Source organism: Camelus ferus, chromosome 13, assembly GCF_009834535.1.
Source record: "Camelus ferus isolate YT-003-E chromosome 13, BCGSAC_Cfer_1.0, whole genome shotgun sequence".
Classification (NCBI taxonomy): Eukaryota; Metazoa; Chordata; class Mammalia; order Artiodactyla; family Camelidae; genus Camelus; species Camelus ferus.
This window is the reverse complement of record NC_045708.1, coordinates 2,421,555-2,492,889: the sequence shown is the minus strand read 5'-3', so window position 1 is coordinate 2,492,889 and position 71,335 is coordinate 2,421,555. Positions and strand designations below refer to the sequence as shown.

The 71,335-nt window shown below is 53.0% G+C and overlaps 1 long non-coding RNA gene across 1 annotated transcript; it reads left to right on the top strand.

The window, feature by feature from the left end:
- The first annotated feature begins 50,899 nt into the window (after nucleotides 1-50,899).
- Nucleotides 50,900-62,631, top strand: LOC116668153. The gene is made up of 3 exons (XR_004325220.1): nucleotides 50,900-51,060; nucleotides 52,432-52,435; nucleotides 62,622-62,631. It is a non-coding gene; the product is annotated as an uncharacterized LOC116668153 (long non-coding RNA).
- Nucleotides 62,632-71,335: the final 8,704 nt, after the last annotated feature.

Genomic DNA, 71,335 nt, shown 5'->3' with positions numbered 1-71,335 from the left:
CGAAACAGTCTGAGCTCACAGAAGCAGAGAGGAGAGTGGTGGTTACTGGGGGCTCCTTGGGGGGCGTGGAGTGAGGGGGTCGAAGGACACGAGCCCTCAGCACGAGATGAACAGTTTCTGGGGACCAAGTACACAGCACGGTGACTGCGCTTATAACTCTACACCGTCTACTTGAAATTTGCTGAGAGCAGATCTTAAGGGACCCCACCACACACACAAAAGTGGTCCCTGTGTGAGGAGACGCATGTGTCCATTATCTGGACCGTGGTGACCATTTCATAACATGTACGTACATCACGTTGTACGCCTTAAGTATGTGCACTTTTTATTTGTCCATTTTATCTCAACAAAGCTGGAAAAAATAAGTGAAAGTAGAAGAAGCGAAGCCTTGGGGGGAGGGCAGGCGCCCGGAGCCGCCGCTGGGCTGGAGAGTGAAGCTCCCGGCCGCACAGCGCTCACCGCACCTTTAAAGGGCTGTCTTTGCTTCCGAATCATCTCGAGGGCACCGGAACCCAGCTGTGGTGTTAGAGTGGCCGTTTCGTGTCTGACTCAGAGGAAGGGCACCCGTCTGTCTCACGACCTTCTATGTGACACAGATGTCATCGGCAGTAAGAGACACGGGAACTGCTCTGAGTTCTCTTAGAGCTGCCGTGAGCCCCGGACCACAGCTCCACTCCCCGCACCAGTGTCGCGTGTTGTATCGGCTGCTCAGTGGCCTCCCGCGTGCCCAGGGCCTTCCACCTCCAGCCCCAAGATCCTCCATCTGCTTTCCACGCTCCACCTTGCACTGTGGGGGGGTGGGACTGCCCACCCTGGTACCCAGGTGGCCCGTCGCCCAGGAAGACGACCCCAGAGGCCTGTGCAGCACCACCCCAGGGAGCTGGACTTGAGGAGGGACAGAGGCAGCCAAGGTCCCCAAACCCAAAGCCAGGGGAACCAACCCAGCCTGAGCTTTTTGGAGAACGGCCAGGCAGAGCCAGGCGGGCCTGTCCAAGGCGCATGGAGCGGCTTCAGACCCCAGCTCCTCCCCCCCATGCGCTTCCCTCGAAAGCCCCGTCTCCCAGGAACAACCTAATTATCCCGCGGACGCCCCAGAAGGGAAGTGGCCCGGGGTCATCTGCGGCCGCTGCACCGCAGTTATTGGATTTCTCTAACTCGCTGCTGTGTTTATTTTGATCGATGAGCATGAACGGATCTTTGTGGGGAGTTGAAAGGAAAGGTCCCGGGGTAGCGGGCAGCCCCCAGCCCTCTGGGCCGCAGCCGTGGCGCGGCTCCTTTGTGCAACAGCGCAGTCCGTATTCAAGACGGCAGGCCGGCCCCTCCCCAACCCCCACGCGGGGGGGCAGAGCTGCGTCTCCCTACAAGACACATTCAAGATGCAAGGGACCCAGAGCCTGTGAATGAGACCTTCTTTGGAAACAGGTCTTTGCAGATGTCATCAAATTAAGATGAGATCTTAGGGTGGATCCTAACCCAGTGATGGTGACCATAGAAGGAGAGGGGGAGGACACAGAGGCAGGACTCGGGCCACGTGGCACCGGATGGAGGCCGGGGTCAAGGTGATGCGTCAACAGGCCCAGCGTGACCGGTGGCATCGGAGCACAAAGTGAACCGTTTTTAAAGTGTCCAAATTCAGTGTCATTTAGTACATTCACAACATGCGGCCCCCACTTCTATCAAATTCCGAAGTGTTTCCATCACCCAAAGGCAACCCCGTCCCAGGAACCGTGCGGAGCCTCAGATTCACTGGGTGCTCTCCCCCTCGCGCCAGGCAGGGAGGGCTGCACCCTGCTCTGCGTGTTTTCTTAGGTGGCAGGCAGCCGGGAAGGCGCAGGGACACGCGGGGCCCAGGCGGAGGACCACTGCCCCGCACTGTCCCCTGTGTCCCCCACCCCCACCCCTCTCCTCCCGCAGCTTGGAGGGCACAGCGCTGTCCGGGAGGGCAGGCCGCTCTAGGTTCAAGCGTGTGAGCCTAGGGGTCCGCCCACCCCAATGCCCTGAGGGGTGCGTGAAGTACCCTCACCCCTCTCTCCAGCCCCACCCGACGTTGCAGCCAAAATGTGAAATGTGCAGCCCCGGCCTGGTGAGTGCTTCTCTGAAGTATTACCCTCCGCGCCGCAGGCACCGGCTCTTGTTTCGCCAGGGCTGAGCCTCTGTAGGGAGTCGGAGCAATTTGTTGCCATAACAACCCTCTCTCCCACTCCGGAACATTCAAATACCAGCCTTCTCCAGCCTGGCTCCTCTCAGGGGGCTGCAAAGTGGCTTCCGCCAGGGAGAAGGGGGGCGGGTCCCTGTCCTCCTACTCTCAGGATGCCGAGCGCAGAGTAAGGTCCCCGGGGAAGGGCCAGGAGAGCCGCTCTGAGGGATCGCTCAGCCGGCCTCTCCACCAGAGCCCGAGGCTTCTGGGTCCTTCCACACTCAGTCTGCCATTGTTCTGTCACAAGGAAAGGAAAGGAGTTCTAGAAGAGTGGGAAGGTGGCATTGGGCTATTTTCCCTCTGGAAAACCGAGGCCCCAAGGGGGTGGCATTTCTGAGTCGGCGCGAGCGTGCGTCCTCTCCAGGGCCCGCCCTTCATGCCTCCTCTTCGCGCCTTCAGTGTAGCCCCCCCGGAGCTGTCGCAGGCCTGACCCGCTTGCTCCCCAATCAGCCGGCCGCGCGCGAGGACCCGAGGCTCCGGCCTGAAGAGGAAAAGACCGTGTTTCCCCGTGTTGGCATCGTCCCCGGGCTCGTGTGGGGCGACGGAGCTCAGAAGGGGAGACAAGTGAGTCTGAGAAAAACCACAAATGCCAACAAGCTCTGCATCGGAGAGCAAAGGAGAGGGTCTCCCTTGGAGTCACCCGAGCGGGGTGGTTAATTCTAGAAAACCCGCTAATAGGCAATCTCTGCCTTCCCAGCTTCTGCGCGATACATGCGTTTCCGCCTCTCTGCTGACAAAGCCTGGATGATAGATTGACGCCGGGAAATCCTGCCACCCAAGCCGGGTCTTATTTATAAGTCAGCCCTGACTTTCAAACAGAGGTTGTTAAATGCCAGCCGCTTTGATTTTATATTTAAATCAGGCTGAAAGCTTTCTGAGCGCAGAAGAGCAAAGCTTTGTCTGAGGACGTGCCTTCCCCACCTGCCTCCTGCAGGAGCTCGGTCTTCACTCAGAACGGCCACATACACATTATAAATTCTGTCCCTGCTCTCTCGTGTTCAGCTGTATAACCTCGTTATGTTAACATAAAAATTAAACACGAGATGAATCGACTAAATAGGATTCGCGTATAGACACCCCAGGGTGGGGGCGCAGCCGGTGGGAGCCGGCCGTCCTGGGGCCGCCGAGGGGTGGCTCCTTCCAGGAGTCTTGTGTGAAGACTTGAAGACAGAATGAAAAAGGAGCTTGAGAAATAAAAGGCCAGGGTCAAGGGTCGGTGTGGTTTCGGGTGCTCCTGCCCCGAGTCCCCGATGGTCCGAGAGAGAGCTAACAAACCACCAAGCGAGGAGGCGGTGGGCTCGGGGGCTCCCCAGGGGAGGCCTGACCGCAGCCTGGCCCCTCCGCCCGGCCTGGGGCTGCCCACGGCACCTCCTCCCGCCGGATCTCATCCCAACCTCCCCAGCGCGCACCTGGGGGGCAGGCGGACCAGGTTCTGTTGACCCAGTTCTGCCAACTGACGAGCAGAGGCTGCAAGGGCTTCCAGACCCTCCCCCCACAAACACGGGCTCCACCAAACAGGATAGAATCCGATCTCCTGGCTCATCGCTAGTCCAGACGAGGCTGGGGCCCCAGTGCCCTGGTCCCTGGTTTAGGGCGTCAGTACTCTCCCCACCCCGCGCTCTGGGCTCCCGCTGCCCCGCCTGCGGCTCCTTCCCTGAGCAGACATCGCCCTTGACATGCTGGGCCTCGGACCGTGCTGTCCCAGGACACGCTCCTGTCCTGCAGGCCCCTGGACCCTGCCCGGGACTCACGAGTGCCTCGGGACTGGACGGGGCATCCTTTGTGCCCCGAGAAGCCCTGTACACGGTCCCCTCACAGCACTCAATGCCCTGTTGAAGCTGTCTGTCTGCCTGTGTTTCCCCTACTGGACACCAAGCCCCCGAGGGCCTGGGTAGCCCTGCCTTCCTGGGAGTATTCCAAGCTGTCACACAGCAGGGGCTCAGCCCACATGCCTGACAGGGCCATGGTCTGAGGGATTCTGGGCGGAGCCAGCCAGCATGGGGATGAGGAATTGGTTTGCAGCCATGAGCCCCGAGATCAGACCACCACGTGGTCAGCAACAGCTGTGTCCCCACACCTCTCGTTCCCGCCAGGATGCCCTCTCCCTTGTAAAGAGGCAACGGTTCCTGCTGTGCTGTGTGCGTCCTGCAGCGACGAGGCACAAACAGGCCCGTGTGGTCTCCTGGAGGAGGTGGGCGTCTGTGCTGAGCCTGGGAAGCGTCCGGCTGAACAGAGGTTGAGCCCCCGGGGCTGCCCCAGCCGAATCTCCGGGGGGAGGGTGAGTCTGGGAGAGGCCATGGGACAATGTGGCCTGTGGTCTCCAGGGCAATGAGAGAAAGCTGTCCTGGAAAACGGCGTCGGGGGGGGGGCATCAGGGTGGAGAGGCAGGTGGCCTCTCTTTCTATTCCCCCTCCTTGCGTGAGGTCGGGGTCTTGGTGGGAGACGTAACAGAACATGGGATTAAACCTCTCAGGTGGTTCTGGGAGGAACATTTTCCTCCTAGAAGTTTAGGGCCTGGGGCCTGGAGAGGACAGCTAGTTGCTCAGCCAAGGTCAGAGAAAGGTATTGGGGTGGAAACAGCTCCTGAGCCGTCCAGTCTGACTCCCCCACCAATGTCCCCACTGGCCCCCCTAACCCCCACTGCCCCCGCTGCCCCATCCACACGCAGCTCTCGGGAGATGCCAGACGTCCCGTCCACCTCCCAGGCCCCGGCTGGGCATCTCTGCCGGAGTCTGGAGGTCAGCTGCTCAGACCAGACCAATGTCCGAAGCTGCCAAGTTCAGGGTGCGGGTGGGCAGGGCTGAGCAGAGGGGGCACGGACGCTGGGGGGAGGGGTCTCCTGGGGCAGGTTCGGGAGCAGCAGCAGCAGACTGGCTAACGTGGCTAACGGACGAGTTCTCAGCACATCCAAGGTCAGAACAGTCACGTTCTCACAGACGTGAGCTGGCCCGACGTGCCACTGGTTCTTGACCACGCGGCCAGAGAACAACTCCAATGGGTGGGCAGGACACGCGACTGAGAGGCGGCGTGGGAGGGGCCCTCAGCAAGTGTGGGCAGTTTCCCCGGCGTCTCTAGGAGCAGCCGGGAGCTGCCTGCTCGGGATGCCGTCCGCTGCAGTGGAACGGGACCCTCTTGCTTGGCAGGTTAAGGGTGGCCACCCTTCCTGGCTGCACGTCTGGTGGAGAGCTGGCCCTAGCCCCCGCCCCCAGGTCTGGGCCAGCCCTCGTGACCGCAGTTGGAGCAGCACAAGTGATGTTCTGCCTTCCAAGGTGAGGCTGTAAAGAGCCCGAGGAAGCTAGCCTGGCCGCATGGAAGGCCAGCTCTGAGGCTCCGGCTTGGAGGGAAGCCAGCCGCCTTGCAATCAAGCCAACTACCCTGCCCTCCACGCAGGGAGGCGCCCCAGCCACGGGGAGCGTGCCTTGCAGAGGGAGTACCACGCAGACCGCCAGGGCCCTGGGCGCGGACTGAAGCGCCCCAGCGGCTCCCCGCCAGCCAGCCCCCAGCTGAGCCCTTCCCCAGTGTCCGACCCGCATAATCTTGGGTAAAACAGCCCAGCTATCTGGAGCTTCTAGCTTCAACCGGTTTGTCATGCAGCAAAAGACAACCAGAAAAGAGAGAAAAATCAAAGACACCAGAAGGGGAGCCCGGACTCCCAGGGCACAAGGGGGCTCGGAAGACTCGAAGTGGAAATCCCCAGTAGGAAGATGATGACGGCGTGCTCTGGGTCCCCCCTCCTACGATTCCCTTCTCCTGTAAATGTCATACTTCCGGAGACGGTGACTAAGGCAGTTCAGGGTAAGAATATCAGAAGCCAGCTTCTCTCCTCCGACATTTTATCAGGATGTGAAGTTGGAGTTTGGCTCTAACGGGCGTGTTTGTTCCTTTGGTTGGAGGGTGTGTCCAGGGAAGCTCTCTGTGGCTCTCCTTAGCCTACAGAAGATTCGCTGCTCCTTTACTAAACCGCCTCGGGCTACAGGCGTGGGATGTGTCCATCCCCAGGGCCGAGGGTCTCGTTAATGGGTCCCCTGTCGTGAACCGCAGAACTTACCCGAACCAGGAACACATCCCAGCCATGGTGGGCGCTCGTCCAGGCCGCCCTACGACTGCCCCTCGGTAAGTGTGGACCGTCTTCTTCAGTCTCTAGAAACCAAAGTCAGTGCTATCTTCTCAGGCACCTGCCACCCCTGGGAACCAATGCGAGAAGCCTACTCGGTCACGTGGCACCTCCAGGGACCAATAGACACTGTATTGTCAGTTCACCTCTGGGAACCAATGAGAGCTGTCTATTCAGTCCCATGCCACCTCCAGGAACCGAGAGGCACTGATTGCTCAGCACAGTGCACCTCCGGGGACCACTGGCAGGCTTTATTCTAGAGCAGCCTCCCCCAGGGGGACGCCAAGCGAGGAGGTCTTCACTGTCTTTGTCAACCTAAGCAGAGATAATCTCACGTCATCACACACACCAGCAGTCGGCCGCTGGTCCTGCCGGCGTGACTTGGCATCTCACTGGGGAAGCGGGGCACATCTGCTCCCGCCTGGCTGGTGGGTGGAGTGGGACACCCTCTGAGGTCTGGCTCTCTGCTTGTCCCTGTGCTTTTGGCTCTGTTGTCATTTTCGGTGGCAGGCACCTCAGAACATTATCTCTCCCGGCTCACACTGAGCTCAGCATCTCCCGGTGGAGGAAAAACGTGACTGGTGGTCTGATGTTCCCTGCTTGTCCAACGGCGGCCCCGTCCCCGGCAATCAGAAGCAGGTCCACTTGGATTCTGCCCCCACGAGCCACGCCCACCAGCACGTGCCGGCTGTTGGGTGGTCTGTCCAGCCAGGTCTAGAGTGTGTCCCCAGCACAGGACACTGAGCTCGGCCCTGGGCTCAGTGGTAAAGGGAGAGATGAGATCTCTCTCTCGTGTGACAGATTCTGGGGGGACAGATGGAAAACAAATAAACCAGTCCACAAGCAAGACAGATGCAGACAGGTGGTGAGACGTGCAGGGAAGAAAGAAGACAGCGGAGGTGGAGGGGGTGCCCGGGTGCGGGGAAGGACGGCTGGATCAGGAGGTCAGAGAAGGCTTCTGGGGAGACAGTGCCAAGCCCTGAAGGACATAAAGGAGGTGGCCAGACCCCCACACAGAGGAAGTAAGTGCAAACCTCATGAGAGTGGGGTATTTGAGAAACAGCAGAAGGTCGGTGTGTCTGGGAGAGCGGAGGTGTCCATCTGAGGTCCTTAGATGAGCTCTCCTGACCTCCCTGTGCGAACAGGTGCCTCCTCCCTGGCCCCTGCCCCAGGCCCTCTCCATCTCCTTGCGACCCGTCTCCGTCCATCCAGGCTGCTGTAACAGATACCAGAGACTGGGCAGCTCTGGGGTAGACAACAGACATTTATCTGTCACAGCTGGAGGCTGCAGGTCTGAGATGAATCGGTGTCTGGTGAGACCCAGCTTCCTGGTTCAGAGATGGTCATCTTCTGTGTCTTTGCACGGTGGCAGGGGCTAAGGAGCCCTCTGGGGTCTCTCTTGTAGGGACACCAGTCCCATCCACAAGGGCTGCACCCTCATGACCTAATCACCTTCCAAATCACCTCCGGATACCATCACATTGATACCACAATGTTAGAATCTAACATCACAACGGTAGGATTTAACATACGATTTTTGAAGGAACACAAACATTCAGTCTTTGGTCCCCTATTCTATTTTCTTAGTCACCTTTGTCATTCTCTACCTTATCTCGGCTTTGTGTTGATCTGTTTACTATTTCCCTCTGCCTTTTTCACTGTCATTTCTCCGGGCCTCTGTAATTCTCGGTGCATAGCAAGTGCTCAAGAAATAGTGGCTGAAGGAAGAGTGCACCATGTGCGTCAGTGTCAGCAAAGCAGGTCCAGACGCCATCGGAGCGGATCTGCTACATCTGGGGGAAATGTGAGCATGTCTGTGTCTATCTTTGGCCTGGAGGCTAATAGCCCACCGTGCGCACAGAGAGGCAAACACGAATAGCAGTTACAACAAACACAGGCACACCATTTGTTGGGTCCTTCCTGTTCTCCAGGTTTGGCAGAGAAGTGATACTTAAGACATGGAGATGGGACTCGAGCACAGGGCTGGTGGCCTCCAAGGCTGGAATCGTAACCCTCTGCTCAACTCAGTGTCAGTATGAACACATGTGTTTTGATGGACTGATGGCCTCTCCCTTGGGTTCTGTTAGTACCATGTCTATGACCACAGTTTGGAACTTGATCCTTAAACAGTTGTAGTGGTTAAGTCTCCCCGGGTGGTTTGCATGGCTCTGAAGAGACAGTGTGGTGTGGTGGTTAGCAATGTGTTCCTCCTAGAGCCAGCCTGCCCAAGGTATCCCCATCAGAGCCTGGATGCCTTGGGCAAATGATCGAATTTCTTTGTGCCTTCGTTTCTCCATCTGTAAAATGGGAGTGATAAGAATAGCTACCTCTTAGGTCTGTTGAGAGGGCTTCACCTGTGAAAAGCCCTGCCTTCATTTAGATCAGGAGAGAGAAAGCAGCATGAGAGCTTTTCTCTCATCCTAAAAAGTAGGGAGAGCTAGGTGATCTAATAAAACCGTAACCTTTCTTGAGCTCAGGAGAGAGCGGAGGTGCCAAGGCATCCAGGTGAACTGAACTGCAAAGGACAAGCCCCTCCAAGAAGAGATGGGGCCCAGGAAGTGTTTCATCTTGTCAGCATGCAGAAGGACACACTGGGTGTCAGAGAAGTGACTGGGAGGAAAATATCCAAAATTTGAATAAACTCTTGAAACTGAGCGTGGGCTGGCATGACAGAGGAGAACCCCTGGGAGCCGAGACCCAAGGGGCGTCCATGCCCACTCACAAGCTCCTTCCGTGGTTCTCCACCAGCGAAGTCACAAAGCATCTAGGTCAGGTGAGAAACCAGGGGAGCCACCGACCCTGGTGGTGCTTAGGCACCTACCTCCCCTCTACGAGGCAAAGCCCTGGCCTTCCTGGGGGAGGGGCAGGAGCCCTCAGCCTCAGTCCCAGGCAGAAGCAGAAGGTCAGGGGGAAGCCAGAGCCACCCACCCATGGGGGAGAGGCAGATGAGACCCTGGACTGGACCCAGGATCCCGAACTGATACAAAGCAGGCATCTGCTGTCTCTGGGAGAGAGATGGGAAGCTCTTCCACATTCAAAAGCCCCCACAGACACAAGGCAGAGGACACGCTGTGGAGGCAGGAGGAACAGGACCCGGAGCTGGAGGAGAAGAAACAGACAATGCCCGCACCATCGTCTTGCACAAGTATGAGCGGCAGCAGTGCGCCATTGGAGAGGAGCCAGAGCTGGGAAAGGGCCACCCCGCTGTAACACAGGCAGGCAGGCAGGCAGGCAGGCAGGGCTGCTGGAGGCTGGCATGGGGCACTAAGCTCATGGTGGAGGAACTTGGGGTCTCTGAAAAGTAACCCTGGCAACAACAGAACCCAAACCCAGCTCAACCCTTGACAAGGCTGCCTCAAGCCCTCACACTAATAGCCCACACCTGGGAGTAAAAGACTATTTACTTCAGTCTTCACTGTGGCTGACCTTTAATTAAAACTTATGAGGTGCACAGAAAAGGAAGAATATGACACACTGTTCAAGAGATAAAGGAGTCAACAGAACCAGACCCACAGATGATCTGCATTTTGGGAGGATCAGACCAGGCCTTTAGAATAGCTATGATTAATATATTAAAAGATCTAATGGGTAGATAGACAACATGCATGAACAGATGGGGAATTTCAGCAGATAGACTTTAAGAAGGATCCAAAGACAAATGCTGGAAATAAAGATCGTGAAATGAGAGATGAAAAGTCACTGAGGTGCAGAACGTGGAATGGTGCCTGACCTGCAGAACACGCTCAGTCTTTGTAAGTATTATTATTCTGGAGGGCAAGAAGAATAACTCTCAGCTCCTTTCTCATGGGCTCAGCATTCAGCACAAGGCTGGGCTCCTAGGAAGTCCACAGTCAAGAAGGTGACCATAAACACGACCACAGCTGTACAACCAGTTTCTTCCAGTCACACACAAACGTGTACACATAACAAGCTAGCAAGTTGCTATTCATAATACAGCTGAGCTTTTATCATAGATGAGGTGCTGTTCTAAACTTCTGACATGTAGTAACTTGCTAAATTTTCTCAAGCTCCTAACAAAGTAGATACGATTATTTTCATTTAGCAGATGAGACATGGAGGCAATGGCAGACGCGGGCCACTCTGACGGCAGGCAGCCTGCCTTGGGACCCACATTCTCAGCCCTTTCAAGCTGACAATATTCATTCCACGCCAGAACAATGCTGGAGTTTCACGTTTGACACCCATCATCTCTTACTGGCCAATGAACTTCTAGTTTTGATGAGTCAGCCGAGGCCATCAACAGTGGTAGCAATAGATGACCATGACTGAGCACTTCCCGCCAGTGCTGACCACCACGCCAAGTACTTCACGTGCATGGACTCATTTAATCCTCCCCACCATGTTGCAAGGAAGATTTGCTCACTACCCTCTTATCCTAGTGAGGAAATTGAGGCACAAAGAGGTCAAATTACTCATCCACGTCATAAAGTTTTCAGTCTGGGACCAGTACCGCTGCCCCTCACTCTTGTACTAAAATGCCTCTGCAGAGGGCTAGAAAGTTCCAGAAAAGCAGTAGACATTGCACCTCTTCAAGGAAAAAGGTTGTCTGAGAACAGAGCCAGGACAGGGTTAAGCGGGGCTGAGCAGGGCCAGCGTTCTGGTGAGATCACCGAGCTTTGAAGCCAGCCCTGCCTGGACTTTTAGGGTACGTGATTCAATGCACTGACTTTTTTTTTTTTTTTTTTTTTGCTTAAGCCACTTTGAGTTGGACTTTTGCTCCCTCTTGAAAACTCCAGGTCACTCTCTGAAGGGCTCCAGTCTGGAGGAGGACGAGGCAGTGGCTGGTCCACGGGGGGAGGCAGAGTCTGCCTGGACAGCACGGGGAGGCTCTAAGGGTGTCCCGTGAGGCTCAGCAGTGCAGGGGATGCAGCTGAGCTTCTTGGGAGACCGTCTTTGACCCCACAGAGAACCTGGGGTCTGGACCAACCCCAAAATGAATCCTGAAAAGGCTGCCTGCCCCCTTCTCCATTTCAGCATCACACACAGCATCGCCACCTTGAACGGAGTGTCTAAATCGTGTGTAGAACTAGTCTGTGTCTGCTCCAGCCAGATGGCCCTGGGAGGCGTGGGTACTTGTCGACTAGATTGTCTTTTAGTTTCCCTCCAATGATTCAGGCCCCAAATCCCTCTGATCCCCAAAGCTCATAAGCTCCGTCTGTCCCACCCGATCGTTCCAGTGAGCAGGTGCCTTTGGACTCAGACGTGTGCTTCTTAGAACACGTACTGAATCTTCCAGACCCAGTTTCCTCAGTCTCCCCTTGACTTCTCTCTGGGTTAGTCACTTAACCTCATGGTTTCAGGTCTCCTCTTTAAAAGAGAGCAATGAACCACCCCCCCACACACCCCGCACATCGCAGGAGGGTTGGGGAATTAATTCATGTTTGTAAAGGGTTCTGCCGTCCTGGGGAGTCTTTGATATCGAGAATGAAAGTGTGTGAGGGAAGGTGATGAGCCCCAGATTCAAGAGGGAAAGAGAGAAAACAGTTCTCTGTGCGTCAGCTTCTGTGCGCACCCGTGCCGTTCTGACACTTAACAAATTTCTTTTAAGTGTTTCCAAGTTAAACGTGTGCGTGTCAGTGTGGTTCCTTTGATGGAGACATCCAAAATTTTAAAAAAATAAAACAACTTTTGTACAAACCAAAAAATTGGAGGTAGGAGTCTGAGGCTTGTCCACCCGAAGCCTGACTGTGGTCATCACCCTGGCTCTGTCATCCGTAGGCGTGGCGTGAGCCCCCTGCTCCCTGCCTGCAGGCCCCCGGACTAGGAGTCTGCTTTCTATTCTAAGGGAAAAAGAATGCCATGTTGATTAATTTACTTTCCCAGCAGAGGAAACAGCATCTTGTGAGCTAAATCATGTCCCGTCCTTCCCCTCAAATTCATACGGTGAAGCCCTAGTCCCCGAGACCCCACGATGTGGCCACAATTTGGAGACACAATCTTTACACAGACGATCAAGGTCAAATGAGGTCATCTGGTGGGGCTCGAATCCAATCTGACTGGTGTCCCTATAGGACAAGGGGACCAGGACACAGACACACAAAGAAAGGACCACGTGAGGACGCAGGGAGGAGACAGCCGCCTGCACACCACGGAGCGAGGTCTCAGGAGAAAACCGACGCGCCTGACGCCTGGACCTAGGACTTCCAGCCTCTGTGACTGTGAGAAGACGAATGTCCTCTGTGCGAGCCGCCCGTCCTGGAGCTCGGCGACGACAGCCCCAGCAAGCCGGCACTGTGCCCTGCCTACTCGTGGTCTTGGCAAAATTTCTTTGTGATCAGTGACCGGGGAAGGAATGTCAGGGGGAGAGTTCCAAGTGTGTGGCCAAGACTAACGTCACAAGGTGCTCATTCAACCGTATTTGGGGAAGGAATCTGGGGTAATAACTGACATGTAGGGTCATTTATTTCATGCAGAAAGGCCTAATTTTTTCCTTTAAATTATTTCATTTGAACCTTTGTTTCAAATCTCCAAGTTCTGGCTTATTAAGTGGAACAATCCAAACTCTCTTCTCCATGTGGCTCTTGGAGAGGAGCCTAGAAAAGTTCCTTTAATATCATTTCTACCTTCCAGTGAAGGGACATGGCCTCGTGATTCTCTGATGCACTCGCCCTGCCCCACGCCCTGCCCAGGAGTCAGCAATCTTCAGAATTCGTTGTGGTAGATGAAATACAGGCTCACATTATCTGCCACTGGTCCAGTCAAGAGCTGGAGTCTATTTCTCCCGCTTTGAATCTGGCTTGCGTGCAGGGAGGGGTGGCTTGCAGCTTGCTTGACCCAGTGGGGTGTGAGGGAAATAACAGGTGTGAGTCCAGGAGCTGAGTTGTCAGAGTTCTCCAAAGACGCAGAAGCAACAGGAGAGAGGCAGGCGGGTGGGACAGATCCATTACGAGGAGCTGACTCGTGGCTATGGAGACGGAGAAGCCGCACGACCTGCCACGGGCAAGCTGGAGACCGAGGAGAGCCAGTGGTGCGTTTCCAGTCCAAACTCAAAAGCCCAAGAACCAGAGAGCTGACCGTGAAGGCCAGTCCGCACCTTAATGTCACCTAAACTCAAGTCCAGCTGCTCGCCACTCAAAAGCCAATGGTCTGAAGCCGAGGGTCCGGAGGAAGGGAAGTTTGCTTTATTGCAGAGGTCAGCAGCCAGGGACGGGTAGGGGGCGGGAGGTGGGCAGACTTACGTCCAAAGGCCAATTCCCCACCGCCAATCAGTGGGCAGGAGCTTGTAAAGTGGCGTTTCAGGGCTGCGCAGGCAGAGGGAGGGCTGCGTGCAGAACAGCACACTCCGCCCCAGTCACCGCCTTGCAGCTGGTCATGGGGGGGCCTGATCTGCGTCATCTCAACCGCTTCACATGCGGTGAGTCTGTTCCATGGTTGGTTTGCTCCCATTTCCTTGAGGCAGGTTCTCGGAATTCTGGCAGCTTCTGTCACGGCTCCAGTCGGGTCCTCGTGTAGTTAACTTCTTCCCCCTGGTGGGGGTTTCAGCGTCTGCAAAACAGCTCAAAGGACCTGGCTCAGAATATTATCTGCAGCCCTGGAGGAGGAACTAAAGGTCCTTGACTTTGCTTAATGACTAAGCTACTATGATTTTGTTTTGCTTCACTGTTTCCCTTTGCTTCTGTATTTTCTTATTTCTCTGATTAAAACTATTCTTTGACGAATGTTTCTCTACAGATAAGAGGCAGGCTGAGGACACGGTGCGGGGGGTGGGGTCCTGTCCTGGGAAAGCCCCACAGGGTCCTTCCTGCTCCCTCTCAGGAAGACCAGAGTCAGGAGAACCAGCAGGGGAAGTCCTGGTCTGAGTCTAGCGGCCTGAGAAGCAGCACCAGTGTGTGGCTCCAGCTGAAGGGCGGGAGGCCCGCGCCCCGGCTCTGTGGCCAGGCAGGGAGACGGGATCAAAATTCCTCTGCATTGGTCTGTTCAAATCCTCGGTGGACCATACGAGTCCCCCTCACGTCAGGGCGGGCCGCCTGCTTCACCCAGTCCACTGATTCAAAGGCTGGTCTTAGAAGCACTCTGACAGGCGCCCCCAGGAATGGTGTTTTGCCAGCTCTCTGGACCCCCCGTGACCCAGCCAAGTGGCCATATAATGGGCGCCTTGGCCTTCAGATGCCTTGCAACTTCCACCTTCGCCCTCCTGAGGTGCTTCCTGAGCCCAGTGAGCCAGGAAGAAGCTGGGGATGCACGGGACACAGAGCTGTCGCAGCTGAGCCTGGCCCCGGGTGGCCCAGGAGAGCGCCCACCCTCGTGAGAAGGCCAGGCAGACCAGCCACCAAGCTGCTGGGGCCGCTCAGAGAATCCGGGGCTGTTCAGCCTCCACTGTGTGAGCCCCTGGTCCCAGGGCGGCGTGGGGAAACTGGACACTTCTCTTCCGTTTGGTCTGCGGAGAAAGGCGGCCAGTCTGGATTAGATGAAACGTAGACTTTCAAGAATTAAAAAAAAAATTCTAGTTACATAACGTTTTATAAACAAATGTAACAAAGACATTGTCCAATAAAATTGTTAGGGGACCCAGGGCCCTGAAGCAATCATTTAAAATAATTTGCAATATTATATTAATTGTATGCAAACCATGCTTCCACAATGGTGGGAAACAATTGATTCTTTTAATAATTTAAACAATGCCCCTGAAATCCTTTGCAACATAATTTGCTCAGCAAAACACTTTCCCGTAAATCATTCCAGGGAAGGCTTTGATCACCCCGTAAATTACACCATCACGGATTCTGCATCACGGATTCTGCACCACGGCAGCCTGAGTCAGGGATGTTTTCCTGTGCTTGACCCTAAACCCGGCTTTCTTCTCTCCTTTATCTCCCCCTTGGGAGCATTTTGCTCCTAAGCAAAGTTTGTTAAGCTAGCACATTTCCCAAAATGCAGGGCTGGCTTTGAACTTCTGAATTCGTCCCAGCGCACAGCCAGAGATGTTTGTAACACTTCCCTAAAGATCCCCCATGGGCGCTGAATCCCACCGAGTCCGCCGAATGTGTGTCGGGGGAGGTCTGTGCATATGTGTCGATGTGTGTACGTGTTTGTGCATGTTTGTCTGTGGGTACACGTGTGTACGTGTGTGCATGTGTGTGTGGCTTGTGCATGCTTGCATGTGTGGCTGTGTGTTTGTGCCCGTGCATGTCTCTGTGTGTACCTGTGTGTGTACCTGTGTTTGTGCATGCACGTGTTTCTGTGTCCCCACGTGTGTCCGTGTGCACACATGTGTGTGCATGTGTATCCACTGTCTAAACCGGCCGGAGCTCCATCTCACTGAGAAGGCTCAGTCCCGCGAGGCGGGGACAGCGCCCAGGGCCACGTTAACATCACGAACCAGACCATGAGGCTTCTGGTCCCACGTGACTCGTCTGTTCTTTGATTCCTGCCTCTGTCCCACTTTAGGAAAGCAGGGCACTGGAGCGGGGTGACGGAGCTGATTTGAAAGGCGAGGTTCCCCCACAGGCCTGGAAAACGAGGACCAAATCTGTCAGCGCAGCTACTGGCCTTTCGCCCCCCAGCCCGCTCTGGGAGAAGGGCGCCCAAGGAGCCCGGACGGGGGAACGGCAGGCGGTCGAGGTCTGCAGTGCTGCTCTCATCACAATGGCCCTGCTGAGCGGTCCCAGGTCGGGGGGTCCACGGCCCCTCCCACCCGCCGGCCCATCCCCATCCTAATTAGCCTGCAAGATTATCTTATTTGTGGCTGAATGGTAACAGCCCCTGTGCTGATTCTGGGGAGAATGATCAAAGAGGGATTTAATTAAATTTTCATATTTAACTTTCTTTTTTCATTTTTACTGCCTCTTTTTGCTCAAAACAGGCTATTCTCAGGGAGCTGAAAAGCCGCTCAAGAGAGCAGAGCTCACTAGGACGGGAGAGAAATGGAGGCTTTATGGGTTTTTTTAAAGGACTCAAATCACTCCGTCTCCACTCAGCTCAAATGTGTGTGTAATTCAGGGCAGCAGCATTTGAATTATGAATTGGCCGTTCCAGCAGTAAATTAAACACACTGCGAAAGGCTTCAGTCCCCAGCATCCCCAGCAACTTGTGTTCAGTAACTTGCATCCACTGGGGAACACAGGGCGTTCTCGGAGAGGAGAAGGCAGGCCCGGGTGGTCCATTCCAGCCCCGATGCCCACCTGTCCGTCTGTCCGTGCAGGTGATGCCTTCAATCCCCAAAACGCACAAATTCCCAAAGGCAGTGCCAGTGACGCTGGGGATGGTGACAGTCCATGGCGAGGTCCAAGTGACGTGGGGCTTCTCTGTGTGGTTTGTTCTTGTCTGTGGGCGGGCAGGGGACGGCCTCAGGGCTTCCTTCTCTCTGCACGGAGGCCAGTGATTGGCGTCCATCTTCACCTCCGACGGGCACCCCCTCATCAGCTCTGCGCGTGGCCGCGGTGGGAGGGAGTGTGCGGTTCTCGGGACCGCACAGAACAGAGCCTTGAGGCCAGAACTCTTGCAAGGCAGGCATCTGGACCTCCCTGCCTGGGAACGGCTACTCATTTGCACAGAGCGGAGGCCGAGAGCCCCCCCTGCAGGTTTATGGCAAGCTTCCCCCAAACCAGCAAATGTGCTGAACAAGATTTGCGTGCATCCACGTTAAGGGGAAGAAATCCCTTTCCTTTCAAAGCATCACTCACACACTCATAATTCATGTGTTTATTACACATCATTCTTATCTACTCATTAGAGCGGACCCTCCCCACGGATGCCTTCCAGAAGGCTGGTGGCAGCCTAATTGGAATTGTATTCAAATACAGGCGGAAACTCCTGCCTGACTGGCAAGGCAATAAGACAAATTTCCCGAATTCCTTCCAGTCTCCTGCACTCCAGACGCCAGTGGCGTGATTTTCTGGCCAGCCTATCTCAGCTGAGCCAAAATCTGGGCTGCGGAGCAAGGTGAGTTCTTCCAGAGTGCCAGTGCGGTCACCTGGCAGTGCTTATGGGCCTCCCAAGCTGTGCTGAAGTCCTGTGACCGACCCCGGGTTCGGCTGCTCCCTGCTCCAAAGCCAATGCCTAAGAGATCAGTGTTGGTGGAAAAGGAAAGGTTGCCTCATTGAGGAGGCTAGCAGCCTGGGGAGAAGGTGGACTCGTGTCCAAGAACCAACTTTGAAGATACGCCTCAACCCTGAGAGTTTTGAAAGAGGGACGGGGAAGCGAGGTGCAGTGAATCATCTGGGGAGGGGGTCAGAGTCTCCGTCATCTTTCTCTGTGTGCAGACGTGCTGACCCCTTGTGACCTTTCTTCAGGTGCGATCTCGTTCCTGCAGTTTGCTCTCGGGATTAGCGAAGGCGAAGCTGGGAAAGGGGCTAGTCGTCCGGCAACTACTTGTTTGTCATTCCCACTTCTTTAATTTAGGGAAAGAATCAACATGTGAGACAAGGCACCGTGTGATGGGAAGATTTGAAAGGTGGGCTAGAGCCAGAGGGTGGGGAAGCGTGGGGGCACCTGGCGTAAAGGTGAATTAAAATCCAGCTGGTGAATCTAGTATCTGCTAGGTTTTCAGGACTGCTCACAGTCCTAACTCCCAGCACCTGTGAACGTGACCTGATTTGGCAACAAGGATCTTTGCAGATGCAACGAAGTCAAGATGAGGTCGTACTAGGTTGGGGCGATTCGAACTCTGACCCTTGTGAGAAGAGAAGAGGCACACACCAGGGAGACGACCACGTGGTGACAGAGGCAGATGCTGAGTGGCCCGTCTGCAAACTGGAGCACCAAGCGTCCCTGCAGCCACCAGAAGCCAGAAGAGGCAGGAAGGCCCCTCCCCGCAGGTCGGGAGGACGCACATCCCGCCCACACCTGGACTGCGGTCTTCCAGCCTCCGGAACTGCGAGAGGATAAACTCCTGTCAATTAAGCTCGCTTTGCGGTACTTCGCCACAGCAGAACCCTCGGAAACACACATCGAAGTTCACCGAAATCAAGTACTCTGTTTCCTTCCCGTGTGGCCAAGTAGTACGTGGCCAAGAGCAAGACAGCCAGCGGGGGGGCCCGCTGTGGTTGGTGACACACCCATGATGCCAACATGCGACCCACTGTGGAGCTGTGGACACCCTCTGTGCAATGGAGGGTCCCACACTACGTATTTGCTCGGGCAAATTAGGGGTCCAGCGGTGTGAGTCCAGAGTCCTAGACCGTTCATCACTCAGCGACCCCGACTCCGGAAACTCTTCTGCTGAGACGATCGGAGATGCAGATGCAGTTTCCAGCATAAGCGCGTTGCCGGCATTGTTACTAAAAATAGGGAGCCAGTGGAGAAACCTCTGTCCTGCAAGCAGAGGACACGTTGACTGTGGCGCATTCACAGGACGGGTTATTGTGCACCTGCAGAAACAATGTTGGCAGGAATTTTTTAAAATTATGATAGATTTTTAGTGACAAGAACATACACAGGTTATCTCTACTGAATATCACCCAGACGCCACGTCGGTTGTCTCCAATGAGGTTGCTGAGGAGTTTTAACTCCATCCCTGGTCCTCACAGGATTTCCCAAGTTTTCTGAAGTAACTGTCTGTTGGGTTTATAATCAGAAACCTGGTGTCGTGACAGCAGATTGGGTCTGTGCCCCACAATTTCTCTTCTTTGTTTTCACCCCCCATCTCCCAGCCTCTTTGGAGGAGTTGAAAACGATGTCACAAATTGAAGTACTGATATTTGGGGATCAGAGTTTTGACCCCTCCCCACTGTGCTCCAAACACCGACGGTCAGTTTCCCTTCCTTGTCCGCCCCCCCCTCCCCCGGGATCGTCCGTAGGTCTGGGACTCAGCGCCGCCACCTGGGCTGCCGGGGTCTGCGCTCGGGTGTGCCGGCCGCGTTCACCAGGGTCCAGGCGCAGTCCTGCCCTTGCGGCAGCACCACCCGCAGTCGCGGCACCTCCCCCAGGGCGGCTGCCTCTCCCTCTGTGGCCCTTTTGTAGCTGTCCTTGGGTCTTACCTTCTTAATGGAGTAAGACAAGGCAGAAACCAGCCTTTTTCTTGAGCTGATGTTTTATTTTCACAGCTTGGCGATGGAAGGTACTTAATGAAGCCCCCAGGCTGGTGGATCACCTCTCCTTTTGCATTTGGCCTTTGAGGACGTGCTGCTCCCAACCATAATGGGCATCATTTCCAGAAGACGCCCCGGAGGAGACTGGAGGGCAGCTGGAAGCTCCCCGTGGCAAGGGTGCCTGGGGGTGGTTCTGAGCGCTCTGAGTCCCCAGGGCCAAAGCCAGCCCTGGACCTTGCACAGAGCTCCAGCACAGCCATTTCAGCTTCAAAATAGCGTCCCCGTTTTCATCACTCCCATTCTTCCCACGAGGACCCGAGGGGTCAGATTTCACTCCGTCTCTTACTTAACAAACATCAGGAACCAGATCTCTCGGGTGGAGCCCAAAGCCCCTTCCAGCCTGGGCCACTCCTCCTTCACCAGCATCCATCCACGGCATCAGATGGGCCATCTCCAGGCAGCTCCATTCATCCATGCTGCATTTTGCTTTGCACATCTTCTGGGGGGGGGGGGGATTTTTAATTTGGCTTTTAAAATATTGTTAATGTGATTGTATAGTTTTCTTTGCACATTTAAGAGCCATTCACTTTTTTCCAGTTCTCAAGACCCTTGGTAAACCCTTGTGGGGCAGCAGACCCGGCTGCACCGGCTGCCCTGGACACCGCCTGCTCACAGCCTCCTCACACCTGGTCCTCCCTCCTTCGGGACAGCTGACTCGGGGCTGGCTCTCAGCGAGGAACTTCCTGGCATCTGCCCCTGCCCTGCGGAACATTCTGCCCTTCCTGGGAACACGCCTTCAAGCTTGCCCACAGTTTTCCTTCCTGTCTGGTTTCCCTCCTACACATCCTGAGAGCAGCCCCGGGCTCTGCAGGGCCAGCTTCGCCTGCCCCCTTGCTCCCGCGGCCACACGGTACCCGCCCCTGCACCCCGGTTGCCGGATGAATAGCCCTTTTCCATGGGCACAAAAGATGATTCCACCTCCAGAATTGTTCTTTTTTGTTTGTCTTTTTTGTTTGTTTTTGTCTGGGGGCAGGTAAGTAGGGGGTTTTTTTCCGTAGTAGAGGTACTGGGAGTGAACCGGGACCTTGTGCGTGCTAAGCACGCACTCTACCACTGAGCTGTGCCCTCCCTCACCCAAAATTGTTCTTTAAGTGTCCTGTCCCCCTTCATTTCATTTTTCATAAGCATTTAATTAAATGACACTGCTAGCAGTGTGCACATTTCACTTCTCCTGTTCTATGCCGGTAACAAATTGTGACAAGGTAGCAGGACGGCGGCCTCCCTGGGTCCCCTCTCCTCCCACTCACCCTTCATTGCATCCTGTTCCTGAGTGTGTCCGAGTGTCCTGAGGGCCTCGGACCCAAGGATGAGGCGGGGCGAGGCTGGCTGGCAGGGCCGTGACTTGCTCCTTCTCTATTCCCAGTCTCTGTCTAAGGGCTAGTGGGAAGGGTGGGAACTCGTGGGCAGCCGCTCGCAGCCCCGGTTCCTGAGCCCTGCCTGTCTCCAGCCAGCAGTGTCCAGGGCTGGGAGAAGCAGCCTCCACGTAGGTACTCCGTGATTCCAGCCTCTGGGAGCCCAGGCCTCTGCTTCTTGGCCAGGGCAGGCCTCGTGCTTCTCAAGTGCAGGGTGCTCAGGGCCCAGGGCGCCAGTCTCCAAGACCTGCCCTTGGCAGGTGCCGGGGGGCCAGCTTGTTACCTTGTCACGTGGGGAGCACCCAGGGGCGGGCATCTGGTTTGATGGGAAAGTTGTGCTTGTGAAAAGAAAAGCACCATTTATTGAATTATTTCTCTAGGTCAGATTTTGTCCTGAACCCTTTAGTTGCATTATTTATTTAATCCTCAGAGTTCTAAAACAGGGTTATTGTTGCCTTTTTAAAGAGAAAACTGATGATGCTTTGAAAACTCAGTAATGTCCCCAAGTAGGTGGTGGCACCAGATCTCACACAGACTTCAAGTCTTGTCTTGTCCTTTTTTTGTTTTCTTTTTTTTTTTTTTTGGTCAAACCATCTGTCCCTGCTTCTCTTCCCCAAGGAGGCCTCATTGATATTTCCAGAATAACTGTTCTAAAATGGTTAGAAGTTGGCCCACTCTTTCGTCCATTTCTCTGGGAGGTGTGACTCACCGATATCAGTGGGTTTAGGGCATTAATTTGAGGAAACTTCAAGAGGAAAGACTCTGGAGTCTGACTATTTTGGTTTAATCCTTGTGCCAGATCTTATTAGCTACAGGTTCTTTGCCAAACCTCAGTTATTTCATCTCTCAAATGGGTTCCGCTGCTCCAACAAGCAGACCGCAGAACTGCAATGCCTTCGACAAGGTAAGGATTTGCTATTCCCTCACGTAACCCCCACAGGGAGGTGACCTCGTTCCAGAGGTTCTTTCAAGCCTTGGAGCTTTCGTCATCCTAGTTCTCAATAATCCCCTAGGGAATTGTCCCCTGTGTGGTTGAAGCTGGTCCACTGTCTATGAACCACAGTCCAACTGATGGGAAGGCACGTCCCTTAAAGGAAATTGACATGGATTTGCCCTCCTCACTTCTGGTCACTTTCCAATGGTGCCAATTTAGTCCAGTGGCCAAGTCTAGCAGCAAGGGAGACTGGGAATAGAGTCTCGAACCAGGCAGCCATGTGCCCCATTAAAACTCAAGGTGTGCTGATCCAATGTGTGTCACCAAGCAATTCTCCAGTTCTCAGTGGACACTGACTGGGTGTCCAACAAATGTAATTCAATTCTGACACTATCTACCCACCAGGAGAGTGCCAGATCCCACAGATTATGGGAACAGTCCCACAAGACTGGCCCCACTGCCGATGCCAATCGTATGTCCAGGTTGTCACCTGTGCTTCTGACTGGCTATAAATCAGAGGTCCCCATGACCCCCTCTTTGGTGTCAATTAATTTGCTAGGGTAGCCCACAGACCTCAGAGAAATATTTACACACATTTGCTGGTTTATCATAAAAGATGATATAAAGAATACAGACGAACAGCCAGATAGAGAAGTACACAGGGCAGGGGACCAACAGAGTCCCTAAAGCAGGAGCTTCTGACCCTCCTGGCACAGGGATGTGCTCACCAACCCAGAAACTCTCTAAACCCAGTCCTTTGAGGTTTATGTGGAGGTTTCATTATGTAGGCATGATTGGTTAAATTACTGGCTATTAGCAATCAATTCAGTCTCGGCCCCTCTCCCCTTCTGAGAGGTCAGGGGTGGGACTGAAAGTTCCAACTCTCTACTCAGGTTTGGTTCCCCTGGCAACCAGCCCCCTTCCTTAGGTGCATTCCAAAAGTCACCTCATTAACATAACAGGATACACCTTTATTGTTCTCCTCACTTAGGAAATTCCTAGGATTTCAAGAGTTCTGTGCCAGAATCTGGGATGAAGACCAAGCATATATATTTAATTATAAGTTACAGTACCACAGCAGGGTTCTATTGCTAAAAGGAAAAGGGAAATGGATGCTGAGGGAAAATTAGCCATCTCTGCCAAAGGCCATAATCCTGGGACCCCAAAGGTCTTCTGGGAGGATTGAATGAAACATTCATATAAAGCTTTGCGTATAAAAGGTTGGCATTTGCTAAAACCTCTTGAAGTGGTTTTATTATTATTATCATATCATCACCACCATCATCATCACCATCATCACCACCATCATGACCATCACCATTAGCACTGTCATCACCATCACCACCATCATCACCATCACCAATATCACCATCATCGCCATCATCATCATCTTACTCATCATTTCAAGTAATGCCTATCCACCATCAGCAATGACTGTAAGTGGGCTTGTATTAACATTCTTGTTCCTTAGTCACTGGTATATTTTCCTGATGACGGCTGCCTCCATTTGCTTTCAGAATTCAACTGCAAACAGAAGCCTAATTTATCATCACATTGGGTTCAGTAAATGCTAGTTGGATACACTAATTCTTGCAGGTTTTAAAAACAGTCTTAGTCACAGGAAGCTCACAGGAAGCCTTATAAATACGTGTAGCATTTAAAAGGGTATACTCTTTGACCCAGCAACTTGGCTTTAGAGATTTTATGGAAAGGAAATAATCACAGAGAAGCAAAGAGATTTATCTCCTGGGATGTTTCTCAAAGCAATATTTACAACCATTGATAAACTGGAAACAACCTAAATGTTGAAGAACAGAGACTGAGTCAAGGAAATCACACTATACCCATATGATGAAATATTGTGTAGCTTTTAAAAATTATGTTGCTGAAGAATATTCAAATATATGGAAAAATATTCATGATATATTTGTTAAATGGAAAAGCAGATTTCAAAACAATCTATGAAATCCTCATCTCAGTCTGTGGGGGAAAAGCAACGATCAGTGAAGGAGGTGGGCTCTGGGAATGGAAAGATGTGGGTCCCTGTTCTGTCCTGTACCAAAGGTAGGAACTTGGACAAGTCCCTTAAACATTGTGCTCAGTTTCTTCATTTGCAAAATGTGGATTAGAATAACACCCTCCTCAGAGAGCGTCCAGGTAAAACCCAGCCCCGTCCTCCAGCACAGCATACTGGACAGGTGGCCCTCCAGCCCCCATTTGGGTGCCTCCAGTGAATGGGGTCCTTCGTACCACCTGCCAGTGCTGTCCACACAGCAATAACTCTAACAGCAAACTACACATTAAATGGCTGGAACTACCAGCAAACTTACATTCTCCAGGCTGGGACTTGTGTTCCCACAGTTACTACCAGTAAGAGGGTGGCAGACAATTAATGGGTTACTGCAGTTGTTGCCGGGGTTCAGTTTCTTTCCTGGATCCCCAGAAAATTTGTGCTAATGTTCCTGGAGCCATCTGTAGGCTAGCCCAGGACTGATGTGCTGGCAATAAGTTACCCTTCCCTTGGGTTCACTGCTGGGGGTTAAAGACAGGCTGTGGAGCAGCCTCATTATGGCAACAGACCTGCACAGCGCCCAAGAGCGGGTCCGCTGAGATACTTTAAGAAAACAAGTACAGTGTCTGATGTCAAGTTTCAGCTCAAGATACGCTCAGAAAATCGGCCCAGCCTGCCACTAGAGAATCAGGTGACCTTGGGAAGTCACTGCACTTTCGGGTTTCTTGGCTGAGAAAGGAGAGATAGGAGAAGGAAGGGTCTCAAGCATCCTTTGACGTCAGGATGGCCTTTTATTTAAACGCCATCTGATGCAAAGGCCAGGGTACCAAACAAGTGAGGGAAGATGCTGTAGCCAAGAGAAGGGAGGACGGAGACACGGACCCCCCCCCCCCCCGTTACTTGTGCACCCAGGTCTCTGCGGGAACGGCTGCATCTTTAGCTTCATCTTTGTCACCCCACGTCATTCCCGCCGCAGCACCCATCCAGCAGCCAGTGGTGGGGACAACCTAGCCACCCAGCGCCGGACCAGTGGGGCAGACAAGCCAAGGCAGGTCCGCGCAGGGGAATACGCTGCTCAGTGGTAAAACGGGTGAAGGACAGATACACGCTACATGGCGTAAACCTGAAACAGTCCTGCGTGAAAGAAGCCAGTCCCCAAAAGCCGTGAACGGTGTGACTCCATTCACGTGAAGCCTCCGGGACGGGTAAATTCTCAGACACAGAAAGGAGACTGGTGGTTGCCAGAGGCTGGGGGCGGGGGACGTGGGCAGTGGTAGCTAATAGGAGCAGGTTTCCTCGGCGGGTGTGAAAATGCTTTGGAACTGGATAGAGGCGGTGTTTGCCCAACCTCGTGAAAGCATGAAAAGAGATGGTTCCATTAAAACCTAGAATCGTTCACTTTAAAATGGTTAATTTTATTTTAACGTGAATTGTGCTCATAAAAACACCAAAATAAAATGATGGTCACATCTACACCCAGAAGGGGAAGGGGGTTCACTAACCCACGTGGAGCGATCGGCAGAACATTTCACACAGGTTTCAGCCTCCCCACCCATCTGCAGGGCAAACGCCGCCCTCTCTTTGCAGTTGATCTGCCGGGGCCAGACCGCAGGTGCCAGGCGTCTGATCTGACGCCCTCTCCCCCACCAGACGGCTGTCCTTCCTGCCTCCAGGACCGGTTCCTCGTTGGCACGCCGTGGCTGCTTCTGGCTCTGTAGGAGGACAACGGGAGTGTGGCCATGGCTGGGTGGGCTGCTCACAGTGCAGGAAGTCATGTTCGGGGCACCAGACCCTCACCAGTGGGAGCTACATGCCCAGTGCTCTCAATGCACTTTTTTCTCAGGGCAGAATAATATTCCATGTATAAGTATGTTGATGAAAAATTAATCGGTTGATCTAAGAAAGAAATGGAAAATTTTATTTGAGTCAATTTGAGGATTGTAACCTGGGAAGAGCATCTGAGAAAGCTCTGAGATCTGTTCTGAGACAGGAAGAGGGCAGGGCAGAGCCATTCAAGGAACGCTACAGCAATTAACACCAAAACGGTGAAAGATTGAACCCCAGGAGGCCTCGAGGCTCAAGATGGCGGGAGATTTGACTTCTAGCCGACCTTGAGCTTCATTACACGCCCACTGAACTATATTAACACGGTGAATAGCACGCCCACAGGCGCCATGGCAGCCCCACGGCTGGCCGCAGGACGCCAAAGGGTGGGAAATGGCCAACTTCCTGGGAACCCCCGCCCCTTCCCCAGGCTAGTTAGACTGGTCCTTCCACTTATTAGCATATGAAGCCACCGAGCCCATAAAAATGGGCAGCACTGCCCCTCACAGCTGCCTCTCTCTCTCTCCCCCTCCCTCTCTCATTCTCTCTCTCTCTCTCTCTGTCTCTCTCCCCCCCCCCACCTCCCTCCGGCCCTCGCTCTGTCTGTGGAGTGTGTACCTACTTTTACTCTAATCTGAGCACCCAACCCCCACACCTCGTGGCCTTTCTCTTGCCTTTCGATGTATCTCTCTGAATAAATCAAACTTTACTCCACTGTGGCTCACTCTTGAATTCTTTCCTGCACGAAGCCAAGGACCCACACTTCGCGGGGCACCTCCCAGGGGCTCAGCCGAAGCCTGGGACACGGCCCGCCTCAGGCCCCCACATCGGTTTTTCCTGCATCAGTTCCACCCATTAAAAATCAAGGCTCAGGTGTATAAGGTTTTGAGACAGAGAGCTGTGCACCAAATGATGTACTATTGACAGTTTGTACAATCCAGAGCCAAGCATCATCTTGGCGGGTCGTGTGACCCCTTACAAGCTCAAGGAGGAACGTTACCTTTTAAGGAGCTGCCTTGATGCTCAGAGAATGTTCTTTATGGTTGAGCAGGTGTTCCTGCTGGTGGGGAGATTTGTTCATGCACAATGGAGATACACAGTGCACGGTGCGGCAAGAGGACACAAAAGGGCAGAGAAGAAATTTTTATGTTTAAATTTTTTCTTGTCTTGCTATAAAATATGAATTTCATTTCACATACACATACCATATATGTATATATCTTATATATAAGTGGAATATTATGTATTAAATATTTATAAAATGAACTATGTATATTGCGTCTTCTTTACCCAGCCATCTGTTGACAGACACTAAGCTTGCATTCCCACCAGCAGTGCACAAGGGCGCCCTCCTCCCCACGTCCTCACCAGCCCTTGTTACATTTCTTGTTTTTGCTGACAGCCGTCCTGACAGGTGGGGCGTGATATCTTATTGCGGTTTTGCTTTGCATTCGTGACTATGACGGTCCATGATGTTGGGCACCTTATCGTGTACCTGTCGGCATCTGTTGGCACGTTGTGTGTCTTCTTTGGAAAAATGTCTATTTAGCTCCTCTACCCATTTTTTAAATTGGATTGTTTTTGCTGCCGAGTTGAATGAGTTTTGTATATATTTTGGATACTAACCCCTTATCAGATATATGATTTGCAAATGTTTCCTCATGCACAGTTTCAAAACATCTATAAATGCCATTTTCAATTTCTTTTTGCAGGGGAAGCTGGCACCCGTGATTACAGACCACAGATCAAATGCCAGGATACCAGCTACTATTCCATTCCAAGATTTAGATGTTTGCCTCCTTAAAAGTAGTTAGTAGCTTTGAAAAATTCAAATAAATTAAAAGAAGATTGACTAAGGCTTAATCAAGCAATTTATGTTGTGAAATGGAACGCACAAAAAGTATGCAAATCCAGTGGTAATCTGCACTCCTCATAAAGCACTATTGGGGAGCTTGCTTCCCATGCAAATACGATTGCGGAGAGCAACTTCGCCGTGAGTGGACTTTCTTTTTCTCCATAAACTGATTTTTACCTCAGAAGACTCAGAATTCTTCACAAATAGTTCGTGCGCACATTAACGATGCAGCTTTATTTTTTGTCTGGCTTTTTTCTTCCCATTTCTGAATCCAGAATTCTCTTTAGACCCACCAGTGCGTCCAGCCTGCTGGAGACAGTTTCTCCCTAGCCCCAGCGGGGCAGGCGCATCTCAGGGTGGAAAATTACTGGAGACCGCACCAAGTCTTAAAACCAGCCCCTCCAAGCGTTCAGTCCTGGGCAGGGTGGTGCATTTCACATGCAAATCCTGCCTCATTCTTTGAGAATAACTGAACGTTTAACTCCAAAGCCATTTCACAATTAGCCCTGTTTCCCGCAGGGAAACTCAGCCTTTGGTAAATTCAAACCTGCTGCTGGAACAAAGGATTCCTTAAAACTTTCCTTTTAGCGGCATTTGGAACAAGAGGCTCTTAAGCGCAGTGAGTGGTTCCCATTTGGACTGAACTCTCCGAGGCCTGTCAGGCCCCCTCCCTGGGGCCCACTCGGAGCCAGCATTCCACTGCTTCTGAGCAGAGTGCGGTTTTTAAACCACAAAGTGGTTCCCTGCGTCATCAGCACTGCCTCACGTGACGACGCCACCACAGCAGCTCCCGGGTGGGCACGACGCAGGGCGGGCGGCACTCTCTGGGCTTGCAGACAGGGGACTGAGCCAGGAATGTGCAGGTAATTTGCTCAGGTCACAGTGGTCCTAAGTACCTGGAGTAGCTGGTGACGTGCAGGATGAAGGGTTTCAGACAATGCCACCTGAAAATACACCACTTTGGCAAAAAGATTATTTTGAACCAAAGGTTATTGAGAAACAGCAGATGCTGGAGAATTCTCTGCCCCACCAGATCCACCGAAAGGATGGAGGTGAAGTTCCCCTGTGCATATGTCCCTCTCATACCAGGAAGGGAGGGACAACTGTGATGACTGGAGACGGAGATGGGCTGCACAAGGGAAACTTGGTAACATCACCCTTCTCTCCACTGGTCCTCCAGATGCTGACCTGCCCCCGGCTCACTGCCCCTGTCTTGCCTTGTCCCTGCTCCACAATCCATCCCGCAGTGATAAAATGGTATGTAAGCCCAAGGAGTCTTAACGCTTCCTTGTGTCCTCGGTCATTCCACGAGGCCCTTGCGGGCCTATGTAGTAAACTTTTCTCCTATTAATTTGTTTTATCAATTTAATTCATGAGCCCCAGGCACAGAACCTAAGAGGGTGGAGGAAAAGGATTTCCTCCCCTGCAAGGACCAGACCATGGTGCCATTTGCCGACGCTCTTTGCCAGCACCCAATTGTTGTGGGCTGGCCAGTCTAGACTGGTATTTATGAAAAGAGTTCTTCTTGCATTAAAAAAAAAAAACTTTATTCAGAAAAGCAAGCAGTGAGGCCTCAGATGACGGACCTGGCCTGCAGGCAGTAGGTCTGCGGATGATGTGAGCACTCAGTGGCTCACAGTAAATCGTGAGTGAACAATTTGATAAAACTGTGTATTTCCAGCCCCACAAGTATGAAAAAAAGCATTTAAAAGGTTTCCCGAAGGTCCTTCCCCAAGGTGCTACTGCTTTAATTCCACGCAGAGTTATGGTCACCATCTATTGGAACGGCTGCAGGGTGACCAGCTGACCTCCATCCCTACTGACTCCCGCCAGCTGGCACCACCCCTGGCGGCCCCACGTCGCATCTCACTGTCCCTCCTCTGGACCTCCCATCATTGCACGGGGAGGCCACCGGTGTCAGCTTGCCTGGGACAGCGTCCGGGCAGGCCCGTGGTCCAAGTCGGGCTGCAGTAGCACCCTGCAGGCTTTCAGCAGGCCTGGCTGGAATGATGAATGACCTACTCAGCCCCTCGGAATGCAGCTCTGAGCACGTGTCCGATGACGCTTCCTGTGTGCTGGGGACGGTGCCAGGCTCCGGGAAGACAGGGTTCAAGACGGTAAGTGCACACTGCATGTGGACTGTGTACGTGTGTCTGCATACGACGTGTACGCAGTGTTATGTACGTACTCATACACAGAAGGTATATATGCAATATGATGTCTATCTACACAAGGTGTATACAATATCACGTACGTATGCACAACATTGTGTGTATACATCCAGACACATACTATATGCACATATTTTATATGAATATTGTATGTGTACATTCTATATACAATATTGTGCATATACACACACAATGTATATGCAGTATTATACAGACACACACACACAATGTATATACAACACTAATATATACACACAAGATAGATACACCATTTCACACAACGTACACACAATATTCTGTGTATCTATATACAGGCAACGTATAATACAACACTGTGGGCACAATGTATACAACATTGTACATATATACACAACAAAGTGTATATGATATTTTATGTATTTATGCAGGGTATATACAATGTTTGCACACACAGTATAATATACAATATGTTTATTGCAGTGACCGCTCAGCATATGTATATACTAGCATGTACATTTTATATACATGCATGACCCTTCCATCAAATAGCCGTGGCCTAGCGGGGGAGGCAGAGGAGGACACCAGCACCACAGCAGGGCAGTTCCAGTCTCATGAGAGCAAGCAGAGAAGGCTTCCTGGAGGACGGGGCATCTGGACAGAATCTTAGAAGGTGACGAGGAGCTAGTCAAGAAACGCAAGGCTTTAGAGCGTGCCCTGCCCGCGGTGGGGACAGCAATATTAGGGCCACAGGGCAGAGGGGCAGCTTGTCTGTGGGAAGCACACCACATCCCAGCGCTGCTGGGCAACAGAGGTCTCTCGTACAAAAAGCAAAATACCCAGCCACTATCTCTCTATTTGTTTATCTGTAATAAAAACACTTCTTCATGCTATCCTGGGTTCCTCTTTATTAATAACAGGCCTCATAATTTACTTTTAATTTGTGAGTGGTTTAATATCTGATTACAAGCCTCTAATTAACTCTTCACCTTGCTGTGAATAATCTCACCCCGTAGCTGAGCAGGTGAAGACGTTTAATTCTCTGACTCAGCGCCTGCAGACAACCTCACAAAACAGAACAGGAAGGAACCTCGCGCCCAGCCTCACCTTCTCACCTAACCGGGTTGTTTGTCTAATCGGAGAGCCCTTCGGCTGGAGTGTCCAGCGCCCCGTGAGCAAACCCTGCTTGCACTCCAGCAGCCGCACTCCTCCCTGCATGTCCCCACCAGCCTCCAGGCAGGCCCGAGATGACTGGGCAGAGTGGGGGGGGGGGGAACCAGATGGTTGAGCTCACATTTCAGCAGCACGGATGTGTGTGCCTGCGTGTGTGTGTGTAAATAATCCAGCATATGGTGGATGCCGTATGAGACAGAATATACACTTTACTAGTAACACATGGCAGATAAGATAATTATAACAGAAAACTCACAACATCCACATGCAAGTCTTCGTTTTCTGTCGCTGCTGTAACAAATGACCTCACACCGAGAGGCTTAACGCCACATCCGTTCATTGTCTGCGAGTCCCATGGTCAGCCGTCCAGCACAGTGTGCCTCAAGGCTCCCCTCTGCTGAAATCAAGGTGTTCGGTGGGAAACAAGAGTAAGCTTCCCTGGGTGACGTTCAGCTTCCAGGCCCTTCGGGCCGTTGACCGCACTCCGTTCCTGAGGCTGTGAGACAGGGGCCGTTTCCCGGCTGGCTGGCAGCTGGCGCTGCTCTGGGCACCTCGAGGTGCCCAGATCGCTTCTCGTGCTTCCCGTGTGGCCCCCTCCAGCAACGGAAGGTCAAGTCTCTCTCCTGCTTTGAATCCTTCTGAATCCCTCCTCCGGGTTACACTGGGCCCACCTAGATAATCCAGGATAATCTTCCGGGTTTAAAGTCGGCAGCCGAGCAAGCTTCAGCTGCCGAGTTCCCTCACAGTAGTGCCCAGATTAGTGTTTGAACCAGCAGGCGGTGGGAATCTTGGGGGGGCCCGTTTAGAATTGTGCCTACCTCTACGAGCACACACACACGCACAGTATATCGACATCCAGGAACGTCAGCCGTGAAATGGTGGGGCCCCGTGCTAGCCCCGTGAGCAATGGGACTGAAATTTAAGGAAAAGCATGTGACAAAAAGATCCCCTGGATAATAAAAGGGGGGCACTTATCTACTTATAACAATTTTATTGCTCAATCTGAACATCAGTTTTCTGAATGTGTGCTTTCCTATGGCCATCTGTTAAAAACTAGGATCCAGAGTGCCATGCGTAATTCTGAAAGAGAATTCACCAAACAGGGCGTTGAGACCTTCCCTGCAAAAATTTCTCTGAAAGAGGGTGAAGTGTGAGGCAAGTGAACAGGTGTCAGGGTCCAGATGCAGCTTCACAGCCGCCGGACGCCCGTGCAAGTACCTTCCACAACGGCCCCAAAGTGGCGACAACTCAAAGGGCCATCGGCTGACGGGTGTGGTCTAGTCAATGGACCATTAGTCATCCGTACAAAGAATGAAACCTCGGTTCACGCTCTGTGGGTGAAATTTGAAAAAGTTATGCTGAGTGAGAAAACTCCAGGCACAAAACCCCATACATTGTATGATTCCATTTGCATGAAATGCCCAGAACTGGAAAGTCTGTAGGAAGTGAAAGTGTCTCGTCCGTTACCAGGAGACAGGAAGCGGACGCTAAGGGCACCGGGCTCCTTTTGAGGGGCTGAAACTATCCTAGAATTAACTAGTGGTGAGGGTTGCAAAACTTTGTAAATACACTTTTAAATACTTTAAAAGGCAGTGTGTGCAACAAGGATTTACTGTAGAGCACAGGGAACAGTATTCAATATCTTGTAATAACCTGTAACAAAAAGTAATCTGAAAAAATAATACATATTATATATCATAAATGATATATATTAATAAAAATAGTAATAATTGAATCACTTTGCTGTACACCTGAAACTAACACAGTGTTGTAAATTAACTCTACTTCAATTTTAAAAATGTATAGGAAAGGGAATGTCTTATGGTACGAGACTTTCATGTCAACGAAGCCCTGATCCACACCCCACCTGAGTGTCTTCCCTCCTGTGGGCGATGCTGCAGGGGAAGGTTTTATGCAAGAAAAAGACAACCTCAGCTTTGTGTTCCGTTCACTGCTTTGTGCCCAGACGCGCACATTCCAGGTGTTGTCGCCCTGCGAAGGAGCGGCGCAGACCCACCCGCACCTGGGAACCCGGAGCAGAACAGAAACGCCACTACCGATGGGGGTTGGGGGGGGAAGCGGTCCCGACGGGATGCGGGGCCACAGGGCATCGGGGGGGACATGACGGAGTTAGAGCAACACGCGGCTGCCTTGGCCCTTCTGTCAGGATCTCCTAGCAGAAGATGAACGGCACCCCTCTTCCCTCCCGGCTTCTGAACGCACTGTGTCACAAACTACCCCGTAGGACCTGGCCTTTTTAAAAGGCAAGCACAGCACCCTTGTGACTGACAAGGGCTGTGACGGGGGCTGCGAGTTAGAGTGGGAGTGAGCAGTTTCGCTCCTGCACCCAAGACGGCCAGGCCCCCGGTCCAGTTGCAGGGAACTCGGGACAGGTAGGTCCCCCGGTCAGGGACGGGGGTAAGCGGGAGGAACACAGCGTGTGCGGGAGCGAGCTCGTGAGAGCCTGAAGGAAGCCGCTGGACGAAGACACTTCCCGGATTTGCCAACGGGATGCACACCACCCCTGCCCTGGGTGGGTGGGGGTGGGCACCAAGGTTGGGAAGAGGCCGACGTCACACAAACGGACTCCCCGCGGTGGGTCTCGGGGAGGAAGCACCCCTTGTGTCATGGACAGAAAAATAAGGGTTCAGATGGACTCAACACCTAAATGTGGAAAACCAATTATGCAATTTCTTTTCAAAGAAAACATGATGCTGTCTGTAAGACATCAGAGCGGGGGAGATGCAAAAGACAAGCCATGAAGGAAGGGGTTGGTACATTTGACTGCATTAGAGTAAGAGCTTTCTTATACGATTATCTTGTAAAACAATCTTATAAAGACATGACAATAAAAGTGGGAATATGAGAAGTTCATCAAGCAGATAACTTGATCCGCTCTGGCTACGGCAACAACACAGCGCAGGCTGAGTGGCTTCAACAACAGAAATGAATTTTCTCGTGGTTCTGGGGGCTGGAAGTCCAAGATCAAGGTGCCGGTGCGGCCAGGGTCTGGTCGAAGCTCTCTTCCTGGCTTACAGACAGCTGCCTTCCTAATGCCCTAGTCTGTCCTTGGTGTGCGAGCACTGAGTGAAACTGGTGCCCCCTTTTGTGAGGACACCGTTCCATGGGCTCAGGCCCCACCCTCAGGACCTCACTTAACCTCATCTCCTCCCGTAACAGCCGCGTCTCCAAACATGGACAGATGGACGGTTAGGGCTTCAACACACAGATCTAGGGGGAGTGGCCCGTCCATGCTACAGGCTGAATATTTGCACCCCCCACCCCAAGATTCGCACGTTAAAACATAGCCCGCAATGTGGTGGGGTTTGGAGGTGGGGCCTTTGGAGGCGCTTAGGTCATGAGGACAGAGCCTGGCTGAATGGGATGAGTGCCGCCTCAGAGGAGCTCAGAGGGAGCCCTCCCCCTTCCGCCGTGTGGAGACACGGCGAGCAGACGGTTACTTACAAACCCCTCACCAGAGACTGACACTGCAGCGCGTGATCCCGGACTTCCCAGCCTCCAGGACAGTGAGACGTAAATTTCTACCGTTTGTAAGTCTCCCAAGTCTGTGGTCTTCTGTTAAGCAGCCCGAGTGGACTAAGACAGTTCATCCACATGAAACCACCGACAGCTAACACCAGACTGTGCGCAGAACTCTACAACATCCTACATCGTCAGGGGGAACGCAATTTGAAGCAGCCACTATAGAGAACAGTACGGAGGTTCCTTAAAAACCGAAAATAGACTTATCCTATGATCCAGCAATCTCACTCCTGGGCATATGTCCAGACAAAGCTCTAATTTGAAAGGATACACGCACCTCAATGTTCACAGCAGCACTATTTACGACAGCCAAGACATGGAAGCAACCTAAACGTCCATCAACAGATGACTGGATAAAGCAGGTATGGTATATTTATACAATGGAATACTACTCAGCCATAAAAAAGAATGAAATAATGCCATTTGCAGCCACATGGATGGACCTGAAGATCATCATACTAAGTGAAGTAAGCCAGAAAGAGAAAGGCAAATGCCATATGAGATCACTTATATGTGGAATCTAAAGAAAAAAAAATGATTTAGATGAACTTATTTACAAAGCAGAAATAGATGCACAGACATAGAAAACAAACTTGTGGTTTCCAAAGAGGAAGAGGGGGAGGATTAATTAGGAGTTTGATATTAGCAGATATACACTATTGTATGTAGAATAGATAAATAACAAAGCCCTACTGTCTAGCACAGGGGACTATATTTAATATCTTGTAATAATCTGTAATGGAAAAGAATCTGAAAGAGAATATATGCATATGTAACTGAATCACGTTGCTGTGCACCATGAGCCTAACTCAACATTGTAAATCAACTACAGTTCAATAAAATAGTTAATTAATTAATTTTTTAAAACTCTAGAAACCAAGAAGGAAGACAAAGTCCCCAGCGGAGAAGGGGGCACCTATGACCCAGCTGCCCACACGAGGGGCGAGAGCTCAGAATTTGGCCACAGATCTACCCACGGACACATAGAAAGCCACTCACTGGGAAGCTGTCTGTCGTAGTTGTTCAAGTTAGTTGTCCATCGTGAAAGGGATGGATAAGAAAAGGGAGAGGAACGCTCCCAGCTACAGGCAACGGACAGGCACGCACGTGGCAAGCGGAGATCCCGAACGCCGAGAATCCAGGGAGGAGGTAAGCAAGGAGCAAAAAGGAAACCGTAGTGCATGGTCAGTGACGTGAAGGTTACAAGGATTTACGCCAACTGAACGACAAGAGTCCAGCTCATCCTCGTGGGGGGCTGTGAAGGTGGAGAGACGTTGAAACATTACAGGGATGTCGTTGGAGGTAAAATCAGCGGGCTCTGAAGATGAGCCAGGTGCGTCGGGGGAGGGAGATGCAGTGGTCAAGGGTAACTCCCAGGTTCCTGAATGAGCCACTGGTTGGGTCATGATGTCATTTTCCAACATGGAACCCGCTGGACGAGGGCAGTGAGCATCCCGGGGGCGCTTCCCTTCTGGACTTGGTGAGGCATTGAGAGATTGTGGCTCCTGTGAGTCATCCACGTGGAAATTTCAAATGGGCCCTTGAAGACACTGGACTTCTCAGCTGGGCAGAGTGGTCTCGGGTGAAGGTCTGGATTTGGGAGCGGTACACGTCCAGGTCCAGGGGACTGTCCAGGGAGGGCTGTGCGACGAGTCTGTCATCAGGCAGGTGGCAGGGAGGACTAACGGGACCAAACACCCTGATCCAAAAGATATTTGACAACCATCTCACCGGGGAACTCTGATTTGGGTCGAACACCGGGGCGCCTACTCTGCATGCCTGCCTAAACCTCCGCGCTCTGGGCGCGTCCTCCCAGGAACTGATCCCCGCCCACCGAGACTTGTTTCTGGACGACGGCTGTGCCACCTGCCTCTCCCCTTTGCTCACTTGTCCCACAGGTTCCCCGCTGAGCCAGCAGCGGAAGTGTGGGAGGAACATTTGGAGGAAAAGGCTCTGTCCCTGGATGAGCGGCCCCCAGTGGTGAGCAGTTGTCTGCCCTCCCTGGGCTTGCAGAATGGAGGTTGCGTTACGAGGTCACGACGATTGTCCCCCAGCCCGGGGAGCTTCAGCACAGCCCCCGACACCTGTGCCTCAGCCCGCGGAGGGGCTTTGCGGAGAGCAGACGCGTGGGCTGCTGTCACTTCCTGCCGGTGTTCCTGGGTTTCCCACCTTCCCTTCACCCTCTATCTTCTAACATTTTTGCCTCCCTTCTTCACTGTGCAGAGACCACGGCGTCTACGCGGCCATCAGGCTGCCGCAGCTTCTGCAGCCCCCGTCACCTTTGGGGGATTCTGCAAACTGTGTGAACGCCAGACAAGGCTGAAGCCTTCTCCGGGGGACCCCTGAGGGTCTTAGGCCAGTGTGCTGGATCTGAGATGGTGTCTGCAGACCTGTTACTTTCGGCATCTGACTGGATGTCTTTGAAGGAAGTGGGGAACCCCATGGTAGTGACCTGCTTGGGACTAGCTCCTTCGAGGGACTGGGGTCTCACAGAAATGTGGTGGCCTCTGGTCTGGGATGGCTGGTGGATGTGCCAAAAAGCCAATGAGCTTCGGGGACCTCAGGTCAGCCTCTCTCCACGTGAGCTCCCTGTCACACCACCTTTGACCCTTGGCTCAGGGATGGACGGGGCAGCCGTGGTGCTGGGAATCCAGCCACGGGGAAGCTGGGCTGGGGAGACCTGTAGCCGGTGCTAGTGGGCCAGAGTCCGCAGATCACACCCACTTCCCCATGTTCGGTTACTTACTGCTAATATATCAGTTTGCTACGGCGGCTGGAACAGAGGACCATGGACTGAGTGAGTGGCTTCAACGACAGACAGTTATCTGCTCCCCGTCCCGAGGGCTGGAAGCCTGAGGTCCTGGTGTGGGCAGGGTGGCTCCTCCTTGGCGTGGAGACGGCCGCCCTCTCCCGGAATGCTCACATGGCCATCCCTCTGAGTGTGTCTGTGTCCTTCTCCTGTAAGAACGCTGGTCCTGCTGGACTGAGCCCACCCCTGTGACCTTATTTTACCTTAATCACCTCTGCAAAGGCCCTATTTCCAAACAGCTCCAACGTACACATCTGGGGTGGGGGACACAATGTAGCCCAGGGGAGCTAGTGTCCCTACAGGAAAATGGTCCCCAGCTTGTCCCCTGGGGAGTTGTGACACGGGGACACCAGGCCAGCGCTGTGACCGGCAGTTAACAAGATCACTGCCTCCTGGTCCACACTTGTGATGTTTGCTGTGCTCGTCAGCTCTGTAAAATATGCAATTGTTCATGGACTTTTTTCTCGTTGTAAATAAACTCACGTGTGCAAACACGCCTCCACAAACACGTATGCGCCCCCACCCGTGACTCGCACTCGCCCTCCACGTGGCCGCCGCCGCGAGACGCTTACAGGGGGAAAACGCGGACGTGAAAAAATAAAACACATCCTGTTCACTGGAAGGCACGCAGCCCAGAAGAGCTGATGGGGAAAAGTGTGGTGGGCAAACGTTCTTACGATGGCCCCTCCGGTACCTGCGGTCTCTTACAAGCCCGCGTCACAGCCAGGAATCCTATTTAGAATCTGTTCATGTCAGGGGTCGGCAACTTTTTCTGGAAAGGGCGAGACGGTAACTGTAAGCTTGGCGGACCAGGTGGTCTCCATGGCAACTACTCAGCTCTGCCACTGGTGTGTGAAAGCAGCCACTGAGGACGCGGAAGCGAGAGGGTGTGGCTGTGTTTCAATAAAACTTTATTTAGAAAAGCAGGGCGAGGGCCAGATTTGTCCTGTGGGCCGCAGTTGCCGACCTCTGGTTTCTGTATTTGTCACCTACCCCCTTGCAGGCTAGTGAGAGCCTGGCGCTTCCTGCTCCGCATCCTCGACTTTCCTCTGTTTTGGTTTCTCGAGCCCCGGGCGTGGCTACCCACGTGGTGATGAATGACCCACACGTTTTTGTTTATTTCAGGTCCCAGCCGGGAAATGCATCAAGAAAAGGGTAGACTTGCCTGAGGTGCCTCTTCCGAAGACAGAAGAAATTCATTTTGAAGGGAAAGACAAAACACAGATATGCCTTCTTAAGGCTCTTTGTAACAAGCATTTTCCCTTGGTTCTGGAAAGGGCAGGGTGCCCACCAAAGCCCTTTCACACCCTTTTCCTTACTCTCTCTGGGTCTGTTTCATCACGTCTGCAATGGGGACGAGGACACCCAGCAGCCGGCCAGCCACGCTCGGATCACTGGGCTGTTTTCTGGACAAGGGACCCGGGCCCCCTTCCGTCTTTCCCGCACCCTCACTGCCGTCGACATGAAGGGAGGAAGACGGACACCAGCAGGGCGTGGGGTCTACCCCTGCCTCTTTAAAGCCGGGGTTAGAATCGGGCTTTGAATCTGACCCGCTGCTCTCCCAGGCTGGGGACATGCTAAGTCTGGTGGTGCTCTGAATGGTTGAAAGCTACCTCCCCCTGAGCGAGAAGGAAAGGAGTCAGCAGAGGAGCGGGGGAAGGTGACGGATGCAAACTGTAGACTGGTTTCCCTTCATCCGCTCTGAGCTGTCAGGGCCTGTCCCGGGACTCCTGCCCCTGGCCGAGAGCAAGGAAATACCTGCCTTTTCCCAGGTGAGGACTTGCCCGTGAGTTTGGTCCCGTCACCCTGGGGCTCAGAGGCCCTGCTGTCACTGGTGGCCCGCTCCCTGCTGGCCATCCTGAGGGCAGGGAGACCCACCCCAGGCAGGTCTGCCGTGGGGAGACGTCAGGCGCCCTGGGAGCGGTGGCGGGAGGTGACGGGTTCTCTAAGGCTCCTCAGGGGAGCAGCAGTGCCCATGGGCAGCTCACCCCGGGCCCAGCCGCGGGGACGCCAGCAGCTGGGAAGTCCTCGGACGTCCGTGCCGGGCCAGCAGACGCCCTTTGGAACAAGCCAGGAGCCTCTTCCTTCTCTGCACCCACCTGTCACTTGGGAGGGTCTTACACTGAACAAGAGGGGTCTTCTCAGGCAGGTGCTGCCATTTCACGTATGGGAATCTGTGTTCCAGAGAACCAGCCACAAGGCCACCCCTAAAACGGAGGAGCGTCTCTGAGTCTTGAATGGAGAATGCCCACAGTGACCACACCCGCGGGGTGGCATTCCGCACGGACGGGGGGGAGAGGGGAGGGCTGCTGAATTCCCCCTGTGCTCCGTGGTGGGGGCGGTGCACTCTGAGGGGCCACGGCCCCGCGGGTCTCCTCCTGGCTGGCAGACCACCTCTTCCCCCCGACAGACCGTGACCTCAAGCCCAGATGCCTTGGCCGTCGTGGGTCAGCCTTGAGCTGGGGCAGAGGAAGCATCCTTGTGGCTTCCTCTGGTCTGTAGGTCTCTCTCCTTTTCTGTGAAAACCACAGAGATGGGTTTTTAAGACACAGCTGAGCAAGGGTCGCCCAGCCCTGCCGTCGGTAACTGCAGACGCCTCCACGGTGCTCTGAACGCGTTTTCCAGCAGCGCCCGGGGTGGGCTGCAAGATTCGCCCCACGCCTGTTCTGCAGCCACTCAATGAGCAAAGCGTCCCACGGTCCCCTGGGGGGGGGGCTCTGCACACACTGTCGGCCGCTGCCGTCGGGGTGCTGCTTGACCCCCTGCCGGGGCCCCCGCTCAGCAGTGCGGGAGCTTGGCCGGTCCAGGCCGCCCTCAGCCGGGCTGGGAGCTACACTGGTCGGTGTGAGACACGTGCCTTCCCTGCTGGGACTCGCGGCTGCCCGAAGGGTTTTCCTTTGGTGAAAAGGGGTAATGCCAACCCCACAACACATTCCAAGCCTTGGTCATGTCCTTGAAAATCTCATGTCCTTGAAAATCTCATCCGCCAAAGCAAGTCCATGGCCCCGGCCGAGTGGAGCAGAAGGGCCATCTGGCACATAGAGGAACCTGCGGCAGGAGAGAGAAGGCCTGGGACCCAGAGTCAGCGGCCCCAGCACCCCAGCCCCGCCTCTGGGACTCGCAAAAGCGTGTGGGGCTCTGAGACGCCCCGTCCTGACAAAACCCGCCTAACGGAGCCCAGCGTCCCCTGTACGTCTAAACATACATCTGGATTCAGAGAACAACCTGTCTAATCTGTGTAAGGAGCTTTCTGCAGAACACACATCGAGAACATAAAATGATATAATAATGCCAATAACGTGTGATTTGTAACCAGCAAGTCTGGCCCCATCAGAGTCCACAGTGTCCGGGTGGGAGAGGCCACTTCCCCTCCTTCATTTCCAGCCCCGAGGGTCTGAAATGCGGATGAGACCCCTCCTCTGACCCGCTGGGGACCTGAGAGCCAGGAGAGATGACGGGTGAGCGCTCCCCGGCCGCTTGGCCGCGGGAGAGTGACTCTGGGCGCGCTGGGAACCGCAGGAGGGAGGAGCAGCGAGAGGTGCGGGGCGGGGCCGGCCCCAGGCACCTTTCAGGAAGGAAGCGGTGAATGGGGCTGTTGCCGAGCTTGGCTCCTGATCACTCTGTCCTGGCAACAGCCCGCCGCATATGCCGCGGATTGTCACAGCTTCTTTATCGGATGTGTGACGCTCCGTAAATATTTCAGGCTGAGAAACGTGTGTGGGGCACCTCATCACTGAGCCGTCCCGACTCGGCAGAGCACAGGGGTCACTGTCTTGGCCTGTGGATCCGACCTGTTCTCTGTAAAACACCTCCAGTGCCTGGATCTGCATGGGCCCCAAGCCCCTTGTCACGAGGACTTTCAGACTCTTGTCCCAAAGGAAGGTGTGGGGACAAGGGGGCGGCGTGAGCCAGCCTCACCCCGGAAAGGCCGCAGTGATGGACAAGCCCGGGTCCCCGCGGACTTCCTTCTCTGTCGGGGCAGCCGGACTCTGCTTCCCACGTCTCCTGCGTCCCTGCTGCGTCCTCTCGGCCCCCGGGAGGGAGGAGCAAGGCCAGCGTGGGAAACGCATGTGCTTCCAGAAGCTGCTCTGGGAAGACAAACGCCAAATCCGCTCACGTCCCACGGAAGCACATATGACATGGCCACGCCCAGCAGCAACGTGGCAGCGACCACGCGTCACTCGGGAGGGTGCTGGGGGGGCGGGGTCACTGGCCATGAGGGTGTGTGATCCCCCAGAAGGGGGACCTGTCGCCCCACCCAGGAGGAACCCGGTGGGACCCTGGGAAAGGGACGCTGTGCCCACGAGGAGCTTGGTTACCTTCTGCTCTAGGGCTCTCTGCCTAAAGGGCAGAGGCTGAGTCCTTCCGGTCAATAAGCTCCCCAGGCAAAGGGATCCGTTCCCTCATTGCCACACGCCGGTAACAGCCTAGGTGGGGTCTCGACTCCGAGGTAACCCGCTCAGACGCTCCTTTACTGGAACTCCTTGTGGGGTTAAAACCCGAGGGCCCCAGACCGTGAAGCACAGGGTTTTCCCACCCACGCACGTGTCACGGTGCGGGCTGAGCCTGCGCCCCGGCCAGTCCCCACGAGGCCGCCGTCCTGACGTCCGGCCACTGTGCCAGTGGGGGCAGGGGGGCAGGGGTCCCGGAGTCTCGCGGGGTCGAGGTGACTGCGCGCGGGTCCTCCTGACACCAGCGAAGATTCGAGTCGCAAAAGAGACTCGTCTGACGGAGCGGAAGGCGAGGCTGAGCCTGAGCCGTTAAGGATCGTCTTCAGGCAAAGGGCCGACCTCCCCACAATCACCAGGGCTGCGGCAGTGCTGGGCAGCCCACTGTCAGCGACAGGCCGGCTGCCGTTTCCACTGGGAGACGTCACATGTGCAAAAGCAGAAGGAACTAACCGTGCAGTTATCTTAAAACTCAGAGCGTCACCCACCCAAGTGAGACCCGCCCCCCGGGTCTGGTGCCCCCCTCCCCAGGAAGACACCACTCCGGGCCCATCCCGGTGTCTCCCACCACGCGGGGGGCTCTGCGACTGGTTGGTTTGCCAGCAGGTGGAGAATCCTCGAGCAGCAGGGCTGCACACACGTGCGTGCACACATGTGCTCACAAACGCGCACGTGTGTGTGAGTGTGGGACTGGAGGTGGGGGTGACAGAGCGGCCCCCAAATGCAGGCCTGGCACTCAGGGCAGACCCTCCGGCCCTCGGCTCAGCGGGGGTGGTAACAGCCACGCCGTGGGGTCAGAGGCCCCTGAAGCCGACGCCCCATCTCTCACCCGGGTCTCTCCCTGGCCCCGGTCCCCAGGGCTGGCGAGGGGACACGCCTACGCCCTGCCTGCGGAGGCACCACATTTCCGACGTGTCCAGCATCTTCATGCCCTCCCCGGAAACCGAGGAGACATGTCTCTAAGACGTGAGTGTCCTAAGACAGTGTGTTTCTCACCTTGTGACAAACGTTTTCAGAACATCATACCTTCTTCATCAACACAGGGCCGCCCAGGTCCTGGACAGGGAGTGGCAGAGTCTCTCCCCTCGTGGGAAGTTCTAGAGAGTGTCAGAGAGTGACACGCACAGGAGATCAGTGCGCGACGTCTCGGGGGCGATAGGCTCAGGGAGGGCAGTGGAGCAGAGTGGGGAGCAGGGAGCAGCCCTGGGCAGGTGGCGGGGAAACCTGCCCATGAGTGACACCTGGATGCTGACCCACAAAACAAGGGAGTGAGCGGAGACCCAGAGCCCCAGGAGCAGGGGGCAGAGCGAGCCGAGGCGCAGAGGCTGAGTGGTGGGCGGAGCCTCAGCAGAAGGCGCAGGGGCGAGGGCGGCCAGGGGAAGCGGGAAGGCCGGTGTGTTACCTGGGAGGGTCTGGAAGCCGCAGACGCTGAGCGTCATGATCTGACTTGAAAAGTGTGGTCCAAACGCCCTGAAGGGCAGGTATTTCCCGAGACGCACGTGCAGGTGGAGAGCTCCTCAACGGAGGCGTTTCGAGGGGCCGGGTGGGAGCACCCCCATTCCCGGGGGTCACACAAACAGGAAGGCTCAGCTCCAAGCAAATGCTGAAGTCTCCCAGCTGGAGAGGGCGCTCTCCCGGGAAGACGAGGTGAGTGAGCGGTGGACTCGGGCCACAGCCCCGGTGCTGACCTGGGTCCCTCTGCACCATCTCTCCACGGTCCTCTTCAACCTCGGTTTAGCTGCTGCCGCTTCGCCCAGGACTGCGTCACCTTGAGGGGTTACACTGAATTGGCTTTTGGCCAAACAGCCTGCTCTGTTGACTCTTTGCCCAGTTACAGGCCAACAGCATGGAAACAATCCCCCATCCAGAGATGCAATATTTAAAAACAGAAGGAAGGGGGGACGCAGGCTTTATTAGAACGGCTCCATCATTCCAAATTGACGCCGTCAGTGACTCTTTTGCCATTTATCCTTGTGGATATAAAATTATCATCTGAAGGAAGAATGTTAATAAAACTGACATTTCCCCATCAGTCAACTTAATTCACAATATAACGTTTTCCAGATCCAATTATGTTTGCCTGATGACTGACAACCAGTGAACATTGTTGTTCATGTGGAAAAGTGCATTAAAAAGGCCCAGAGATAATTTATCACACAGAACACTGCCTTTTCCAGAGGGAAGAATGTTCACGAGGGGACTAGCGGGGGGCGCCCTCTCAGACAGAGATGGGCCCGCACGTCCCGGGAGCGCGTGAGTACCCGATCGCGACAGCTCAGAGTGGGAGGACAGCCACGTGCCGGCAAGAGACCCCTGCCCCAGAACGGACACCCGCCTGGCTTCATGCTGGATTAGCCGGCCGTCCTGTTCCCTGTCGGCAGCCCCTTCCGCCCACCCTCGCCCTCCAGCGCCCCTGTGCTGACCTCCAGGCCACAGCCTGCGAGCAGACTCAACCCCTGGAATGAACCCCTGAGACTCAGCTTTGTGGGAGGATGCTAGGTGTACAGAGGGGCGAGCAGGACGCGAGGGGGGGGGGCATTCCAAGGGCGCTAAGGGTGCGGCGTGTTGTTTTCCAGGGGCTGCTGTGTCGAGGCCTCACAGACGGGGTGACTGAAACAACAGAAAGCTCTCGTGCCTCAGCCCTGGGAGCAGGGAGCCCGAGCTGGCACGGTCGGCAGGGCCGGGGCTCCCCGGAGGCTCCGAGGGAGACTCGGCCCCCGGCCTCCCTCCCAGCGGCCGGGGGTTTGCTGGCACCCGTGACGTCCCTCGGCTTGTGAACTCATCACCCCATCCCTGAACCCATCTCTGCCTGTGAACATGTCTGCATCCAAGTCCCCTCCTTTTACAGGGGGCTGAAGAGGAAAACGGTTCTGACACTCGTTCAAATGGCGAGGAAGACGTCACGCGAGGCAGTGGCAGTCGGGGAGAGAGCGAATTCAACCTCGCGACAGCCAAGGCAGCTGGGGTCACAGCCGACAGGTGGAGGGAAATTAATCAGGGGGGCCTCCGGGGTGAGGATTCAGACTAACCTGCCTCGGGGGGTTCTTGCCGCAGCTGGGCAGCGAGCTAAGGACAGGCGGGGGCCGAGGTCCCGGCCTCTCCCCAGCCATAGGGCAGAGTGACCCCGAGCCTTTGAAGGATGAAATTTGGGGCAACTTACGCTTTGTCCAAGGAGCCTGACTGAGGTGTGGTCCCAGGACACCAGACCTACTGGGTTAGGCTCGCCTCAGTGACCTCCTCTTAGTCTGATGACCTGCAAAGGCCCAGTTTCCAAATAAGGGCCCTTCACAGGCACGGGGGGGCTAGGACTTCAGCGCCTTTTTCTTCTTTTTCTTTTCTTTTTCTTTGCAGGGGGCTGGGTGGGCACAATTCACCCCGTAAGAGAAGGCATTCTTCCTCCTTACCCGAAAACAATTCGCTGAGGAGGCTTCTCAGCGATTCAGGGGCCCTAGAAGCAGAGCCTAAGACAAGGCTTGGGGACGTGGGGGGGTGACGGGGCGGGAAGGGGAGTGCTGAGCGTGGCCTTGCCCTGGTGGGGTCCACCCCATCCAGGTGTGGCTCAGTCCTGGAGAGGGTAGAACCTCCCTGATCAGGCAGCGTGCTGCAGCCGAGGCCAGTTCTCCTGGGGAGGGGGTGGCTGAGAAACCCCGAGCACTGGTCCCGGGCCTGGCAGGGGGACCGGGCAGGGGGGCACAGGGGGACAGAGGAGAAGTGGCGTTCAGAGGCTCACGCCTGTGCCAGCCTCCACCAGCTGGGAGCTGCCGGGTTCCTGCCCTCAACCCGCCTGAGCCACTCCGTACAAATTGCACAGAACTAATGCCCTTTAATGAAATCAAGTGACAGTGACAAAAGCCCTAATTTTACGTCTTTTCTGCTCTCCGGCTGCAGCAGCGATGCCCTGAGAGGCTTCCGTTGACCGGGTGCAATTTATCTGACCAGCAAAGGGAGCAGAAGAAGGCAGCCCGGACTCAGGGAGCTGCTCCTTCAAAGTATTTGTTTATTTCCAATGTCCCTTTGGGATGTCATCACCATCAGCTCAGGGGCAGTGACCGAGCTGGTTCCAAATGGCTTTAAATTGAAGAAAAGAAATAACCTTTTTTCCCTCTTCTGAGATTGGGGAGGAAAACTTTATTTCAAAGGGACTTTTTTTTTTAAATCCTCAAGGGTTTGTATGGAAAAGGCAAAAAAAGACCCCTTTTGTTGAATACTTTAAAAAAATAATCTGTGGTTTGAATGTGTGTGGGAGGATGGGGACAGGTGAAAAGGTTTTTATTAATTTCTTGAAAAATCTTAAAAAAAAATTTTTGCCCCAACCATAAGGCAGAATGACCCTGAATCTTTGAAGGATGAAATTTTGGGCCAACTTAAAAAAATTCTTCACATATTTGCACTGCTTGGTTTCCATGGGAACTTAAAGAGGCACTCTATAATGCCTTGAGAACGTCTATTTTTATATTAACCCTTCATATCACAAACGAAGGAGAACCAGGGGGAAGGGGAGGGGGCAGGGAGGGGGCAGTTTGCAGATCGTTGCATCTAATTTCAAGACCCAGAGGAAGTGTGACTTCACTGGGGAGGGGAGCGCCGTCCTGTACCTGAAAGCAGAAAGCACACCGTGTACACCGTCTGTCGGATTCAGGGAAGGGGCGGCAGGGAGAGTAATTAACATGAACATCACTCATTCAGTCCACTTACATTTGTACTGTGGCTGTGGACTCGGATCCGCAAAGAAGCAGGTTCAGTCTGGGATCTGTTGCCCCTGGACTGTAGGATTTGATCCTGGAAACAGTGAGAAAGGCAGGTAAGTGGTTATGATTCTGGGTCATTACTGGCCCCGTGCCCCTGGGGCCGGGGTCACAGCGGCCCTGAACACACTGGGAAGAGCCTTGAAGCCACCAGAACGCGGTCATGAGATCTCCTTTTAGGAAATAATGTGAGCCTCAGTCCACATCAGTCCCTGACCTATTTCACAGACTCCTAGTACCTTTCGATTTAAGCTCCTTTCCTGTGCAAGAAGGAAAAGGCATAACTTACAGGAAGAAACAAAGATGTCCCCCGCAGTGGGGGTGAGGTGACGCAGCTTCGCGACTCTTCTAAGCCCTCCTGAAGTTGGAGGAAAAAACAAAAACCAAAAACAAAGCAGCAATAGGAGCGAGTAAATATGAGTGGGTTTTTTCAGGTCACATTTCCCCCAAAATAAACCTATTTTAAAAATAATATGTGAATCAAACAGCACAGGAAGTGATGAAGTTAAATGTGAGCACCTGTTTTTCCTACACAAGAAACAAAAATAAACTCAGTGTAATGAAAATCGAGTGCAAAAAAAAAAAAAAGATTGCCTAATTAATTGAATGCCTAACTGATGAGCTGTGCTTGGTGAATGCCTCTGGTGTCTGCTCCTTTGATTGACGGCGCCAAGAAAGACGAGGCGGCCTCTGGCTGCGCTGACCTCCGAGGATATTGGTCCCATGTGTCCTCTAACGGAGCTCAGATGGCCAGCCCGGGGTAGGTGACTGCACTCCCAGCTCTGGCCCTGCTTTCTGGGATCCTTGGCGGAGGATGTACCTGAGTGGGGCCAGTAGGTGGTCTCTGGGAGATTTCCCAACAGTTGCTAAATTGCTGGGACCATGAAAAGCAGGCACCGTCCACCTGTCCTGCATGGCTCTCACCACAGTTGTAATTTCACGTATGTCTTATTGGCGTGGCCTCCCCAGCCAGACTGTAAGCTCCATGAAGACAGGGATGGACATGTCTAGGTTCCCCTCCATCATTTTATATTTAGCACCTGTTCAGAGGCTGACGCCTAGTAAGAACTCACTAAGTATTTGTTGAATAAGATTAGTGTGAAGAAAAAGGGAGTAATCCTCAATATCGGGTTAGTTTTCTACTGGAACCGTGACAAATTACCCCAAGGTCGTGGCGTGAGGCAACACAGACTTATTGCCCTGCAATTTCAGAGGTCAGAGATCTGAAACGGAGCTCAGTGGGCTCAAGTCAAGGTGTCGGCAGGGCTGTGCTCCTTTCTGGGGGTCATTTCCTTGTCTTTTCCATCTTCTAGAAGCCCTCTGCATTCCTTGGCTGGTGGCCCCGTCCCCCGTCTTCAAATCTGGCAGCATCAGGCCAGGCCTGTCCCAGACTGCTATCTCTCTGCCCCCCTCCTGCCTCCCTCGTCCACTTTTAAGGACCTTTGCGAGACACGGGGCTCACCCAGACCACTCCAGCCACTCTCCCCACCTCAAGGTCAGCTGATGAGCTGCTTTAATTCATGTGCAGCCTTCGTTCTCCTTTTCCACATAAGGAACCAGGGATGGGGACACGGACATCACTGGTAGGGGCTACCTACCATCAATACAGACAAAATAGAACTTTCTGGAAGAAAAGAGGAGGAGACTATATCAAGATGGTGTTTTGTTCATTTTTTTGTGTTGTCCACAGGGCCAAGCGGAGGGAACAAAACATGTAGGAGATATTTAATTAAGAAATGTTTGTGGAACAGATTCGTATCCTACACCCGCCTATCAGGAAAAGATCACCTGTTCTGTGCCGCTAAAGCACACAGTCACTGGGCTGGAACGGGAGGGCAAACTAGCAATGCACCTCTGTAATTAAATGTGGGCTCCTTGGTGACAGCAGCCAGCACACAGCACACAGCACACAGAACCAGCTAACACGTGGAGGGCACTTCCAAACCCACTAAGTCTCTGACAAACCTTCTGCCCCTGGGTCTTTATCCCCACCCTGCGGGTGGCAATGACCAGTTCCATTTTGCAGAAGGAGAAATGCAGATTCAAAGAAATTGAGTAATTTGGTCAAGATCTCCCAGCCAATGAATGGCAGGGCCATGTCTTCTGGATCCACATTGTGAGCGCATCCTGTTCCACCACACTGCCTCCCTGAACAAGTGGGAGATAACATGACCGCTTTTTGGCTGTGTGGTGCAAACCAAAAAGGCTGAAAATAAGACCAGGAATGTCCGGGCATAGAGAAAGGTCCATGGTGGGGCAGGGGCGTGAAGACCGCGGTGGGGCAGGAGCGGGTTCCTGTGTTGTTCTGTGAACTTAGGGTGCACTGTGCTGTGACGCCATCCTGCCATCTCTAAGTTATTTCCCACCACGCCCTCCTCCAGACATGTCCTCCATCTCACTCTCTACCTGCTAAGATTGTCCATCCCCTGAGCCCTGACTCTTCTACTTGAGAAGCCCAATATGAGCTGGAGGACTAGTTCTGAATTTCCAGCAACCACATGAGGACCAGTGTGGTGAAGTCACATCACTGACGGTGGAACGGACCCCACAGCACATTCCTGGTTTATTCTGTCCACATCTGGTCACCTCCAAGAGAAAGAGGGAGGCGGCTGGGAGGGAAGGGACACGTCCCTCGTGGTCTCTGGGTTCTGCGGCTGGCTCTTCCTGTGACTGATTAGAGCAAGCTCTTGACTCTCAAAGAAAAGCCCTAGAGAATCTTTCCTCACCTCCCTGTTTTCTCTGTGGCCCAGACTTCTCCTTTTCCACGTTTTCCTGAAAGAATATTCATAAGGAACAGCAGGGCATAAAACCTCAAGACATGAACGTCGAGCTGACTTGCCCTCACCTGACCTTAGCAATGTCTGAGGTGGGGAATTTTCAACTATCCAGGCTTCCTGTATCTCCCAGCAACAGAGCCCCACCTTCACCACCCAGGGAGGGCATGATAAAAACTCTAACTCCAAGACACGTGTGGATGGAACGCGGGGCTCCACCCAGGCATTAGGTGCTCAAAGGCCTTGATCGCGTGCGGAGTCATAAGGAAACTGGAAACGGATCCCTGCCCTTGAGGAATAATTTAATTGGGGAAAGAAAGGTTCCTAGCGGCCCATGAGAAGAGTAGAGACAATCAACGGTTTGTTCACCAGCGGCATTAATTGCATCCAGCAAAGGTGGCGGGAACAAGGGAAAAGAAGAGGGTTAACACGACCCCCGAGTCACCACCGACACAGCGCCAGCCCGCGGAGGCGTCCGCTGATACATGGGTTTACTCCTTCAACCACATTAACTGCTACACCAGGCTTGACTCTGGGCTCGAGGACGAGCCAGTGAGTGGGAAGGGAGGCTTCCTGCCTGCGCAGAGCACAAGGAGACACAAAATTGCCAGGAGCATCGTGAACGGAAAGAACAGGAGGGAGCAGGAGCGAAGAGGACAGCGTGAACGCACAGCGGGGACCCCTTCGCCCGCACACCGCCACCTCACCGCCCTTTTGTCTTCCTTTCCCGGCAATTACCACTGGCTAAAATTATTCCCTTCGTTGAATTCTTCCTTATTTTTTAAGCAGTACTACTTCTGTTTTTCATCTTCTCATGGAAAATTTTAAACCTATACCTAAGTAGACAGAACAATCTAATGAGTCCCTGCGAACCCACCTTCCCACCCCCTCCGTGATCAATTCGTGACTCTCTTACTTCAGCGATGCCCCACTGGTCTTCCGCCGACTGCGTTGCTTGAAGCAAATCCAAGGCCTCTCCTCCATAAATATTTCCATATGTATTTCAAAAACATAGGGCATTTATTTTAAAGTGCATTTCCACAGTGCTGTTCTCCCAACTTCAAAAATTAACAGTGATTTCTTAAACTTATCAAATCTCAAGTCAATGTGTATGCCTTAGTATGAAGGCAGCTGGAAATTTAACAAAGGTCCACACACCACAAGTGATTGTGTCTCAAGTCTGTTAATCTGCAAGATGCCTCTCTGGTGTCCTCTCTCTTTTCCACGCTTATAATATATTTATTGAAGAAACCAGGTGGTTTGTTCCACACAGTTCCCCTGGTCTGGGTTTTGTGGCTGGCAGTCCAGCTGCCATTTCACGTGTCCATCTGTCTCCTGTATTTCCTGTACTGAATTGTTTTGGGGTATTGCCACCCTCCTTACCAGAATGTAAATAAAATGAGGGTAAGAAAAAGAATGAAGCTGGAGGCATAACCCTCCCAGGCTTCAGACAATACTATAGAGCTATAGTAATTAAAACAGCATGGTATTGGCACAAACACAGACATATGGATCAATAGAACAAAACAGAGAGCCTAGAAATAAACCCACAGATTTATTAATGGTCAATTAATCTTCAACAAGGGAGGAAATGTGTGGAGAAAAGGGAGCCCTCCTACACTGCTGGTGGGAATGCAGTTTGGTGCAGCCATAATGGAAAACAGTATGGAGATTCCTCTAAAGACCTAAAACAGACTTACCTTGTGACCCAGCAATCCCACTCCTGGGCTTATATCTAGAAGGAACCTTAATTCAAAAAGATACGTGCACCCCAATGTCCACAGCAGCACTATTTACAATAGCCAAGACATGGAAACAACCTAAATGTCCATCAACAGATGACTGGATAAAGAAGCTGTGGTGTATTTATACAATGGAATACTACTCAGCCATAAAAAGAATGAAATAATGCCACTTGCAGCAACATGAATGGACCTAGAGATTATCATACTAAGTGAAGTAAGTCAGGCAGAGAAAGACAAATATCATACGATATCACTTATATGTGGAATCTGAAAAAAAATTTGACACAAATGAACTTACTTACAGAACTGAAATAGACTCACAGCCACAGAAAACAGATTTGTGCTTTTACCAAAAGGGGAAAGGGGGGTGGATAAATTAGGAGTTTGGGGTTAGCAGATACGAGCTACTAAATACAAAACAGATAAACAGGAAGGTCTTACTGTATAGCATGGGAAACTGTACTCAAGAACTTGTAATGAACCTGTAAGGGAAAAGAATGTGAAAAAGAATTTATATATATGTGTGTACAACTGAATCACTCTGCTGTACGTCAGAAACCAACACAGCATTGTAAATCAACTCTACTTCAGCTAAAAAAAAAAAAAAAGAAAAAATTGAGGGTAGATAGTTGCCCTCTGTGTTCTCTGCTGTACCCCTACTTCCAACACAGGTTAAAACCCTATATCTGTACTTAAAATTATTCGCTAAATGAGCAAAAGTGTGAATTATGAGAGAGGTCTTTACAGCCAATAGTGGCCGTACACACACAGGAATAAATTTTTAAAGGCACAAGGGCACTGATGACGGCTGGTGCTGTGGTCATCTGGCTGAACTCGGGCCAGTGACAGCATCTACCTTCTTTTTTAATCAACACTGTCCCATCGGCGCATTCAATTTTTCATGCCATTTTTATGAGACAGGGTTTGTGCTACAATAAAAATGAGATCAATCAACTGAAGTTTTAGGAGAATACGCCACCGCTCATTGCTCCGACGCAAACTTTACTGCACATTACAGCCCCCACATTCACCCTTCATGCGCAGAATGGATGTTCCACTGTGGCTGAGCGGATTCTGTGGAAGCCTGATGACAGTGTGGCTTTATCTTTCTCCCACTTCCTTTTAAAATCACAGGAAGAGTGCAGTGAAACAAAACATCTCTTACTGTCTTGTACTCCAAAAGCACTGCAGGGAGTGTTTACCAAGCGGCTTTGAACACAAATATTTTCAGATTTCCATGCATTTGAGGGCCCAGTCTATTTGGACTCAAGCAGATGGGGCAATTGATCTATAAACTTCTTCCTTCAGTAATTACTTGCAATACTCTGGGTTTTCAGAATTTGATCTCTCTTTCCTTGTAAGATATGATACCTTCTTGGCAATGTGTTGGCTGTTAACTGTAAAATGCCAGTGCAATTCCAAATGCAGGGTCAGTGGTCTTACTGAGATCCAGGGCCTCATGAAGGAGATGCAGACAGACTTGGGCAGGAGCCAGAAATGTCAACTAGGGTGCGTTCAAATGTGGGTCAGCGGAGGAAACGCACGCACTCACACATGCCTGCACACGCACATGTGCACACTCAGAAGGAGTCTGGTTGTGACAAGCCCCCCTTTGCTAACATCAGCTCCAAGCTCTTCCCTTGTTTATCATGTCGGGCAGCAGCTCACAAGTGGCTTTGGGGATGGGAATGTGCCCACAGTTTCTTCCCAGACCAGTGGACCTGTGTCTGCCATAACTTCATTTAACATCTCATTAGGAAAGGCGGCGCCACCTTCCCATCCAGGCACGGCCTCATTATCTCCCTCTACAGTGTTTGTCTCACACACTTGCTGAGCTGGGGGCCCAATTTGTATTAGGCTGTTCTGCTGGCTGGCTCTGTGCCCTGTTGTCCTGCAGACGCCTCTCCAAAACCCCAGATCAGGAGTCCTGGTGGCCTTCAGCTTAGAGATGGACTGTACCCTTGTCCCTTCCAGCACTGGGGAGCTCTCTTTCTGTGCCCTCAAAGGAGGGGACAGGGTGTGGAGACATGAGGTTGGAGAAACAAACTCTCTGTTGCATTCACTCACTAATGAGCTCCCAGTGAGACAGGTCTGTGCGGGACCTGGAGCTGAACTTCCAGACAACTTTGCATCTCAGTTCAAATGTGAACTGCACTCTCTGCTCCAGCACAATAAAGTTCAGTTTAGATGTAGACAAAGATTAGGTACTTAACCAAAGCTCAGAGAGAAAGATGGATCTCTCCATGGTCCTGAAACAGAAATACGGTGGGAAGGGGGCTGACACTGTGGGTATCCTGGGCTCCGGGGCCCAGAGTCCATCATGAGTGAAGTGGTAGGGGCTGACTCCTGAGGCTGACAGGGATCCAGGCACCTCAATGTGGGGGAGGGGGGGAACCTCAGGCAAGTTCACAGATGAAGCCAGGAGCAAGTGGAAGGAGGCTGGGAAGAGCTAGGGAGCAGAGCAGCCACGTGGTCGGGACTTGGGCTGAGCTGCCCCTTGGTCCCCTGACTCCATCTGTGCCTCCCTAATATCGCTGTGGGCTGGCTGCTGGGAGCCTTTAATGCAGCTCTGGCCTGGACCAGGATTCTCAGGGACAGAGGAAAGCCAACGGTCAAAACAAGGTCAGGTGGAAGGTGGAGAGAATGATAGAGAGTCGGTGAAAGGAAGGACCCCTACCGAACACACACTCAGCACAGGGTCCTGGGGACCACGGGGGAGACGTTCTCTGATGGTGGCAGCCAGCACCCACCACTTCCTCATCTTCGCCTTTCATCAGCATAGCACTGATGAAAGACAAAAGTTAGAAAACCCTCAAAAATAACTCTGGAATACCTTTAAGAGCCTCAAAGAGGTAAAGAAGGAAATAATATCAAAAAAAGTAACAAAAGATTATGAATCAGATACAAATTAAAAGCAGATCATTTGCATATCCCAATTAAAGAGCTTAGAAATGAAAAATATAGTCATTGGCTTTTTTTAAATCACAAACAGATGCGAACCTGGTCGGAAAGAGATGTGTGAATGGGAAGACAGTACTGTGACTCTGCACATGGAGGTAAAACATTAAGACGGGTAACAGACGAGTCAGAGCTGTAGACGAGAAAGTGCGATTCCAATGTGCATGAAGAAGCAGTGCGCGGCACAGGAAAGAAACAATATTTGAAGACAGCATGGTGAGAAGTGTTCAAGATGTGATGAAAAAGCCCAAGCTTTCAGCTAACGAGCCACAGGCGTGCCGAGCGGGATAAACACAATCATGATGAAACTGTTATGGAACAGAACAGAGAAAGGAGATATTTAGAGCTACCGAAATAAAACCATATTATTACAAAGGAATGACAATTAAACTGACAACAAATGTCTCCTTGGCAACAGTAGATACCAGAAGCTGATCAGTAAGGAAACTTCGAGTGTTAAGGAAACTACGTGTGACTGCAGCATTCCTCATCCCCTGTGAGGCTCACGGTCAAGAACGAGGGCAAAAGAGGCCAAGGTCTTTCCAGAGCGTGCAATAAAAAACATGTTTTACCACCCTCTGGTCATGGCAGAGAGAGCTACTAAAGGATACATTCTAGCAAGAAGAGAAGTGAATTAAAGGGGAAAGAGCTACCCCTAGAGAGAATTCTGAGCCAAAAAAAAAAAAAAAACCTGATAAAAATATTTTAATCTATTTAATTAATTAAACTTCTAAATTTAAGAATATTGAATTAAATTCCAGACAATGATGTAGGATGAGGGCAGCTTGAGACAGACAAAAACATCAAGTAAATCTAGACTTTTTTAGAAAAATAAGCAGTTACTATGTTAACACTTTGTGTACCAGTTGAAATACACAGAGAGACATAATTTATTAGCTTCCAAACTGTAGGGGGAAACGTATACAAGAAAAGTTTTTTGTAACCCAAATCAGGAAAGGAGAGAAAATGGAAGTAAGTATAAATAATTTTTTTAAAGTTGATAGATAAAGATAAATGCATTGGTACTCACAATACATGTGACAACCTAAAGTACCTACAAAAGTCAGAGAACTATCTAAATGGATAATAAAAAAAACTAGCTACATGCCATTTAAAAGAGACAGACCAAAAGCCAAACAACAAAGAGATATTTAAAATAAACAAGTAGGAAAATGTGTACAAAGATAAACAACATAACTCACGGGATAAAGGACAAATGATCACAGTAACAAACTATTTAGAACGGGTTGGAAGAAGTCCCGCTTTGTGCCAGAAATCACGGGACACACCTGAAGCAGTCGTTAAAAGTAAATTTGTCGCTTCCAATGCACGTCTTAAAAATCTATGAAATAAGTGAGCTAATTACTCAATTCAAAAACCCACTAAAATCAAACAAGAGAAGCAAAAGGAGAAAAGAAATAACAGATAAGAGCAGAAAACAACAAACACAAAAGGCAGAATCTGCTTCTTTGGAAAAAAAACTGCAAAATAGTCCACTGAGTGGAAGGATCAAGAGGAAGAAAGACGGCATGAATAAATAGGATTAGAAACTTAAAAAGTGTTCGTAACTACAAGATAAACAGGTTGTTAAAATCATCAAGATATTATGAACAAGTTTTTGCCAATAAATTTGAAATCTTAGAAGAGACGGGGAGTTTTCTAGTTAAAAACGCAAAAATCATTCAGACAGAAGCTCTGGCGGTTTTTAACGAAGAGTTTGACAAAAGCTCCAAGGAACAAAACACTCTTTTATTACACGAATTGTGCCAGAGAAGAGATGAAGCAAATAAAATACCTGACTCGTTTTTTTTTTAAGCCCCATGTAATGTGATATCAAAACTGGACGGGGATGTTACAAGAAGAGAAAATTACAGGCCAGCCTCACAAAGACCAATTCCTTATTTAAAATATTTGAAGCAAAAATCCTTATTTAAAATGTTTAAAAATTGACTCTCACGATGTGTTAACAAACAGCGCGTCATAGCCAAGTGGGTTCGTTTATCCTGGGAAGTAAGAGGCAGTGGGGGTAAGGACATCAGTGGTGTGGCCCGACCACCGCACCGGCCGCCGTCGGCTGTTTTCACTGTTTGATCCTCCTTCTGTGCCCCTCATTGTCACACCTGCCTTGACGCTTTGGCTGGAATGCTCTGGGTGGCCGGACACACACCCCTAAGGCCAGCTTCCGGGGTGAAGATGGGAACATTAGAGCTGGACAAGTTTTCGACACACAGTGATGCCTGCCCAGTTTTCCTGACTTGGCTCTGGGGCAGCGTGGAGTAAATCCTCACTCAGCAGGAATGTGGGATTCTCGGGGGCCCCGGTGAAGCGGGTTCCTAGTGGCTAAAATGCCCAGAAACACTGTTCTGTTTCAAGCCAGGTTGAATTTAAAATGTCCCACATCTCGGTCCTGACTTAGAGGGATATGTGGACGGGTCTGGGCAGGAGCCCCCGTGAAGCTGGGCTCACAGCGCCGCTGAGCACACGCCGGGACAGAAGGAAGGCAGGAGGCGCAGGAGGGGCAGAACCTGGAGCTGGGACTCCCTGGGCAGTAGCCGCTGGGGGCTCTCTTTGGGGTTTGCTTTAGGATTTGCCTTTTGTCCTGATGACACCCTTTGGATTCCCTTCCCTCTGGCCACCCCTGTCCCTCGAGGGCCTGGCTGGAGTGGAAGTAAGTGATCACTCAGCAACTCCTTGGGAAGTTGGACTTGTCTGGACTGCAGCCCTGATGGATGAGATGCAGCTCTAAATACCAGCGAGTCTGTGAGTGACGGGCTCGGGACGAGGTCACCCTGGTGGCGCACTTCTGATGCTCGCCATGCTCAGGGATGGTGGATGCTGCCTGCAGCCCATGAAGAATGAGATTCCAGGGAGGGGGCCCAGCTCGCCAGAGGCAGCAATAGCCTGTGTGTCAGTGGTCCTCTGGGGCTGAAAGTGTGTCCCAACTCAAAAGCCTCCTCTGCCTGTTTTCCCACCAGGAGATTGGAGGTGACTGTCCCAGCATCAGTGCACAAATGTCACTGTAGGAAAGCATTGTGGGAATAGTCAAAAGAAAATACTGTTCACATTTAAAGTGAGCCATGAGCAGTATGGAGGTTCCTTTAAAAACTAAAAACAGAACTACCATGCAATCCCACTCCTGGGCGTATATCTGGAAAAGACAAAAATTCTAATTTAAAAAGATGCATGCACCCCAATATTCACAGCTGCCTTGTTTACAGCAGCCAAGACGTGGGAGCAACTTAAGTGTCCGTCGACAGATGACTGGGTAAAGAAGCTGTGGTGTGTTTACACAATGGGATGCTACTCAGCCATAAAAAGGAGGCAGCAATGCCATTTGTAGCAACATAGATGGACCTAGAGATTATCGTAAGTGAAGTAAGTCAAAGACAAATATCCTACGAGATGACTTACATGTGGAATCTTTAAAAAATGATGCAAATGAACTTACTTACAAAGCAAAAATAGACTCACAGACATAGGAAACAAACTTATGGTTACCAGAGGGAAAAGGTGGGGGGAGAGCTATGTTCCCACCTCTGACGCCCAGGCAGCCCTCCAGACCAAGCCTTCCAGGACCCCTCCCAGCTGGCCTCTCACTTAAAGCCTCTCTCAGCTGCTCCCCCTGCAAACACCAGCTCCATAGACTGTTCCTGCCCCTCCCTCCGGCCCCCCTCATGCTCGTTGGTGGACCCCCAACGCCAAACCAGGCGTGGTCTGTAGGGCTGGGGGGAGACCTGCGTTCATGCTGCTGTCTGATTCCTCCTCTGTCCAAGGGGACAGCAGCACACAGGTGGGCGTGAGCATGAGTCGAGGTGGCGCCTGGCGTGCTGTAGGGAGAAAGAAAGTAAACCGTGAGTTGATGCAGGAGTTCCTGTTGGACAGAACTCACTACTTGCTCCTCCCCCCCACCACCCCCGCCGCGGGTAATTAGAACCAGCCATGTGTTTCCCACCTGGGGGAACCGTGATGGCGGAGAGGGTCCCAAGATGCAGAGGAGCCAGTAGGTGGCATCTTAGAGGATGTTCCATTTCTGTGTGGGATGCAGATGCTGAGGCTCCTGGGGCTCACAGCCCTGGCTGCACAATGGAGACACCTGCTCTCAAAAGCACACATGCTGGGATCCCCTCAACTAATTGAACCAGAATCTCTGGGCCTGGAGTCCAGGTATCAGTTCATGCTGACCCTCCGTAAGAGACTCTAGGAGCAGACACCCTCTTAAACCAGAGATGATGGCTTCTCAAGATTTCTAAACAGCTGCAGAAAAATCGTCCCAACTAATCAAAAATCCAGAGCAGTGACTTTGCCATTGCTACAGCCCAGGATTGCCAGGTGTGCCACCGCGTCATTAGACACCATGCTAAGAGAAGCTTCCTGACTCGCTCTAAATGCGTCAGAGACCGGGGCTGGGGGTACGCCGGAAACGCCGCTGGCCACCTGCCCTCCCCCAAACCCCGCCCCTCCCTCAGTTGAATACTCTTCTTTGTTAACGAGGGTTATTTGTTTAAAGGCAAAAAAATCTCATCTGATCATCACAGGCAGCAATATCTTAGGCTTTTATGGCTCTTTGGGGACACAATTTGCGTGTCATTTTGCCTTTTATTGCTTTTTACTGGCTGTGGGACTGCTGGAGAGAAAATGAGGACTATTTGTCATGCACAGAGGGAATCTGCCACGGAGTACAGTGGATGGCTGTCCCCCGAGGCAAAGGCAGCCGGGGGACACCAGCGGGTGGAAATCAGCAGGGGGAGAAAGCGGCGAAGGGCGGCGTGTGGACGCACCTCCGCGCCCTCCCGACTGGGCGGCAGTGCCCCACGTCCGGGCGAGTCAGCCATCAAAGCCCACCCTGTTACCAGGCCCTCGTGGAGGAATCATAAAAGTTTTCAAAGGCAACAGAGCCGCCCTCCCAGTGTGTTAAAAGAGGGTGCGTCAGGCCATCTGCAGGCAGCCCGCATTCGCCCCCCCGGCTACCACACGCCCTTGGGAGACGGAGTCACGGTGAAAATGTGGCTTCAGAGCCTCTCAGCTCCACACTGAACCCCGGGGCGCGCAGAGCACACGGGAGGCGCGGCCGCGCCCTCCATCTGTAACGCAGCGTCCCTGACGCAGGTGCCCTAGGATGCGGCCTCTTCTCGGGTCGGAGCACCCGCCCGGGGCCCGTAGTTTGGAGGGCAGGTGTAAGCTGGTGTCCAGGACACTTCTCGTCACACACTTGGTGACTAGAGGCCAGATGCAGGGGGGCATTTTTCTCATTTTTAAAATTGTAGTAAAGTCTCCATAACACAATGGACCACCTTCAGCGTCTTTAAGCATGAGGCTCAGCGGCATGAAGTGCGTTCACGCTGCTGTGCAGCCATCACCGCCGTCCAGCCACGGAACTCTTTCCATCCTGCAAAACTGAGACTCTGTTTCCATTAGACACCAACGCCCCGCTCCCCACCCCCTGCCCCTGGCGCCCACCCTCTACTCTCTGTCTCTGTGGCTGACCACCCTGGATAAAAGGAGGGATGTTTTGAAATAAACTTTTTATCTAGAATAGTTTCAGATTTATAGAAAATGTGCAGAAATAAGTAGTTCAGAGCGCCCCCCATCCCCGGGTTCCTCTGTTATTAGCATCTTGCGTTTGTGACAATCGGTGACCTCACACTGATTGACACATGATTACTAACCACAGTCCACGCTTCATTTGAAATTTCCTTCCACTTCCCTCTCACCCTTTTCTGCTCCAGGATCCCACGCAGGGCCCCACGTGACGTCGGCCGTCGCAGCTCCTCGGGCGTCTCCCGGCTGTGATGGTTGCTCAGGCTTGCCTTGCTGTGATGGCCTTGGCGGTCGTGAGGAGGACCGGCCAGGCTCCCCGTGGGACGCCCTCCACTGGGGTTTGTCTGGTGTTTTCTCCTGGGCAGATGGAGCGACAGGTTTGGGGGTGGAGGTCGCGGACGTGAGGCGCTGCTTCGTCACGTGTCAGGGGTGCCTGCTGTCGACGCGATCTGTCATGGTGATGTGGGCCGTGGTTGCCCACCGAGGGCTCCTCCGCGCAGTCCTCTCTGGGAGGAGTCACCACGCGCAGCCCGCGCCTAAGCGGGGGGGAGTCACACTCCCCTTTCTGAGGTGGGATTTGGTTTTCTTTCCTTCCTCACTTCTCAGACCGTTGAATTGCGGGAGACTTCACATCCCACCCACGCCATGCAGCTCGGAGCGCGGCGCTGAATCTCCAAGTCGGAGAAAGGTCGGTCTAGGGCCTGGAGTCTTGCTAGCAACGCAGCAGCCCCTAGAACCGGGCCCAGCGGCTGGGTCCCTGGCGCTCGGGCCAGAGCTGACCTGTCACTGGGAGCAGTTTCCTGGGGTGGGGGTGTCACGCCCTCTGGACCATCCCTGATGGCCGAGCCCCAGCTGTGCATGGAGGCCCCGGGGACGGGGGCCCACCTTGTGCTGGGAGACAGGCTTCCACCCCATCACAGCATCGGCCATCTTGTGCTGTTGTGTATTTAGTTCTTGCTCTTAAACCTGGGCTCCCTGGCCCAGTCACGTGGCGCTGGGGGAAGGGCACACTGTGGTATCCTTTGCTGCACACTCTGAGCCCTTCACCTGCACGAGCAGAGACGCTGAGCTCCCCGGACTGTGGACCGAGCTTTGGGGCTGGAAGCTCCGTTGACCCCGGCACAACACACCAGGGGCAGGCGGCTGTGCCTGTGAGCGGAAGCGCGCCCTTGCGCCCCTGGTAACTTAACGAGCAGGCTGCCGGGGCAGCGCATCATCAGATGTTCTCCTTATAAAGTGTTTCTCCAGCAAAGATACTCCAGCTCCTAAGTGAACTCGCAAGAGAATCCCCTGCCTCCCCGCGTGAAGCCCCAGGAAAAGGCATTTCCGGGGCCATAGGAGGTGAGCGTCCTCCAAGAGGTGGTCCATAAGGGTCACCTTGATTACGTCTCATCCTCGAGGGAAGCGTGGGGCTTCCCAGAATGCCTGGCTTTTTTCGGTGCCCACCTTCAAGTGGCACAAACGTAGACAAGGCGGTGCCCAGTGGCTTCGCAAGGGCCTGGGCGCAAACCCACTGCACCATCCCCGGTGCTCACTCCCCGCTCGCCTTTGCGGGCCCCGCCCACCCCAGACCCCAGGCAGAAAGTGACAAAGGTCGGCAGCATACACACACAAGTCAAGGAGACCCACAGGTGTATCTTATCTGCCAAAGATTCCCACATGGAAACCAGGGGTCCTTCCCCGACAGTCGCACTCCCCAGCGCGGTGGATGTGAGCCACCTGTGGCTAATTACAGAATTTAAATCAATCAGACTTAAGTAGGATCCGGAAGTCAGAGCCTCAGCAGCCCTGGAAGCCTGCGAGAGCTCACAGCCACACGTGGCTGGGGGCGCAGTGCGGGACCACGTCAGTGTGGACGTCCCAGCACGTGGCTGCCAGGAAGAGTGCCCTTAGGAGGTCCTTTCATCAGCTCCTCGGTAACATTTATGACCCAGAGAAGACCCAGGCAGCCCCAGACCAGGTGATCAGACAGTGTGATGGGAAGGCCTCCCCACCGCTGTGGACACCTTGTTGCTGGTCCCTAGTTGCTAATCCAAGTTTTGGCTCTCGGTGCTGCGTTCCCTGCAGAGCAAGCCTGAGGCTTTGGAAAAGCCTTGTCTCCCGGCAGAGGCCTCCGGTTCCTGACGGAACGCAAGAGGCCGGAGGGCTGCGCCCGCGGCCCCGGTGAACGAACGAGGACCTCCCTGCCGGCCCTGCAGCAGAGGCGACGAGGGGCCTCACGTCCCACTGGCCCTCCTGGGAGAGAGACCGCCCTGGCACTGGGGCTCCGGCCCTCCTGCGGGTGGTGCCTGCCCGTCCACCCCCACGGAGGGAGAGCCCTGGGCTGCTCCCTAGGCTCCCGAGGGTCCTCTGTGCGAGATTCTACCCGAAGCAGACGCAGCTGCCAAAACGAGTTTAAGGTCACGCGAGAGGGCAGACGGAATCGACATTCTGTGTTGTCAGCTAGAGAGGGGGTGGGGGAAGGGCACGTGGGCCAGCAGTCGGTGCTGGAGAATCTGCCTGCAGGCACGGTCGGTCCTTCTCCCTGCGCCCCGAGGCTGGAGGCGCGGGGGCAGCTCCCAGCCTTCACGCGCCTACTGGAGGGCGGAGCACTCACGACAGAAATGGAAACACGCCGACTCCTGGTCCCCGTCCCAGCAGCACAAGGGCTGCATCATTGATTTATTTAGTCATCTTTTCAATGGTTGCCAATAACAACCTGGTTCTGTAAAAACAAGACTAAAAAAGGCACACACGGCTTTCCAGAACACTTGCCCAGAACAGCCTGAGCTGCTCGGTCACCCGGAGGATGTATCTGGGGGCCCACCTCCGCCAAGTCCGCCGCGTGAGGGCTTCCGCCGCTGGGCCGCCGCTGGGGGGCAGACACACCCCCATCAAATGGCTTCTCGTCCCGTCCGCCGCCTTCGGAGCCACCCTCCCTGTCCAGCATCCACAGACTCCACTTCCTTTCCTCAGACGTGTCACCAAGAGTCACCTGTAACTGCCAAAGAATTGGAGGTCAGGCCTGAATAAAAGGAAGGCTGGCCCTGCCCCAGACTAATAGCCCCGCGTCTGATTGAGAGGTTTATCCAGCCCCACGGGGATGGTCACGTTACGGCGGGGGTGGGGCAGAGGGGACGTATATACACTGGAAGTAACAGCTCACTGATCACACGGACTTTCTTGCTCTTCCCCAAGGCCTATCCGCTGGCTCTTCTGGGGCCCCAGGGTCTCCGACGCTGTTAACTTAATGCTACTCACTCCTCAATGTGTCGGCTGAAACCCTGGCGTGGTGCAGCATTTTACAGACTGAATAAATGTGGTCGATTCCACGTTTTTCAATCACTGTCACTTATAGAAGCGGGTTTGCAGCATCCGGGAACATTTGGCACAAGGAATCGGTTCTGTGGGAAGTTTGTGCTGGAGCAGGGGAAAGAGAGAGGAGACGTTTTCCCGCCCCACCCACTCAAGGGTGTGTGTGTGGGGGGGACTCAAAGACCCTGATATCAAAGCTACCTGGGCCCCTCTATCTGGACGGTTTCCATGCCCGTAATCCAAGCCTCGCTCTGGTTTAAAAGGAAGGAGAAAGAGAACATTTAGAAACAGAACAAAATTCTGACCCACGCCAAAAATATCCGTATCAGATCCGCATTCATGACTCAGTTGGTGTGAAAGAAACCTCCTTGTTGTTATCACAGCTCAGTCATATGAGCTCAGCACCGAAATAGCACGTTTGGCAACTAGTCAGGTGTGGTCGGTCGCTGCGCAGAAATCGGACCGAGGCCCGGGAGCCGCAGAGCTGCCCCGCCAGCTCCCACGTGCCCCAGCCGGGCCCCAGGCTCTCAGAACAAAACCCGAGGTTTCCCTGCGGTTGGCGCCATGAAGGGTAGAGGGGGCGGGCAGAGCACCCCTCCAGCCCCCTCCCCCCCCAGGGATGCTCGCAGCCCCCGGGGGCTTTCCCCATAATTGCTTCCGAATAGTCCGGTTCCCACTGAGAGGCTGGAGAATCGCAGACCGCACGGATCCCCGGGCGCTCCGTGACCAGCAGCTTCCACGGAAGCGGCTTCTCAGTTCTGCGTGTCACTTTGCGAATCTCACCTGGCCTCTCTTTACATCCTTAAACAAGTTCGTCCCGTCCAAATTTCAACACACATCTATTTCCTATGTTAATTAGCTGGGAAAGTTGAGGACCTCAGAGCACGCGGAGATGGCCCTGCCTTGGGGGGACTGACAGATGAGTAACAAAACTGACATTAGCTAAACCCCAAGCTCCAACTTGGCCTCACAGCCTGCTCCTGCTCCCTGAAGCCCCACCCTCGCCGCTGTGGCTTCTTGTTGGGGGAGGAAATGAAGACACTGGACCGCTTCCCAGCACGGGCCCCGTCCCCGTGTCCCGGGTCTCTCCTTTCATGGGCCGTGGCCGCCGGGCCACCAAGGAGCATCCTTGTCCACGTGCGCTTGGAGGCCACCCCGCGGGGCGGTTTTCGTTTGCATCTTTCCGGCGGGCTGGGGAGGGTGACCTCGTACATCAAAGCTCAGGTTGTGCTAAAGTCTGGTGTGTTTGTAAAAGGAAAACATCCAGGCAGGGTTTTCATGCTCAGCCTCGTCGACAAAGTTTCTATCCAAGCTATGGTTTATTTAAGAAAAGTAAGAAGGTTGGTAGTTTGAGATGGAGAGAGAGGAGAAGATGTGGTAAAAATGAGAAAGATGAAGGACAGGGCGGTCACAGGGCTCCCGGTGTCCTGGGGTCCCTCTGTGTTTGCAAAGCTTCTTAACGTTCCCTGCACAACCCTCTCCAGTACCTCTTTGCACGCTCCTCTCTGGGGCACAACCACCGGGCCCTGAGCACGATGGCCCCACTCCTCCTGCTCCAGCACCTGCCGCCCCCTGCTCTCCACAGCCCCCGCCGCCTGCTCCCAGCTCCCTGCGGCCACCTTCTCAGGACTGTGTGGTCAGCAGTCAAAGCCAGCATCTTCGCACCCAGGTCCCCTGGCCTCGTCCCTCCAACACCCTGCCGCGTTGGCCCTGGTGAGTCGGGAGTGGGGGGATGTGTGCGGGCGGCTCTAGGCTCCAGTCCTGCCTGGATACCTCGATGGGCCACATGTCCTCTGGGAGATTTTGTTGTTTCGCCACAGCCCATCCTGGGGAGGGGGGGGTCCGTGAAGATAAAATTAGAATTCTTTACCTCAACTTTGTTTAGTTTACAACGTCTCTGGCGCATACAATCATCCAATAATATACACAGGTATTTATCACTGTCAGTGACTCTGTCAAGTCACCCAGGCTGAGTTCTAGGAATTTCCACCCGCCCTCCCTCCCCTCCCCTCTCTCCACCCTCCCCATCCTGTCCACCTGGTGCTCAAGAACTCTGCTCTGCCTCTGGTACGTCCTGTGCGCTGTCCCCTCCACCCATTCTCAGTGTCGCTGCCTGGCTGCCTTCTCCAGACTTCAGCTGTCCGGATGCAAACCCCCTCCACTGCCCACCCGCCTCGGGGTTCCTGGCCACAGCACACAGCCCTGAGGTCCTCCGAAGCAAAACTCAATTCGGGGACTCTCATAGCCAGGCACCATGGGCAGGCTCATTGGAATAAACCGGCAGATGTAAAGCCCAGCCCGTCGGGGGGGGGGGGTGCTCAGTGAGTCCTGGCCCCACCTGTCCTTACAGCCAGAGGGGCAGCTGCACATGGTCAGAGGTGCTATTGCCCCCAGCCCTCAGACCCCCACTTCCCACCGCCTGGGGTGCCCTTCCTGCATCTGCCCCACACCAAGACCTGGGTAACAGCCCCTGCCATCACCGTGAAGTCATCCCAAATGCCCCCAGTGATTCCTTGATCCCTGCTCCCCACCCCAAGCTCAAATTGCTGTTCCCAGGATTTGGCTGTTCCTGCAGGAAGATGTGCTGGTCCTCAGCGCTGCCCTCCCAGCTCTGGGTGCAGGGACGGTGGGGCCCAGTGCATGAAGCCTGGCTGACCTGAGCTAAATTAGAATGGCCCTCACCTGGTCCCGGCTCCTCTGCCTGCAGACGGGGACCCACTCCCCCACCTCTGCCCTCTCAGCAGAGTTCTGGGAGGATGCTGGCCCCGCCACACTCACCACCTGAGTGGTGGACACCATCGGCACCACTGATCGGCCGACATGACAAATGTAAACAGACTCCTAGTTCAGAGCTGAGACAGAAATGGTGGGAGCCTCATCTTTTCCCAAAACAAGCTGGGCCAAAGCTATAGGGCACAACACATGCTCGCAAAACATTGGCTCTTGGCAGGGAAGCAGTCTCTGGGGGACAAGTCTACGTGTTCAATCGGCTTTACTGAGGCAGAACTTACATTAAACGAAGCCTGTCATTTCATGGAGCATTGACAGACACCCACACCATCGCAACCAGGATATAGAATATTTTCATCCCACTAAAAAGTTCTAACTGCATTTTTTTTAATTAAAAAACTTTAAAGAACAGTTTAGGTCTGCAGCATAATTGAGTGGAAAGTACAGAGCTGCCCCCAGGCCCCCCCCACCATGCACAGCCCTGCCCCCGGCTGTTGACTCCCCCGCCCGCCGGTGCGCGTGTTCCAGCTCACTAACTTGCACTGACGCACGGTCATCACCCCACGTCCGTGGTTTACATGAGGGCTCATCTCGGCGTTGCACATTTTGTCAATGTTGACAAATTATAATGACATGTGCCCACTATTGTGGTGTCACAGAGAGCAGCTCCACTGCCCCAAACCCTCTGTGCTCTGCGACTCAGCCAGCCCTCCTTCCTGAGCCCCGACAACCACTGGTCTTCATGCTGCCTCCATGGTTTTGACTTTGCAGGGACGTCACATATTGGAACCATACAGCGTGTATGGTTCCAGATTGGTTTCTTTCACTTGATAATATGCATTAAAGTTTCCTCCATGTCTTTTCATGACTTGACAGCTCATTTCTTTTTAGTGCTAAATAATATTCCGCTGTCTGGATGGACCACAGTTTATCCATCCACCTCATGAGGCACATTTTGGTGGCTTCCAAGTTGCGGCATCTACAAATAAAACTGCTAGAAACATCCATGTGCTGGTTTTTCTGTGGACATAACTTTTCAGTTCACTTGGCTAAATACCAAGAAACACGACCGCTGGGTCGTGTGGTAAGAGTATGTTTAGTTTCGTAAGAAATCACCAAAACCGTCATCCAAAGCGCCTGCACCATTTTGCGTTCCCGACAGTGATAAATCAGCCCTCCTGTTGCTCCACATCCTCCCCAGCGTCCGCTGTCATCCGCGTTCTGGACTTGGCCCATTCTGACAGGTGTGTGAGGGTATCTCCTTGTTGTGTTAATTTGCGTTTCTCTGATGACTTACGACAGGGAGCACCTTTTCATGTGCTTGTTTTGCATCTGTATCTCTTCTTTGATGGGGCGTCTGATCAAGTTTTTGGCTTTTTTTTTTTGATCAGATTTATCATTTTCTTATCATTGAGTTGTAAGAGTTCTTTACGTCCTTTGGATAATAGTCCTTTACCAGACGTGTCTTTTGCAAATCCTTCCTCCCAGTCTCAGCTTGTCTTCTGATTCTTGTAACACTGTCTTTCACAGAGCGGAAGGTTTTAATCTTAGTGAATTCCAGCTCAGCAGTTATTTCTTTCATGGACTATGTCTTTGGTGTTGTGCCTAAGAAAGGCATCACCAAACCCAAGGTCATCTATAATTTCTCTATGTTATCTGCTAGGAGTTTTACAGTTTTGCATTTTACATTTTAGTCTGTGATCCATTTGAGTCAATTTGTGTGAAAGGACGTAAGTGCTGTGTCTGGATTCTTCGTTCTTTTTTTAATTTGGGGATGTCCAGGTGTTCCAGCATCGTTTGTTGAAAAGACTCTCTTTGCTCCGTCACATTGTCATAGACTCTTTGTTAAAGCTCAGCTGACTATACGTACGTGGGCCTAGTCTAGGGTCTGTTTGCTCTTTTCTGTTTTATTGATCTGTTTGCCTTCTGTTCCAACAACACAACACTGTCTTGATGTTGTAGTCTTGTAGTGAGTCTTGAAGGCTCACACTGACAGCCTTCTGACTTGGCTCTTCTCCTTCAATCTTGAGTTGGCCATGCTGGGTCTTTTCCTTCTGCACATAAATTTTATGATCAGTTTGTCAGTATCCAGAGAATAACCTGCTGGGATTTTGTTTAGGATTGTGTTGAATCTATGGATCAAGTTAGGGAGGGTTGACATCTTGACGATACTGGGACTTCCTATCAAGGAACGTGGAGTATCTCTCCATTTATTTAGTTCTTCCTTGATACCTTTCATCATAGTTTTGTGGCTTTCTTCCTATGGGTCTTGTACAAATTTTGGTAGATTTATACCTAATTATGTCATTACTATTGAAATAATAATGTGTTTTTAATTTCATTGCAGGTAAATAGGAAAATGATTGACTTTTGTGTATTACCCTTGTACAATCACTTGTTATTTGCAAAGATTTTTTGTCGTTATTGACTCAGATTTTCTGCATAGACAATCATGCCATCTGTGAACAAAGAGTTTTATTTCTTTCTTCCCCATCTGTATGACGTCTATTTCCTTTTCTTGTCTTATTAGGTAGGACATGCGGCACAGTGTTAAAATGCAGAGATGAGACGGGACATCCCTGCCTTGTTCCTGATCTTGGGACAATTCTAGAATCTGGACTTTCTGCAGAGTGCCGGCACTCAGGGCACCCACAGGGAGAAGGAGAACTGGAGATTGTGGCCAGACAGGCACGTTGGCTGCACAGCGTGACTCACAGTCACTAGGCCTGCACAGAGGGCGTGCTAGGGGACACGATGGATCAGCCATCTGCTTTTCTTTGGCCACTTAGCAAGTGTGGGAGTTGTGCCCCGAGGTTTTAGGGGAAGGAGACTCTTAGTTCCTGCTCACAGAAGTGCTAGGGCAGGAAAGCTGACATGCTCTTGTGGTGTTGGATGTAGCAGAGGCTCTTGGTGTGAGCCCACGGAGCTCAGCCCCAAAAGGGCTTTTGGCATCTTCAAGCGGGACCCAGGGAAGTGTGCCCAGGGAGAGAAAGAGGATGCCAGGGCTCAGCGCATCCACCCAGGCAGAGGGCAGGAGGGAGTACTCTGTTCCTAGTCACCAGCACCCTTGGTCTTTGCCAGAGGGGCAGCCAGGGTGCAGAGCCTACTGATTGAGAAGCGCTGAGAAGATGGACACGCGGACCCAGTTACCAGGGCAGGTCAAGGTGCCCACTCGCTGCCATCTCTGGAAACCACTGGGCTTGTGCTTAAAAGGGAGGAATTCTCAACGATTAAGTAAATGTGGGAGGTGGCGGATGAGGTGACAACAGAGACAACCATTAGGAGCAGCAAAATGAGATTTTTTGAGATGGGAAAAGAACCTTGGAGTCCCCCCAGATTGCCAACATGACTTGAGGAACCCCAGAAGGCCCCTCTTTGGGAATCACAATGAGAGTGGCTAGGAGCATGGTCTGGGTTCAAGCAGGTGGGTCAAATACAGGACACTTCACTCCCATCCTCTGAGCAGGTGACAACAGCCTTCAGGACCTGTGCCCTCCTTTCTGAAGCAGGAGCGCCCAGCGAGACTCCGCACGTAAAGAGCAGAGCTCAGAGCCCACCCGTGATTCTCAGGAGCTTCCCTCTCAGGTGTTGGTCCCGCCCCGCCCTCTACCACTTGCCTAGGACAGGAGCCATGCCCCTGCAAAGATGTTCGTAAGGAAGGGACAGAGGAGAGAGGCAATGGAGTCCCCCTCAGTTAGAGTCCTTGGCTCTAGCTGACCACAGAGCCAGGAAAGCAGATTTAGGATGGACAGTTCCCAGGCAAGTTCTGATTGTGGAGGGTCGGGGAGAGCACAGAGGTGAGGAGGGGAGATGGGTCAGAATGCAGGGCTCTGGGACAGCAGCCCAGGATGCCTGGCAGCAGCTGTATTGGGGAAGGGAGTTGGGGGAAACCAGCCACCTTCCCTCTTCCTCTGTCTTGCCTGCCCTGTGCCCGGAATCCAGTGCCCACCAGACTCCAGGCAAGCCAGTCGTTGGCACCATGTGACCTTTTCCCGGGAGCCAGTGTGCCAGCTTGCCTGGGTGCTGGTAACCTGGCTCAGTCTGGGCACAGGGGGATGACCAGCTGGTGCAGAGGAGGGAGACGTGGCTTCCATGTGGCCTGCATGGTGACTGGACAGGAGGTGGTGACAACTGAGCCAACAGGGAAGCCAAGCCCAGTCCTGGTCTTCTTGGAGACAAACACCACTTTGAAGGGGAAACTTTGGAGAAGTGAGGGTGATTCCTGTGTGCGCCGTGTCCTCACCATGGCCCCACATGGTCATCGTGGCCAGACCAACTTACATAGCCAAGTGGCCCCAGACAAATCACTAAACCTCACAGTGCCTCAGTTTCCACAACTGAGAATGAGCTCGTGCCCTCACCTCCTTTAGATCCTTCTCGAGAGTCCCTGGTAGACCACATCGTTGTCCACAGGTACAGGTCCCTCCCCCGCCCAGGGAGGCGGAGCGTCCCTGCTGGCTGTGGTGACCGGCTGGCCGCACATCCGTCTGCCCCGTGAACTGTGGGCAGCCCTGCTTGTCTCCTGTCTGAGAAGGAGCTGTAATCATGATGTGTTCTTTTCTTTTCTCATCACCCTGATTCCAGAATGTTCCAGGGACAGACGACTCATGATTCTGGTTCTGGAGGGCAGGTGACAGATCAGAACCCACTCTGGGTTGGACACACATCGAGAATAAGAAGTGTTGTGGGGGAGGGAGGTGGTATTTGGCCTAAGGACCCCACCTCCGCCAGTAGATGCAGCCCCTCCCCCTCCCCCCGGGGGCTGCAGCTCTGAGTCCAGCCCCGCCCTCCTCGGAGCCCTGCCCTCCTCCAGGTGATTCCCCACGGCACTCACAACGTTGCCACTGCCTATCTTCCCTGTGTATTTCGCTTATCTTCCGTCTGCCCTCCAATGAATGCACACTCTGTAAAAGCAGGCGTCTCTGTCTCTTGTTTGTGACTGTACTTTTGCACCAGGAACAGCGCTTGGCACAAGGAAAGGTGCACACAAACATTGAGCAAATAATGTGAAATTGGAGAACTTAACCTCGGCTCCACCCCAAATGGAATACAGACGTACTTAGTCTTCACAGTGACCCGACGTTTCAACCACTGTTACCACGATCCCCACTTTACAGATGAGAACACGGAAGCGCAGAGGTTACCAGAACTTGCCCAAGGTCGCACACTGAGTCCACGGCAGGTTGCAGTCACCGTGTCACTGTGCCTGTCACCAACGCCTTCTTTGAAGCATTGCTGGGAAGAGGTCACGTGTCTGAGATGTGTGAGAACATCGGCAAATGGTAGAAAACTGGTATTGCCGAGCAGAGCCTGGGGGTGACCCGCTGCACATCAACTGTGAAAAGACCAAGGGTGATGGTCTACATGAAATTCTGGCTTTTCTCACAAAAGTGGTTGGAAAAGAGTCTCCCTTCTTGGAAGCATAGGTCCCCAGGCGCCACCAACATCAGTGTTTTATTTTCCTGCACGATCCTCTCCTCCCCCACCCCAAAAAAGACCATGGTTCCCTGGTGACAAGAGGCCAGAAGGGCTGGCCCTGGACTCTTCCTGCTGGAGTGTGCAGTGGGCTGAACCCTGCCCCCCTAGATACACGGGATGGAATCCTACTCCCCACACCTCAGAAGTGACCTTCTTTGGAAAGAGGGTCGTTATAAACCTAATAAGCTGAGATGAGGTCGTGCTGGAGTCAGGTGAGCCCCTAATCCAGTGCAGCTGGCGTCTCGACAAAACGGGGGATTGTGGACATAGGGATGCACAGAGAGACGCTGCGTGAGGATGAAGCAGGGATCCAGGCAACGCCCAAGCCCAGGAATTCCAGATTCCAGCAAGCCGCCAGAAAGCTAGCCGAGAGGCCTGGAACGGAGCCTCCCTCAGGGCCCTCAGGAGGAGCCGACCCTGTGGACACCTTGCTCTCGGACTTCCGGCCCCCAGAGTTATGAGATGATAGATTCCTGTAGTTCTGAGCTGCCCGGCGTGCTGGATTTTGTCGGGGCAGCCCCAGGACACTCATGCAGAATAGTAGCAGAAGCTTCTGCTTCTTAGGCAAAGGCACTGAAGGAATGGGGCTCAGAGGTCTGGCTATTCTGTTCCTTGTG